Source organism: Micromys minutus (genome assembly GCF_963924665.1).
Source record: "Micromys minutus genome assembly, chromosome: 13".
NCBI lineage: Eukaryota > Metazoa > Chordata > Mammalia > Rodentia > Muridae > Micromys > Micromys minutus.
The window spans coordinates 40,615,022-40,687,110 of record NC_137982.1 but is presented as its reverse complement, the minus strand read 5'-3'; the positions used below and the strand labels follow the sequence as shown (position 1 = coordinate 40,687,110).

The 72,089-nt window shown below is 35.9% G+C and overlaps 1 protein-coding gene across 1 annotated transcript; it reads right to left on the bottom strand.

Moving 5' to 3' along the window:
• Positions 1-13,586: 13,586 nt before the first annotated feature.
• Positions 13,587-56,073, bottom strand: LOC308429188 (uncharacterized protein; the record flags this gene model as incomplete). The annotated part of the gene is made up of 4 exons (XM_080927934.1): positions 13,587-13,673; positions 14,373-14,807; positions 42,411-42,586; positions 55,905-56,073. 4 exons carry the CDS (start codon positions 56,071-56,073, stop codon positions 13,587-13,589), a joined length of 867 nt encoding a protein of 288 aa, XP_080784060.1.
• Between the last annotated feature and the right edge of the window lie 16,016 nt (positions 56,074-72,089).

The following is a 72,089-nucleotide window of genomic DNA, read 5'->3' as shown; positions in this document are numbered from 1 at the left end:
TCATCAGTGTCATTAATAAATTTTATATGTGCTTATTTTTTTAAGCCAACAATAATTAAGTATTTTTTTTTCGTCTGTCCACTGTGTCTTCTTTTCTGGCCCAGGTTTGAGGACAAGAGTCCCATGACTGACTTGATGATGCTTTGTTTTCCTCTAACCTGATGCAGTGTATCGGTCTTTTCCATGTTCTTTCCATCTTGGGTGATGCACAGCCTCTTGGTTAATAGAATGCCAACCAGGTAGATTTGTTTGTTTTGCTTTTGTTTGTTCATTTGTTTTTTGTTTTGGTTTTTGTATTGTTGTTGGCATCGTTTGTTTAGCTTTGTTATCTTTCTCCACAGATTACAGGCAAATCACAGGAATAGGGTCCTTCCATGGAAGTGTGTCATGTGAGGAGACACATGATGCTAATGTTGACATCCACTTTACTCACTTGGGTAACGTGCTTTCTTCCAGGTTTTCTACATCAGATGGGTACTTATATGAGAACTGCCATAGGAGGTATTCCCACACTGATGCTCAGGATAGCTCACAGATTACTGACGGAGTTTCTGTAGTGAATTTTCAGGCTGTCTAAAATGACATCTTCTCTCCTTTTTAGAGTCAAGGAACAAGACTAATAATTCAATTCCACCTATCTAATTACCACTTTGATTTGAAGTTTCCTGTTTATCTGTTTCATTGTATCATTATGCTGATACGATTCTAAGAATAACATGGTAAGGTATGAGTATCAGTAATGGGAGGATAGGGTTGCAGTGGGGGGGGGTGCGGATCAGGCAGGGATGTGAGAAAAATCAATTTAACTGATAAACAATAGAAATTGGATGGCCATTTTGGGAAGAGAGAATGGACCAAAAGATGAGCTCTGAACAGAGGTACCAGGGCCAGCACTGAATATTTATTTTTAAACAAGGGAGTAAAATCACCCACACTCTAAGTAAAATATCAGAGACTGCCAATCTGTAAGTCAATGGCAGATTTCCAAGCTGAAAGCAAGTCACTACTGTTTAATGTGTCTCTGTGTCGAGTGGCACAGCATTCTTTACTAGTGTCATATTGTGACTGTAAATTTTACTGTGACACACAGATGAGAAGGAATGGCAGTTTTCCTGGGAAGTCCTACAGTCAGTAGAAATGAGTTCTTGGGAATCTTGCCAATTGTTTTTTTCCCAACTAAAATACAAAACCTCACAGAAGGTAGCAAAGTACTAAGCTTATCAACATACATGAAGAATGTACAATAAAACCTTGCATTATTCAGAAACAAAACAAAAGAACTACAACATAAAGAGAAGCTTTCTAGGGATATTTCCTGGGACTCTCATTTTCTCACTGCATTACCTGGCTCAACTTAGATAAATTTGTGGGCTCTCTGGCCACTTGTCAGAGCTCCCCCACCCCATCAGAATATGGCAGTAGACCCAGATCTTCTTCTTACCTTTAACAGCAGTGTTAAAATTTTTGTTGGATGGATTCAAAGGAAAGCCTGTATCAATCAATATCAGCCTTTAGTTTCTTGGTGGCTTGTAAGATCCCCCCTCTCTCTTTCCTCTCTTATGAAGAGGACCTGGAGCAATAGCTGATAATTTTCCCAGGTGGGCAAGTCTCTACTTGCTTTCTGGTGTTACCCTGTGGCACAGCCCTGCAGACCCAAATCCTGCCCAGAGAGAGCTGGTCTCCAAGGTTTTCTGTCACTATTAAGTCCACAGGTGAGACCAACAGTTTTGCTCCAACAGCTGGCCAAAGAGGGATTGCCCAGAAGGCCACAGGCTCAGGAACCAAGAAGCAACTGGGGACAGGATAATTCTGGTCTCCATCTGTACCCTGGAGTTAACCCTGTGACACAGACCTCTGTACCTAAATATTGCCCAATGAAACTTGGTCTCCCATGAGTGCTGGCATACCTAGGATCACAAGCTCATAGGAGGTACAATCTCCAGTCAGAGAGAGCAAGACCATCTAATACCAGAGAAAAAAAGATGGAGAGAGGTAAGCACAAGATAAGCGATAGAAACCAAGGCTTACTTGGTTTGTATCATCAGAAAGCACACCAGAGCAAGCCCTGGATACCTCAAAACACCAGCAAAGCAAGATTCTGATAAAAATCATATCTCATGATAATGATAGAGCACTTTAATAAGGACATAAATAATTTCCTTAAAAAATACAGAAGAACATGTGATAACAGGTGGAAACCCTTAAAGAGGAAACTCAAAATCCCTTAAAGAATTACAGGAAAACAAAACCAAACAGATGAAGAAAATAAACAAAACCATCTAAAAAGGGGAATATTAACAATAAAGAAATGACAAAGAGAGACAAACGTGAAGATAGAGAACCTAGGAAAGAGATCAGTAGTCATAGATGCAAGCATCACCAACAAAATGCAAGAGATAGAAGAGAGAATTTCAGATGCAGAAGATACCATAAAACATTGACACACCAGTAAATGAAAATGAAAAATGCAACAAGTTTTTTTTTTTTTTTAACCAAAACATCTAGAAAATCCATGACACAATGAGAAGACCAAACTTAAGGATAGCAAGTAGAAGAGACAGCAGAGTTTTCCAACTTAAAGAGCCAGTGAATATCTTCAACAAAATTATAGAAGAAAATTTTCCTAACCTACAGAAGGAGATTCCCATGAACATACAAAAATTCTACAGAAGTCTAAATAGATTGGACCAGAAAAGAAGTACCCCTGACACATAATAAAACCCCAAGTGCACAAAACAAAGAAAGGATATCAAAAGCAGTAAGGGAAAAATGTCAAGGAACATATAAAAGCACACGTATCAGAATTACAGTAGACGTCTCACCATGGTCTCTAAAACACAGAAGATCCTGAGTAGATGTCATACTTATCCCAAAAGAACACAAATGCAAGCCCATGCTATTTAACCCAGCAAAACACTCAATTAACAAAAGGAACAACCAAGATATTCTATGGAAAAAAAACCCTCAAATTTACACAATATCTTTCCATAAATGCAGCCCTACAAAAGATGATAGAAGAAAAACTCCAGCACAAGGAAGTAAACTACATCCTAGAAGAAGCAAGAAGCTAATCTTTCAACAGACCCAAAAGAAGGTAGCCACATAAAAATAATTCCACCTCTAACAAAAAAAAATATATCAGGAAGCAATAATATCTTTTCATTAACATATCTTAACTTGTAAGGACTCAATTCCCCAATAAAAAGACATAAACCAATAGACTCAATACTTAATCAGAACCCAGAATTTTGCTACCTACAGGAAATGCACCTTAGTATTAAAGACTGACATTATCTCAGCGTAAAAGACTGGAAAATTTTTTCCATGCGAGTGGTCCAAAGAAACAAGCTGGGGTAGCCAGTCTAATATAAAATAAACTTGACTTTCAACCAAAAGTTATCAAAAAAGATAAGGAAGGGCACTTCATACTCATAAAAGTAAAAATCTCCCAAGATGAACAATCAATTCTGAACATCTATGCTCCAAATGCAAGGGTACCCAAATTCATAAAAGAAACTTTACTAAAGCTAAAAACACTCATTACATTCTGTTCAATACTAGTGGGAGAATTCAAAACCCCACTGACATCAATGAACAGATTGTGAAAACAGAAACTAAGCAGAGACAAAGTGAAATTAACCAAAGTTATGAACCAAATGGATTTAACAGATATCTATAGAACATTTCATCCTAAAACAAAAAATATATCTTCTTTTCAGTACCACATGGTAACTTTTCCTAAACTGACCATATAGTTTATGACAAAACAGTTCTGAACAGATACGTAAAGATTGAAATACTCCCATGCATCTTATCATAGCACCACAGACTAAGGCAGGTCTTCAATAGCAACAAAGCTCACATGCACATGGAAGCTGAACAACTCTCTAATGATCACCGAGTCAAGAAAGAAACAAAGGAAGAAATTAATGACTTTTTAGAATTTAATGAATATGAAGACCCAAGCTTGTGGGACACAATGAAAACAGTGCTAAGAGGAAAACTCATTGTTCTGTGCACCTTTCAAAAAGAAACCAGAGAGAGAGAGAGAGAGGGAGGGAGAGAGAGAGAGGGACGGAGGGAAGGAGGGAGGGAGGGAGGGAGAGAGAGAGAGAGAGAGAGAGAGAGAGAGAGAGAGAGAGAGAGAGAGAGAGAGAGAGAGAGTGAGTGCATAAACTAGCAGCTTGACAACACATCTGAAAGTCCTAGAACAAAAACTAGCAAATACACCCAAAACGAGTAGACAACAAGAAATAAACTCAGGGCTAAAATCAACCAAGCAGAAACAAAACAGAACTACATGAAGAATCAACAATATCAGGAGCTGGTTCTTTAAGAAAATCAACAAGATAGATAAACATTTAGAGAGACTAAGCAGAAGGCACAGAGATAATATCCAAATTAACAAAATCAGAAATGAAAAGAGAGACATAACAACAGAAACAGAGGAAATTAAAAAATCATCACATCCTACTACAAAAGCCTATACTCAACAAAACTGTAAAATCTGGATGAAATAGACTATTTTCTAGACAGATAACCGGTAGCAAATAAATCAGGATCAGATAAATCATCTAAACAATTCTGTAACCCTAAAAAATAACTTAACCAAATCAATAGCCTTCCTCTACTCAAAGGTTAAACAGGCCGAGAAAGAAATTAGGGAAACAACACACTTCACAGTAAATATAAACATTATAAAGTACCTTGGTGTGACTCTGTCCAAGCAAGTGAAAGATCTGTATGACAAGGACTTCAAGTCTCTGAAGAAAGAAATGAAAGGAGGTCTCAGAAGATGGAAAGATCTCTCATGATAATGGATTAGCAGGATTAATATAGTAAAAATTGCCATTTTGCTGAAAGAAATCTACAGATTGAATGAAATCCCCATCAACATTCTAACTTAATTCTTCAGTTAGAAAGAGCAACTTGTAAATTCTGTTGGAATAACAAAAAACCCAAGATAGCAAAAATTATTATCACTAATAAAAGAACTTCTGAACACCATCACTGACCTCAATCTGTATTGCACATCAATCATTATAAAAACATCCTGGTATTGGTACAGAGAAGGGTGGGGGGGGGTAGATAAATGAAAACAAACAAACAAACAACTGAAAAGCTTTCTGAAATATAATGAAATGGAACAGTCTGTTCAGTATTTCCATGTGGTATTTTGAGGTGTTTGTTTAATTGGTGTGTGTGTGTGTGTGTGTGTGTGTGTATGTATGTGTGTTTCTGAGTATGTGACTATAACAAATACTCTCAAATTTAATTGGATTTGGATTTTGAGCTTCTGAATGACAGGGACTTTATTAACTGGTGTGAAAAATGCCAATGACAGACATATCACTGTCAAGGCTTTGCGTAAGTTTTAGAGCATACAATTTAACAAATTACATGTTTATTTTTATCATCTCAGAATAGGATTGTCCATCTTACTGGGTAGTTACCTAAGCATCTGCCATATTCACCCCTAAATAGGACATTTCTAGATATAAGACCAATGTTCTTTTAAATGTGAAATCAAATATTCTTGCCAAAAGACCTTCTCACCAAATCAGCTTAGGGAGGAAAGGGTTTATGACATTTTACACCTTATAGACCATCAAGGGAAGCCAAAGTAGGAAAGTGGAGGCAGGAGCTAAAGCAGAGACCATGGGAAATATTGCTTACTGGTATGTGTTCCATTGCTTGATGAGCTTGGTTTGTTTTAAATCTAGAGCTACCTACCCAGAAGTAGCATTTCCTGCTGTAAACTCAGCCATTCTATATCAACAATTAATCAAAAAAATTCCTCACATGTATGACCACAGAAGCAATTGATAAAGACATTTCTTCATGGGAGGTCTCTTTTTCCCATGAGACTCTAGGTTATGCCATGGACAAAGGAAAACCAGTACAACTAAATCCTTGTAAAATTGACATATGCACACAACACTTAAACAATAACTTTCCTTTATTGTTCTTGTAAAGAGTTCACTTTAATATCAAATGATAAAACATATAGTATAAAATATCGCGCTCCTTAAAATGTTCAAAATTTTAAAAGTCAAGGTCTCTTTAAAAATCCTAAGACTCCAAGCACTATTGCTGACTCCAAGAAGTATTTACTGGCAGGAACCAGACATGGATGTCTCCTCAGAGACTCTCTCAGAGTCATATAGATATAGATGAGGATCCTTCCAGCTAAACATCAGACTGAACACAGGGGCCCCAATGAAAGAGCTAGAGAAAAGACTGAAAGAGCTGAAGGGTTTGCACCCTCATGGGAAGAACACCATCAACAACCAAGGCACTGAGGTGGAGAGAGTGATTGAGAGAGGGAGCACCTTCATGGAATCAAGTTGAGCGGGAGGAGGAAGGTGAGTGGGGGGGTAGGGTATAATATTTGAATTGTAAATGCTGAGAATATTCAATAAAATTGAAAAAGAAATTCCAAGTCTCCTAACTGTGAGTACCAGTTTAAAAAATTCCAAATGTATGTGTTGTCTCATTCAAGAAGGGAAACTTAGTTCACAGAAAAACAAGTGTAAATAATCCAGTGTCTGTTATATGGTCCCCATTTATAATTTTCTGAACTCCAACAGGTACGGGTTTCTGAATTGGTACCCATATCACATGGAACTTGTCCCATAAGCTGAGATTCTGTCCATTCCACACTTGTCACTGTTCTTAGTACTGATCCCAGGGTCCCAAAATATCTAAAGTACTTTGTCTCCATTGTGAATGGCACCATAACTTCAGATCTCCTACTCTCTTTTGGTGCTCTCATAATACCTCATGGTAGTAAGTCTTACCTCTTTCTTCATGATCCCTGTAGTTTCCAGGCCACTAAACCAGTACCACACGAGACCCTTAAAATACTACCGAGCTTGTCTACCAGGATTAGTTGCAGACTTGGCACCTCCAAACCACAGTTTCTGTGTGATGACACAGAAGATGAAATTTTTCCCAGACGATTTCACCTAAATAAGACTGTTTTATTAATTTTCAATAAATATCCATTCCAGAAAGCCCATCATCCATTGTCCCTGTAAAACAGCAGTTTCGTGTTCACAGACCCCCTAATTAAATACAGTGCATAAAGCTCAAAGCTTCTCTAACTTCCTTCCATGAGACAGTCTAAGGCATAAAAGCCACAAGGTCAAGGCCATCACAACAATGCTCACTCTCTCGGCAATTTCTATATAGTTCACTTTCTGCTGCTGTGATAAGTACATGACCAGGAGCAACATGGTGGGATGGACTGTATTTAACTTGACTTTCTATAGACCATCATCGAGGGAAGTCAAGGCAGGAGACAGAGGCAGTCATTGAAGCAGAGACCATAAAGGGATGCTGACACTTTCCTGTTGCTTGTTGTGTTTGTTTGCTTATACAATCAGAAATCACTCACACAGAAGTGGAACCACCCAAGGTGAGTTCATTCCTATCACATCCCTTATCAATCAAGAAAATGCCCTGATGCCATACTTCCAAGCCAATCTGATGGAGAGAATTCCTCAGTTGAAGCACCCCTTTCCCTAGTGAATCTCTTTTAAATTGACAAAAACTACGTAGCACTCCACTTTTAGAAACTCCAAGTACTTCCTTTCCAAGTGAGAAAATAGAAGTTCATTGTGGGTTACATTTCCCAAAGGCACGTGATCTCTTAGACAAGAAAATTTAAGGATTTATCCATTTGGTAAAGTGATACTTCGGTGACATTTCTTAATTTTTATTGTATCTATCTCTTAAAGGCTTCTCCAGGTGTTGCACTGCTTGGCATTCCCAAAAATTTAATGTTGTATAATTTTCTCATTTTACATAGATGAAAATTGGGTATATGAAAATAAGACTGATCATTCAAGTTTATACCCTCAAGAAGCTACTAAACCAAATGCTCCAACTGACTCTTTGTCATCAAATATTCTCTTATATGTTATGCTGGAAAGAAAATGATCCATTTGTGTAATATGTTACTTAACAAGCAGCACAGTAATATTCCCCACTTAGAATTATACTACAGCTTTATGATAAAATGATTTTCCCACTGTTCAGGCAAAATAAATGCATTTTACTTCCTCAAATATCTTTCTATATTTTGAAAAAAAAGAATATCATATTTATCTTTTAAAAAATTGCTATTTGATAATTTCATACATATATTTTGATCCACTTCATTCACCATTTTTCCTCTTTTGACTTCTCCTGTATAGTATATAATACTCACTATATTTTCTTCCAAATTCTACAGACAGAATTTTAAGGCCCAGTTAGTTCAGCTAATGTTTAATTACCTATGTGCACGGGTATAGGGCCACACAATAGAGTTTATGATTATATTTTTACAAGTACATATCTTTGAAAATCATCTATTTTATGTGATCTGCATGTATAGGAAACCAAGGCCTAAGCATGCATATAGTTGGGGTTGAGGAGCACAGCTAAATTCAGTCTACTAATGAAGTTATCTCATAATGGAATCTGAGCTAGGGATTCTGGTTCACCTGTGCTTTCAAGTGTTCAGTTTCATTTAGAACTAAAAGGTGGATCATACCAGATTTGTCCTTAAACAAAACCAGAAACTTTGGTTATTGGACCGAATAAAAATAACTAATATTGAATGATATTGAACATCTTTGATTAGCCATGGCCCATGTTAACAATTGATGTGCACAGAATTTCAGAGTCTCTTTAGCATTATGCCTTCTTGTATTCCTCCAGCTTCTAATTGCAGAATAGACTCAATCAGTGCACTCTAAGCCAACAACACATCCAGTGTATAGCAGCCCAGTACTTAAAGTTAAGATTGTTGCATGTTTTAATGAACTTTGTGAAGAACCCAAGACCTGAATAAATGATAGAGATAGAAACTGTTAAATATTAAATAAATTCATCTCAATTCTTCAACTGAATGGGTTTTAGGAACAATTACAGCAGGACATCGACAACACAGGGAGTCATTAAGCCACATAATGAAATAATTAGATTGTTTACCATTTGGAGCCCAGGGGACTCTGATGGAATAAAGTCAAGATTGATTAATTGAATTACAAAAAAAAGTTCATTAACCACAGAAACAAACAGAAGGCTGCAGATCTTTCAGGAAGCAGTCTTAGGGGCTTCATCCTCTATTCCTTTTGAGAGCAAATGAGGATTTTTGAAGAAGATGGAAGGATGTCCACCTGCCTGTTCTTCAGATTACACTAAAATCTGCTACTATTCACAAATGTATGCTCTGAGCCTGGCAAATCTCACTTAAAAGTGATATGAATTTTCGCCAGGATCTACATAAGCTTTAAAATAAATTATGAATTGAGAAAAACATGTCTTTCCCCCCAACCCCACACACTTTTAACTTTAAATCTTCATTAGTAAAACCCCTTTCCCCTTTTTGTTATGCAAGCTTTCTGCAGCTGCTGGCATCAAATTTCTATTTTAACTTCACTGCATAAACTCTGGGTATCCAGAGGACTGGGCTCCAACTGTAGGGTCCAAGGCAGAATTGTTTACTGTGGTCTTTGGCTAGGAGGCATCTGTGTTCCTCAGGTCACAACCCTACCTTATCACATCTCTCTCTTCCTCCCTTTCATCTGACTCCCCTGAAACTCTCTTATTAAAAAAGAAGCAAATTGTTAGCCCAGTATCATATGGTAAGATCTTGGCTTCTCAAGATTCTTAACTGCATTTGCAAAATCCCCTGTCATATCAGGGCTTTGAGAATTAGGATGCAAACATCCTTGTGAGTTGATTATTCTAGATATTCTGATAATCAGCATCAGTGTTGTTACATAAACCTAGGCCAAAAATAAGATCAATTGTATCCACAAATCATTGTAAAATGGAACCTTTTGTGTGGGCGTTCTGCTTCTAAGTATGTTAATGTGTAAAAAATACTGAACCATTTGATGATTTATTAGCCAGTGGGAGGTGGCTATACTATATAGTAGCATAGTACAGTTGTGGGGCAAAAAGAAAAGAAAACAAGTTGCTAGAGTTGCTTCTCTTTATTTACCATTTGGGTTCTGGGAATCCAGTGCAGAACATCACACCTGTGGCAAGCTCTTCTACACACTGTGCCATTTTGCAAACTTCCATTTATTTCTTTTTCTTTCTTTCCTCCTTAGTCATTTCTCTGTTTGTTGATCCTTCCCCCCTTCATAATTATATCACTAAAACTCACTAGGCACAGCTGAGTTGGGCTAAGTCTTGGGTCATACAAGTATAGTTAGACCCAGCTCACAAGCAGGCAGCTATAGATAAATGTGTGACACTTGACAAGATCAGATAAATGGCAAAGCTCAGCAGAAACAGATAAAGAATAGCGAATGGTTTTTGTCTGAAGAAACTAAGTTTGAGGTAGTCTGTGACAAAGCAAATTCTGATAAGTGACATTGTACTGAAGGATGTATTATTCTTCCTAAGATTTACAGTCCTATGACATATTCTTAGAACTATAAAAGAGCTCCCTTAAATTTACATTTCACATTATTTATTTGTTATGATACACTTTGAATTTGTATATATAAGTTATAGTCTGTCTATTCACATAAAGTATCTAGTTTTAAGGTCAGTTTATATTTCTTTGTGTATTTTCCAAATTTTAGGCTAAGATTGTACATGTCTGAAAATTACAAATATAATAACAAATTAATTCATTTTAAGAATTTCTTTTTATTTTTTGTCTTATATTAGGGGAAATTGTTTTAAAATAAAATTCTGCAGCATAGGGAAAATTTAAAGCATAGATATCTCTTTAATGATCATTCAGGTTTATAGAAAATAATATAATAGAGAAGTCATATTAAGCTTATCTTAGTTCTTTATTTCTTTACTGAGAAATAAAATTATAATATTACACTCAAATAGACACTTAAATAAATAAGACCTACTTTCCCTATGTTTGGTGAAATGTTTGAAACAATATTAATGTATGCACATATGTTGTATATGTTATTTTGCATATATGTGTATATATATTTCAAACATTTGAAGTCTTATAGATTTTCATTAAACTGCAAGAAATCCTATACATTTCAAAACCAAGTGCCTATAGTCAAAACATGTCCTCTGTAGCAAAGCAAAATTCAAATTAATTGCTTCTTATTGTTGAAATAATTTGCTAGCTGTAAACAGTTTTCTGTTTTTGAAATTACTTCTAGCCCTCACATTAAATGTCATAAATATTGAAGCACTTTCTCCACATCATCATTATTCTAAGACTTTCCATAAATATGTTTCCGAATTATGAAGTATCAAAAATTTTTGCTTGATTTATGCAAATAAAAATTATCTCATTACATTGTAATGACACCTAATAATAAAAGGTGTTAATTGGAAGAGAAGAAAGGACTTTGGAGACTTATCATGAATTGTATGTTTGTAATCTAATCACTATGCAAAGAATGACATATTTAATTTTAGATTAGTAGGACAAGAATTGGGCTCACATGACTAAAACCATGTCAAAACCTTTCACTGATGAAAGGCAATTTAATTCTTAATTGACTTATATTTTTCCTCCTTCATTCCACATTCTTTTTAGCAGTTTGTTGATAAAGTTTTTTTGGGAGAGAAAATTTTGCTAACACTTTTACTAGTCCTCATGTAATGACTTTAAAAGGTGTGCCTTCTATGGACAAAAAAAATTGTAAACGCATAATTAATGCATCATAAAGTTATAGAAATAATGAATTGTGAGATGGTGCCATAGAATAGTTTAAACACATCCTATAATATGTGTTAAATAAATCACAATTTTCAAAAATAGTGATATTCATGTTTTTGATTGTTGCTATGGTGAACAGTATTGTTCTCATGTTTTTGCCAGATGCTTCATTTCTCTATTGCTAAGCAGCTGCAAGTTATCCACATTAGAGCAGATTACACAATTAAAATTGGTGTTTGTGTATGATTGTTCGACAATTGGCCACTTTTTCATTAATTAGCCTAGGAATACATCCTGGATTGTTTCATTAAAATCAACATTGAATGAACATTTGTTGCTTTACCCTATTTATGAAGATAAAGTAAATAACTCTATAAGTTTATATCTGGATGTATTCCACTTTCTTGTCATCCAACTAAATAGAAATACCAAAGTAAAGACCAAAAGGATTACATCTGTAGGAATATAATTTTATAAAGAAAATCTCCAATCAGGTTTCAGCATGCTGCTGCGGTTCCAAGAAACCCTCTACTTTCAACATAACCTCACAAATGTACCTTTCTATCATTTATTCTCTCTCTTTCTCTCTCTCTCTCTCTCTCTCTCTCTCTCTCTCTCTCTCTCTCTCTAAATTATATATATATATATATATATATATATATATATATATATATAATTTACTTGATGTGTAAGGAGCATAGATGGTTATATAAGTACCAATGGGAAAGCCAGAGACAGGGGCTGTGGAGCCAGCTCCGTGTGTCAGGCAATGGTTCTCAACCTTCCTAATGTCCCTTTAATTTAGTTCCTCATGTGGTGGTGACCCCCAACAATAAATTTTATTTTGTTGCTACTTCATAGTGGCTATGAATCATAACATAAATATCTGATTGACAAGATTTGATACACAGCCCTCAGTGGGGTTGTGTCCACTAGTTGAGCAGCACTTCAGTAGACTGCTTGCCACAGAAACATAAGAGCCTTTTCTTACCTGCTTGTTATTTAGAGGTAGATACAGGTGAATCCCAATGACAACTGTCCTAATTAGCAAGGTCCTTGGAAGACAATTCCTGAGGAATGTCACCCAAGCTAGACTTCTCATCTTCATATACATGAGTATAGGCACGCACATGTCCATACATGTACACATGTACAATATAAAAAATAAAAGATAAAATATAAACATTCTTGTATTAATATAATTATGTTTAAGCAAGTGTAGGACTGTAGTGTTATGACAAATATCTTTAGGTTAAACCTCAAAGACAAGGCATGGGTTTTATTCCTGGTGAGATACCAATGTCATGTGCTTGTTATTAATTAAATTCTATTGTAATTTATCTTCTGTACTGACCTTGACATGTGTGCATATTTTTTAGTAATTAGGACTCAAATAATATTTATTTTACTTGACCATAGAAGGAGAGAATGTGGTCATTGTTCACAGTACTGATGGTCCTATTTTCTGTCTTTGATTAAAGATCCCTTTAAGTAATAGAGTCATTTAATATGGACATGTGAAAATGATCATAAACAACAATGAATGGTCATCAAGTATATATAGAAATTCAAACTCAGTATTTAGTAACATGAGAATATTATGCATAATGTTCTATGATTTGAAAAACCATAAGGCAGTTGATTAAAACTTTTATTTTTGTAGGGTAAAATATTATTCTGTTTCAAAAGCAAATTACAGGTTTGGGGATGGATAGCTAATTGTAGTTTAAAAGGCTCCATTTATTCCATATCACACAGTTACTAATAAAGCCTAAGGGATAGCAAAGCATTTTGCCCCATATTATTCCTAGTTGGTAACTCAGAAAAATGGCAGACTTCTACAGACATAGACATGACCCTAGGAAAATGACCTGTATTAAAAATAAGCTTATATCTATTTACATTAATAAACAGTAGATGTAGGTAATTCTCACTAGTAGACGCCATCTGTGTAAGGAGCTCTTCGCATGGACTCAGGGTGTGACACCTGGTTTGGGACGGGATGAGCACCTGCAGTCATCTGAGGACATTTACATGTCATAGGCATTAACTATATAATAGACCAATGACTACTCTACATTTCCCACTTCAGCCTGGCACACCTCATTGCTACATAGTGGCCAGCACTACGGAACCCTTGTTCTTCTTCAGTCAACCTGCTAGTTCAGTTTCAACTCCCAAGACCTCTTTGAGCTTCCTTCTTCATGTGTGACTTCCATGTTTAAACACATGATAAATTTTGTTTTTTGCTAACCTATTGTCATTGTCCTTTCCAGAGGCAAAACTTTAAGAAATCTTCAAAGTGAAAAGGAAACAGTTTCAAACATTTCCTCACAGTACTTCCTACGTTTGTTTATCACTGTTTGATGCTTGAGACACAAAAAATGGTTAGAAATTTTTCTTGCTCTCAAGGAACTTATAGCCTACTTGTGCAAACCAGGCACACACACACACACACACACACACACAAAGAACCACCAACACAACACGCATCAGAATTGATTTTGTAGGAGTGGAATGGGGTCAAGTCCCTATTGACACAAACTATAAAGAAGTGAACAACAGAAGATGCCGAGCTTCAAAGCTACTTTATGATGTTGCTCAGACAGCCACTTAGGGTGCAGGGGAAGGGGAGAGCAAAAAGCAGTCAGGACTAGATGCCAGCCTAAGCAAGCTTGTAAATTTGCTAACTGTAATCCGGAAATCAATGTCTTCTTACCTTTTGAACATATTCAACTGGTCCAGCTGGGTTCATTCCACTCTTAGGAGACTCAAATATACTCCTCAGCTCATCCAGGGCAATGGAAAAGCGTTCAATCCTGCGCCGGCCAGTCAGGGAATCCTCCTTCAGTACTTCAGGATGTCCACAGTCCCTGAGTTTGTCATTCTCGTCCTTAGGAACTCCATCCTGAGGTACTCCACTCAATACCTCTTCCTTTGCACTGCCAGACAGACTTGGTGGCTCTAGAGGGTCAAGCTCTGAAAGCATTTCTCCTTCATGTTCAAGCAAGTTCCTTTCCTTAAGCTGGAAGATACTGCATTGATGGCCTCCAGGATAGATCTCATTTCTCTGGCAGTCACTAGATTCCCATTTCTGTCTCAGGAGACTCAATGATCCCTTCTGTATGGGGAAAGGAGATGGTTCCAGATTGTCCTGAAATGCCAAAAAATGTTTTAAGTTCACCATAAGCCCAGATGTAGGTTTTGTTCAAAAACATATTTTGAGATACTTGATCTGGTGGCACAGTACCATGGCAATCAACCGCAGGTCACAAAGATGGAGAGGAATAGTTGACATAGACATGGGCAGGTGACCATAAAGAGACAAGATGGCTGGGAAGATGGCTCAGCCATTAAGAGCACTGATAGCTGTTCCAGAGGTCCTGAGTTCAATTAGCAGCATCTACATGGAGGTCTACAACCGCCTGCAATAGGCTCTGATGCTCTATTACTGTATGTCTGAAGACAGCTACAGTGTTACACACACACACATACACACACACACACACACACACACACACACACAGAGAGAGAGAGAGAGAGAGAGAGAGAGAGAGAGAGAGAGAGAGAGAGAGAAGGGGGAGAGTTAAGGCAGGAGGAAGGGGAGGAAAGGAAGAGGGAGACAGACAGACACACACACATAAAATTCTGAAACAAACTAAACCAAAATAAGACTAAGAAGACAAAATTTCTGTCCTATTCCTTCAATTCAAAATTAGCCTTGTATGTTCATTGTTGAATAAATTGAGTAAAAGGTCATTTATGAAAGAGGCAATGGAGCAGAAGGGGCTGTTTCACATGTGTTATAGTACAATATTTCTTTTCAATCACTGGTTTTTGTAAACCTCTTACTTCACAAGCTTATTGTTATTAAACCTTAGACGTAAAGCAAAACTTGGATAATTGCTTTATATGTATATCTATTTTATTCCCCCAAATTGTCATGCTCAAATTAGTTGCTACTATTTTAGTGGGTTGCAGATATAGAATTTGTGTTGAATAATTTGCCTGGGTCCTGAATGGCCAAGCCTGAATTTTAAATTTATCGGTGCAATTTTAGAATCTGCCCCTGATTCCACTGGAGTTTAATGTCCCCTTTTGCTTTTAAGTGTCTCATTGTGAAGCTCATTTGAAAAGGACTTTGTTTCAAAGTTTTATGGTGACTAGAAAAATTCAAATGGAAAAAATATATTCTTACCATAAAACACACAAGCTCTCACACACATGTAGAAGAAGATAAATTATGGTCAGCAATATTTACAACCTACCATGAATTCTGTCATTTCAATATAAATAGCTCTTTTTCCAACCTAGATTCTGCATTGCAAATTTAGAGCTTTTAAAAAATAAATTTTTCTCCTGAAAGATCATGCATTTTCCAGTAAAAGTGTCAGCAAAGTGGTATACAATAACATTTAGAGTAAGCTTTGGAAGTATCTCAAAAAGTCATCTAATTTAATGGCTATTGTTTACTTTTGGATGTCGTTCTCATTTTGGAAAAATACTTAATGTATGATACTAACTACACATATTAGGTTAAGAAATGTGTATAGAAGAAACTAACTTTGTTTTCCTTAAGTAACACACTCTCTTACTATGTTAAAAGCTTGATAATAGTTTCTGTTTTGCTTTCCTCCATATGAAACTAAGTTTGCCCGGCACTGAATGGATTTAAGGATGATCGTGGCCCTACTTTATAGCTTGACACATACAGCAGACACCTATTTCCAAGGTAGGATTCACTAACTTTGTGAGCTTAAATGCTTCATTAAATAAGAAAAATGAGATTTATAAAGCATCAAATGGTATGACTCAGCTCCCTTTGGCCAACCTTTTTCTTTCTCTCCCTACTCCTCCTCTCTCCAACCTGTGGTACACAGTGCTTCATATTCAATTTCAGCCAGGTCACCATTATTTTATTGTTTATTATTATTATTATTGTTATTATTATGTTCAAATGCATAGTGAGTCTCCATAAATAATTATAATATACTGAATATTATGAATTAACAACTGCATGTTTTTAATTACAAAGTAGTAAATATTTGAGGATCTTGATATGTATAATATGAGTTGTATACACTGTATACATGTAGTATTTCATGGTAACCCAAGAACAGGTATTTTATATTATTTTATACTCAATTGACCACCTCTAGAAAACTGTGTAATATATTCCTCAATTGAGTTATTAATTCCTGTCACTAACTCTAATTCTACATTTTAGTGAAACATCATTGTAATTACTAAAATATTTACACTGCATGTGAGCACCATAGACTTCAATATTGAGGGAAAAAGAGATGCTTAAAGACACAAATACTTAGACTAAAACAGATTGGAAATTTTGGCTACAAAAATATCACTAATTAATATATTTGTGTTAGTCACTACTGAATGTCTGAAAAAAACAGTGGTACCATTCAAGACCTGAATATCTGCCTCAAAGGCTAACCAGCAAATGACAAAACCAACAAGATCTGTAATTTGTGCCTTGTTTGTAAATACAGAAGCAACAGAGAGCACCTTATTAACATGTTTTTGTGAGACAGTGTCACAGCTGGTAGAAGTAAATATATCTGGTCATTTCATATAATGATTATTTCTGATTCAAATGTGCACAGTTAGAAAAGCTGAACAAGAAAACATCACAAAATAAAACTCCAAGAAGAAAACAAACCAACAAGCCAGAGAAGACATCTTCCCTCTCCGGTAACAAACAGGTCCTAAGGATTTAAACTTATTTGATCATCTAGCTCTGCATCAGGCCAGAACTCACATGTAACCTTCAGTTCCCCTCAGTGAGCATCCTTGGAGACCCACCTCAGGGACTGTATGTAAAACAAGTATAATGATCTTTGAAAGTAAAGCGATGGCAAGAAAGCCACAAAGCTACGGAGCCACATGGCAGTAGGTTTTCTAAATTTTCTTTTCTTCACCTATGTAGCATTTTTTTTTTGTTAGAAGCATAAGTAATGTAAAATCATTAATAGAAGAACATCAAAAACGTTTCACATACAAAAAGCACTCTTTGCACTGAAAAAAATCAAAACAGATTAAGAAAATGGGAAATCTACAATAATATATACACATATATACACATACATGAACATATATGTGTGTGTGTGTGTGTGTGTGTGTGTGTGTGTGTGTGTGTGTGTGTGTGTGACTGCTAAGCCTGAGGCAAATAATTTGCAAAATGTGCATTTAATTTTCCCAACTGCCATCAACATTTTGGAAGATGGGTCCTTCATCTTAACTCTTTCTTTGCTCTTCTCATGTTTTTAAGCTCAGAGAATACAAGGAGGGCAAGAAATTCTTGAACCATAAATTCTGATATATTCTCCACTAATTTCCTTTTGAGAATTTCAAGGATGTATATGCAAGATTCTGATGACGTTTTCTTTGCTCTCTCGTGTCTTCATTCCATTGCAATCAAACTCCTCTCCCTATTCCCTTTCTTAGACTCATATCTTTGGTTGGATTGAGAACATATTTTGTTTAATCAAGGCCGTCCATGTGGCAATTGTTTTTGCACTATTAATTGGAGAATTGTGCGTCACTGGTGGCTGTAGTCAGGAGGCAATGACTCACCCTCTCTTAGAATCAGTTATTAGGAAGTAGTTTAAAAGTGAGCCTCAGAGCTCGGTGATCATCTTCTCCACTCATGGCCAGGTAGTGACAGTTCCACACTTGTGTAGATTTAGTGCAGACTTCCTTAGTGGTGAGAGGTCATGATTGAAATGGTTTTGGTTTCTCCAGAAGACACATTCACAACACTTTTCCCTGTTTTACAGCTCTTATGTCCTTCGTTCCATTCTGTACAGATTCCTGAATATCCCCATTCTTTGCTACTGTATCCACAATAGCTAGGAAAAATGAAGCAACCTACATGGCCATTGATGGGGGAAAGGGTAATACAAATAGAAACTGTATTTCAGCTGTAGAAATGAAATTATTTAATTTTAAGGTAAGTAATTTGAGCTAGAAAAATTTTATTGAGATTGGTAACATGGCATAGATAAATGTTGCATGTTCTCCTGCAACATGGATCCTGCACTTGAATCTGTAATTTTATGTGTTCACTTTAGAATGTCAGGAAACTAGTAAATATATAAACTAGAAGATGAGAAATTGGTCGAGGATGCTGTAAGGCATGGGAGTATTAGAATGTGGGCATAAAGGAGGTAGATAGAGGGAGATCTGCGGATGAAAATGTTTAAGAAAAAAGCAGGACATAGAAGGACCAGGAAGAGGAGTGTTATCAAGGCAAAGGGGAAATGAATAAGTCATACAGAATCCTATTTTATAACAAAATAAAGAAATGCCATTTTTCACCTTTCTTTTTAAAATATGAGTTCAAAGGGAGACCCTTTACATGGCTGGGAAAAGCTGCCAAATTTGTGGGTAACAATGATTCTGATACCAGGATAGTTCCTTATGGGTTAGTTATTGGGCAAGGAGGCATCAGAGATTTCCCAGGAAGCAGAGACTCTTGCCATTCCTCTTAGTTACCCAGCAAACCTAGGTGATAAGCTATGCTGCAAAAGACAGCATACAGCCTAGTTGTTCAATAAGAGAAATCAAGTTGGCACTGAACTGTAATCGTCCTCATTGCCTGGTAGCTTCTCTGATTATGGAAGTTGCTATGCAGGGCACTGAGACAAAGACAATCCTGTGGTCTTAAACAGAGATAAACCTTATGAAATACGAGACCAATATAGCAACAGGAAAAATGATTTTTAGTTTCATTTGACAACTTGTGAGTATCAAAAACATCAAAGACTTCTGAGAAAGTCATTCTGAGGCTTTGCTTCACCGGGTGGGGATCAAACATCTCTACATTCCCTATTTATGTCAGGGAACAAGTCTCCAACCCCATCATCCAATGGTAATGGAGGCTCCATTCTCTTGGTGGCATTACATGAAAAACATTAAAACTCTACGAGAAGGAAGTCCAAAATGTGGAAGCCTTAGTGCTTCTTAGAAAAAAATAAATAATGTATTTATCATTTATTATGTAAAAAAATTGTAAGCAATAACAATATTTTATTAAATAAATAAATAAATTTTCAGTTATTCCACTTCAGGGCATATACCCCACAGAAGCTCCAACATACAACAAAGACACATGCATTACAATGTTCATAGCAGACCTATTTATAATAGCCAGAAGCTGGAAAGAACCCAGATGTCCTTCAGTAGCTGAATGGATACAAAAATTGTGGTACATTTACACAATGGAGTACTACTCAGCCATCAGAAACAATGACTTTACAAAATTCTTAAGAAAATGGATGCATCTAGAGAACATCATCCTGAGTGAGATAACCCAGTCACAAAAGAACAGACATAATATGCAGTCACTGATAATTGGATACTAACTCCAGAAAGATCTGAACACTCCAGAAACAACTCACAGACTATATGAAGCTCAAGAAAAAAAAAAAAAAGAAAGAAAAGAAAAAAACCTTATGCTTAATCCTTACACACCAAAAAAACTTTAACTAATTCCAGGTTACATCCTGTTTTACATATACTTTATGCTCATTGTAATGAGTAAGATTTTAATATACACTGTCAAATGTTAAAAAAAAAACTAGCACTGAGAAAAATATATTCATATACTTTATGTAAAAATGCTTAACATTTGTACATTTATCTTTATTTTTTAAAATAAAGTGTTTAAAAATGAAATAAAATAAATTAAACTAAGTTTTAAATTAAAAAAAAAAAACATTAAAAATGTGTTTCCTGTGCTCAGTTATACAGGAATGCCAAATGATCAACAGTGGGGAATTTGAATCTCTGCCAGGATGCTTAACTAAACGATCTGTAGCTCACTTTGCTAGAAGCTGCATATGCTATTGGTTCTGAAGGCCTTTTGTCTAGACAGATTCCAACTCCAATAATCAAATGCCGATTTCATGCTCTACCTCTAGTCTAACCCATAGCCACTATATATACCTTTGTCCTGGTGATTAACGCTAATGAACTTTTCACACTTAGCTTACTATGTGACATGTATTTCCTGGTTGAATGCAGATTACCACAATGCTCTCACCAAATAGAAGTTTTTTTGATCTCTAGATTCAACAACAGGTCATGATGACCTTTGTTGCCTGACTTGTCAATAATAATTCATGAAACTGCTCTCTTATGGCTGATTGTGTTTAAGTGCAAGGTGAAATTAAGAAAATTCTTCATCCCAGAGACTCAATAACAGAATTACAAGTACCAAAGAGGGCAGCATGTCTCACATTTGCTCTGCTGAACATCAGTATTAAACATTGTTATTCAGAAGACAATGAGGAAAAGATTACACAGAAAAAGGGTTTAAGACACTTAACATACCCATCTTAGAAAATTATAAGGGACATGTCCTTGTAAAATGCTGTGAAAAGTCCTTCAAAATATAAAAAGTCTAAGTAATTCAAAGTTGTTCTAAACTTATTATGCCAGATAACTCTAAAATGTACGCTAAATTGCATCCTTAAATTCTATCTTCTATCAGAGTGATTTCGATGAATATTGATAGAGATCAAAACTCACTAATTATAAAACACAATCCAGTTTCCTGTTATGTATGTGTATATAATGTATATTACATATTAAACCAAATATATATATTATTCATTTTACTTAGTTGTAACAGTAGCAAGGTCTAAGTAAGAAATGGATGTATTTTTTATTTTATTAAAATTTAGAAATTGTTGAAGATCACATTGCAAATTATAACTTATGCATTATACATACACACATGTGAAAGTCTTTACACACATATATTTACATATGTCTATATAATATAAAATATGTAATATAATAATATATAATAAGAGAAGAGAATCAGGTACATACGTTTTTGTGAAAGCAGCCAGTTACTTATAGCATCTTTTTCTTCAGTATTCAGGCTTACATAAAGATTCATATGATTTTCTTCTGTTCAGACATTGGCATTGTGTTGGTTGTTATGAGTCCTGTCTAGTCAGTCACATGAACAATTGTCAATGCATGTATCTTCACCTAGTTATACTTTACTAAGTTGATTTATCAATCCAGAGGATTAACTGATGTTGTATGAAAATAGAAATATCCATGAGTTAACAACTTAGGTTCTTACTGCTCTATCAATATGTGCTATTTAACATACCAAATAAATCATATAAATTATTTTGGTTTTGAGTTTTTTTTTTCTATCTCCCTGAAAAACTTCTTGGTGACTTTATTTATTTTTTTCCCGTTTTTATTGGTTATTTTGTTTATTTACATTTCAAATGTATTCTCCCTCTGAGTTTCCCCTCCACAAATCTCCATCCCTTTCTGTCCATCTCATGCCGCTATGAGGGTGCTCCCCCATTCAGCTACCCACTCCTGCCACAGTGCCCTGACATTCCCCTACATTGGTTCATTGAGCTTCCACAGACCAAGGGGCGTCCCTCACATTAATGCCAGAAAAAGCAATCCATATGTACTCTGTGGTTTGTGGTTTAGTCCCTGGGAGCTTTGGGGTATCTGGTTGGTTGGTTGATAATATCGTTCTAAGTGAATGAACCCAGTAGCTTTCTTCTGTCCCACCTCCCTTTGTGTCTTTATCTCTTAAAAACTGTTTCTTTATTTTATGTGTATAGCTGCTTGCTTGCCTGTAAATATGATAAAGATGTGCCTGCTGCTCTTGGAGGCCAGATGAAGGTAGAGGATTTCATAAAACCATGTGAATCTTCTTTCTCCTGATCATCCAGCATCTCTTAGATATGCTTCTGATTTTAGTTCAAAATGTAATCCACATAGAGAAGCACTGGTCCCTCAGTGCTGTCACGGGTCACTATTTAATCTTCCCTACAGTGTAGTCTCCATTGGACAGAACATTGGATTAGTTTTCTAATATCTGAAGCTCTGAATACAAGGATCATGTCAGTTTCTGTCTAGTTTACTTGTGACCTAAAACAAAGTCTCTAGAATGAAATGTTGGAGCTCAGGTAATTATTTAAACAGGTAAGTGCTCTAATGCTACACAGATTTTACACAAGTCCTCAGCTATAAATAGATGGGTTTATTTTCTTATGCTAGACTCGCAGTAAGAAACAATCTTCTCTTGTAATTAGTTCAAACTCGGTATGTATTTGGGGAGTCAGAATTAAAGACATTTCTAATAAGCATCTGATAGGAGGCTAAGAATGCTGCTTTGAAATGTAGGCTTTGAGAAGCATAGAAATGATAATGATGACTCATGCGGATGTGCAGAGATATAATCCCTCAACATCTGAAAAACACATGTGAGCTGGAATTCACATTAGGATTCCAAACACTGCATGCAACATTGCTGCCAAGTGATTGATCTTCTTAAGAGAAAGAGCAGCAGGTCTGCTGGAGAGATGGATCAGTGGTTAAGAGCATTGACTGCTCTTCCAGACGTCCTGAGTTCAAATCCCAGCAACCACATGGTGTCTCACAACTATCTGTAATGAGATCTGATGCCTTCTTCTTTTGTGTCTGATGACAGCTGCAGTGTACTATAAATAAATACGTAAATAAATAAATAAATAAACAAATAAATCTTTTAAAAAGACTGGATTCCGTCTGATAGTCTATACCTTGTAATATATGTAATTTTAAGGGTTATCTTCTGGTTTGACTTTAACAGTGAGTTTATTTTTAATCAAAAATATTTCTAGCAGACTTAAGACCAGCTGTATGAAACAAAGACAATAATCTTTCTGTTTGTCATTTTGTATAGAAAACAAATCCAGGTTTTGAATAAATAAATATTATCAAGTACTTTTCCTATCCACTTGAGCTAATAAAGTCAAACTCTAAACAACCTTCATGGATAGTCTTATATAATTGATCTACTTAGATGTCTTCAAAGTCATTACTGGCATTGCCATGACACACTTTTGCTCTTCTTTTTCATTAACAACAAGTTGGCAAGTGGAATGCATAGTTATCTAAACATTTTAAAATCTCAGAAATATATGGTTATCACAAAATTACACTAAGTGATGTTTTAAACAACATGATTAATGTTGACACTAGCAAAATTGTGAGGCTGGAGAGATGACTCGGTGGTTAAGAGTTTATGTTACTCTTCCCAACTACCTGTTAATTCTGTTTTCAACACTGCATAGGGAACACCTCACAACTGCCTGGATCTCCAGTTCCAGGAGATCTGACGACCTCTTCTGGTATCTGCAAGTTCTAACATATGCATAAATGTGAAAAAAAAAGGTTTCAAAGTCAAAAGTTTAAAGTCCTGAGTCATTTGTTTCTCTTCATTTCAAAATAAGAATATAAACACCAATGTGCTAGTTTAATGAAAGATGTTTCTTTATATATGCAAATTTGTCTTATAGATCTTTATAAATCATTAACCATAAAAAAGAATTCCTGAGGTTCAGCTGATGGGTTAAATTCATAAACTATGTCCTAAGCATCCAGTGAGACACAAGGCTTGCAGAGTCTTTAGAGGATTCAAGTTCAGTTCTGAGCATTCACAGTAGCTGACTCACAGTTTCCCATAATTCCTGCTCTATTGAGATCAAACATTGTTTTCTGGTCTCCATAGTTACCTGCATGCTTCTAGCATACACAGAATATGCGCGCACGCGCGCGCATGCGCTCACACACACACACACACACACACACACACACACACACATGCATGTATAAATAAAAAGTAAAATCATGTAACAAGAATTTTTGAGGCCATTAGACATATTAATTTTAAAAACATCACAGAAATATTGAAATAAATATATAGATAACATTAGAGAAAAAAATTCTTACAAAGAAATGTATTTCACTATCTTAAGGCATATGAGTATATTTAGAAATGGGAAGAGCTTTTAAACATATTACTAAGTGTGCTTTCCATTTGAATTTAAGGTTGTTTATTTTCCTGTATTTGCCCCCAAATTTTATAAGTACTGTCACCAATCACATTGTTTTAAAACTTTTTCTTCTGTGAGGAGAAAAGAAATATAAAAATAATTAATTTTCCAGTGTATTTTTAAATTTCCCACTAGTCACTCTAATATTTATAGCATCAGATTCCAATATTCTCATTTTTCACTGAGCAGAGAATGGCCACAGAAGGTAACTTAAACCCCAGATCAGTTTACTGCAGCTATGTGTGTGTTAAATTACAGTACTAGCCAGCTCTCTGGAACCAGCATGTGCTGCCTCCTCTCCTGATGGTAATGAATATACTCATTCATGTTGCTTCTATGATGCAACTGCATCTGATGGCAAATGATGCAAGTTTTGTTGCTCTGAGAAGGTGGCACAGTCTGAGCATACACCAGGAGAGATTGCTGGGTAGAGCTTCAGGAACTAAAGACATGTCTGTGGTGAGCACCAGCAAACTAGCCTTTGCTGAAATTCACAGGCAGCATTCTTCTGAAGCCGACAGGGAGCGTGCTTAGGGAAGCTGTCAAACTCTGTTTCCTTCCCCACAACACTTTAAAGTTGGCTTTAAAATAGAGCATGCTGCAGTGTCTGGGTTGCATATATGGGATGTTTATAGACTAATTTCAATTAGAAATCAATTCATTTTTGTTTTTCCTTGAAATAAAAAAAGAAATGCCTCTTTTAGTTCTCATTGTTCCCACTGGTTTCCCTCCTTTCTCAACACACATAGATCAGAGCATTTCTCGATAATCCCTTTAAATATTACTATGGTTTATTTTTCAAATATTCAATTTAGCATTTTTCTTAAAATAAAAATCTTAAAATGTTTATTACTACTTAGGAACATTTTTATCCACATAAAAGATCGGTCAATCTGAGCATCACTGGCATCAGAGTGGAAAGGCTGTCCTTGGGTAAAGCTTTTCTATGTTGGTAGCTAGCTATGTATCTGCCAGAAGAAAATATTTTTGCAATATATTCTGACCTCTTTTGAAATGCTAACTAATCGTCCTAAGCACTAACAGCTTCTAAGAAGATTATGAGGAGCATCAGCATTAGGCAGATGCTATCTCAAACTACAAAATGAGAGGTTTCCAAGAACCTGAAAAATTAAGGTGTCATTAGGCTACACTCTCTGCCAACAAAAGCTGCAGTCTTACAATTGCAGGAAGCTAGTAGGGCTGGTGGAAATACATAGACCCCGCAACTTCCAGCAATGCTAGATCACCAAATAGTCATCTTGTCATATTAGCTTAAGTTACCTTTTGTTGGTTTGTTTGATTTATTATGATCAAGCATTCAATATCTTAATTGTGACCAAGAGATATTCACAGATAACAGCATTGTGTTTTACAAAGAAAAGAATGCCAAAGACAACCCTTAAGAACAATGTTCAAAAAGCAAATGAGCTTATCTTTTAAGAAAGAAAATGTTATGAATTTTGGCAGACAGTAGCTGAGCAGTTACTTGACAAGAGTGTGAGAGAAATGAGTTAAGAGTTTCAAGGACATTTCCAGTATTTTTTTAAAAAATAGATTAATTATTTAAATTTTGGAAGATAGTTGCTAAGCATTTATCTGACAATGGTGTGAGAGAAATGAGTTAAAAGTTTCAAGGACATTTCCAATATTTTTTTTAAAAATGAATTAAATATTTAAAACTAATATTGTAAATTCTACCTGTTTTTCTGACTCTTCTGAGTTCAGCAAGATAGATGTTCTAAGAAGTCTTTTTCTGCTGAAAGTGTATCTACCAGCACATTATTCATTTGACTCTAATAAGACACATACATAATTCATACACATGAAGGAAAAGACAGGAACAGTACATTTGTTTATTTTACTTTCTTTTATCTCCTCATTCACATTTATTAAGGCTAAGTCCCCTTGCTATGACGAATCATTAAAGGAATTTATGGAGTAATATTTACAATAAGCTTATCTTACCTCCATGTCCTTCTCTGTCAAGTTTCAGTCCAATGGCTCAGGTACACAGTCACATATTCATGAAAGAAAAACACAAATTTAACAGTTCTTTAATCCACTGATGTCACCTAACTAAAGGACATCAGGTATGATGGACATACGTCGGTAGATAGCAGTTACAAGACACCAAATCTGTCATAGGCAGCCCTGGGAGATACATTATTTAGTAAGTCATGGAAGGGAGAAGTGTGCCCTCAAACATAACCCCTGCTTACACTGAATGCTCAGCTTACACACTTCCTAGGTAAAGGCTGATTGAAGCAGCTTTTGTTTCTAAATGGTGCACAACAAAAAGCAATCCCTAGTACAAGGACATATCTTGACATCTTAAGAACCCCTCTGTGGTTTGTGGATAATTTATATTTAAGAAAACAAGATATTTATTAATGCTATCTAAATGATTCAAGCAGGATGATATAACAACAACAACAACAACAACAACAACAACAATAATAATAATAATAATAAGTAGTAGTAGTAGTAGTAGTAGTAGTAGTAGTTCTAGTAGCTTTAGTTTAGGGCAAAACTGATATCACATGGAGATTTCATCAAACTTTACGAGCACCACTATAGAGAAGTAATCCAAGATTGCTTTCAGGGTTATAAGCAAGACTCTTAAGGTCAGTGATAAAAAAAAAAAAAAGATTACAATATTCCACAGATGGATGTGGAAATATACCTAAAGAAAATAGGATAAATTTCAACTTAAAGGTTTTGAGGTCTAGTGAATTGCCTTGTTCTTTACTGCATACAAGCATCAAGTAAGATGCTGGCTACAGATTCCCATGGCTCCACCTGGGGAATTTCATCAGACTCAACAGGTTTAGAGTGTAGTCTGCAAATCTGCCTTCTTTAAGCAACAGAGCTAACTCAAATGCCTCATACCCGTGAAAGATGTAATTTAAAGAAAAAAAAATATTGCCACATTGAAATAAAGATAAATGAACTGAAAACTAAAAAAAATAGCATCCACTAGTTTAGTAACACTTGTTGCTCATAGAAGGCTACCATGCTAAGCCATAATTAAATGCTTATAAACTTCATATAAAAGGAGAACTTCATTTGGGTAAGGGCTTGGAGAAAATAAGAATAGTGTTTCACTTAGAGAGTATGAAAATTAGGGTGATTTATCTGGAGAAGAACATGGAGAAATCCTCAAATAACTAAACAGAACAAAATGCTCCAGAAATTTTACTTGAAAATTGAATTTAAGATTATAATGTATATATATATATATATATATATATATATATATATATATATATATATATATATATACATTTTCTGCAGCATTGCTTGCAATAACCTGTCAAAATCCCTAATATCTACTAATAGATGTGGAGATAATCTCAAGTTCCTTCTGGGCTCAGTCTTCTGCCCAACCTTTAGTGAAGAACATACTAAACACACTGCTTATGACTCATGCCAAGAGTCCTAATTTATATGGTTTGCTAAAAGTTATTTGCCACTACCTAGGAATTATGCTAAGTAACTGCTACAATTCTACCTAGAATAAGGTTTCTTTTTTACATATATGAATTTAATATGAAAAAATAAGTTTAATATGATATGTGATAAGTACATTTAATATATCTTTACTCATAGATATTTAACCAAATGGATTTTATATGTAAGCAGAACTATTCATCATGAAATTAAATGAGAAGCTTATTCAGTCTTCAAATTATCATATTTCTGAAGTCTAATTTGAGGGCTGAAATTTCAGAGTAGCTTTGGTATGACTTTTAAGGAGTATTTAAATGTGATATGAAGACTAGAAAGTAAGACTGCTTTTTAAAACCCGGTCACATTCAGAGCTTCATATTTTGATGTGCTGTAATATTTTGCAAGAATTTCCCAAAAAAGATAATCATGAATGCAACAGATTTTTAGTTTAAAAGGGTTTATCCATTCAATAATTTTAGAGAAACAAAATTCAGTGCTTATCTTAGTAGCCCTGTGGAACTCTACAGATGAAATACGTCCGGATTCTGTCATGACATTGAGGTAATTTCACATGATGCAGAAAAAATTCAGTTTCATGTCATTTTATAATTTCAAGTGCTTCTATCAATAACTGCATGAAGTATATCCACAAATGAGCTTTGCTAAGGACATTGGACAAATACAGATGCCTGTTAGTATAAATACGACTATGCCATACACGAAATTATGACAAAACCAATTTTTGTGATGGTTTTCTTATGAAAATGTTATTGTGAAAACCAGGTTGTCAGAGGCAACAGTGCCTTGGAAGCATCATGATTCTCTGCTTGACCTTATGCTTTTCTCTGATGCTGTGTTAAATTACAGTAGTTAAATCAGTCAGTGTAGTTAAAGGCATGAGAAGCTAGCTATAGTGTCTTGGTGATTCCACAGTACTCCTACTGCTACAGAACTGTGCTGGTCTAAAGACCCTAGAAATAGAGTAGGTGAGTGTAATGAAACCAGATATGCCATCTACCTAATGAATCGGTCCAGCAGGTATCATCTATTCCTGACCCCACATGATTCTTCCCACCCAAAGGGGTTAGTATACCCCTTTCACCTACAAAGACTCAAGACATATAACATAAGGAAAACACATGAGGCATATTTTAAAATAAAAGGCACTAGCTCCCAAGCAGGATGTCAGAAATACAAAGTAATATTAAAGTACCAAACAACTTAGTAAAGGGAAAACATTAGTTTTAAAGAACTGTCATAGGTATTGAGTGTTTACAAAGCGTTAACACTGTCATGGGTTCAGTGTGTTTAGAAAGATTTAGAACTGTCACAGGTATAGAGTGTTTTGAAAGAGTTACAGGGCCTGAGTCAGTATGTTACTATTCCATCATAGACATGTTCCTGAAAGTTCGGAACAAGCAAAGACAGCAAATCTTGAAGAAAAAAAATCAGTATGTACAAGACAGAAATAGAGTATTTCTCCAGAGAGTACCTGAGAAAAATGATTTCACCACAAACTAATGCTGACTAATTTGTATTGAGTGGCTTTACGGGTTGCACTAAGCTTACCCTAAAACTGATCTGATCACAAGGATACTCCAAATGGTGATTGCTCAGTTTGATGGAGGTGCAAGATTTTTCTCATCCTTAATATGAGTAACACCATATATTTATATCGGAGCCTAAATATAGATAATATATCTTATCACAGTGTGTCCCAAATAACTATTCTCAAGCATCTATTGGCAAGGTTTTGTTCTCTTTACTAAGCTTTACATTAAACATTTTAAGCAACTGCTATTAAGTGTATTTGATCTGGGAAAACACTGTATGAAGAAGTGTAAACTCCAATATACTGAACATACAACCAGTACCTTTTATGAAAGTGACTTGGTGTCACATTTTATACCCTTGTCTTTAAAACAGTTAACCTAAAAAATTCATTATTGGATTTGCTTCTCAGACAATATATTCATAACATGTGTTGACCATACTTGGCTGGTCCATGCTGACAGAAGGCACACATTTTTCTCTAGTGATTCATTTATTTGAATGACATATTTTAGCTGAGAACCAGCTTGTTTTAGAAAAAAAAGGTCCTCTGTTAGCCAAATAAATCCTGTGTACTCTGAATTCCAGGATTTTACAGTTTGGTGGGAAAAAAAATCCGATAATCAAGTCTCCAACTGTCATGCAATAAAGTTTGTGTTGCTTTAGCAAGGTCCTATAGAGGTATACCTCTGACTTTTCTACTGGTTCACATTTGAGCTCTTTTTTGATTAATTTATTTTATTTTCCTGAGTATTTTGTTTATCTGTATGCATATCACATGTGTGTCTGGGGCCCACAGAAGACAGAAGAACATATTGGAGCTCCTGGAAAAGGAAGGATATAAAATAGTTGTGAAGCCCTACATGAGTAATGGAAACAAAATCCTGGTCTTCTATAAGAGTAACTAGTGTTTTAACCAATGAGTCATCTCTCTAGCCCCATTAAAATGTATTTTCTCACACAAAGAACAGAATACTTTTGTAAATATTTCCATTAAGTTATTCTTTTTCTAGGTATTTTACATAACCACCCAATCCTTCTTCCACAAGAAAAAAGGAAACTTTATATACTTGAAGAAACTTAAGGAGCTTTAAAATATCCTCTATCCAGGCAAGCATCCCATGTCTATCTATGATAAATGCTCTTACAGACATCTTAGTAACAGCAATTCTAATCTATCATCTGTGATCACAATTAGTCATGCATTCTCTTAGCATACTATAGAGATCATTTTTGCTTGCTGTTGTTTTCTGTAGTAAACTGATAAGTCTTCATAAAGAGTGAAAATATTCCATTCACCTACAGTCTCCCGAAAGTTTCACAGGACCAAACAAATTAATTTTAATTAAACATGAATAAGTTTTTTTCTGAATATAAGGAAAATGAATGTTCAGTATCAGATCATTTGAGACTATAACAATAATACTGCTTGTATAGATTCTTTAGCAATTTCTCTTTTTCATGATATCACAAATTAACTCAAGTTGTTTTCTAACTTCAAAGTGCATTGCAATACATTTGAGTGATACCCAGAATATTTAACAGCTAGTTTTGATGGGTAAGAACTTAAGGATGAATGAGTCATTTCATTCTTATTCAACATGTCAGATTCTGAACTTTCAAGTAATTTATATCTTTGCATGACACCGTACTCCTTCTGCTTGCTTAATTCATCAAAACAGTAAAGAAAAAGCATCAGTACCTCCAATATCCACTGTAAGACAAGTCATTTCCCCAGGCAAACTTCCTTATACTTTATGCAATATGAACCTCACACTGCAATGACCCTAAGACTTTTTTTTATAATGTTTTAGAAACTGTAAGTTAGCAAGTTCTGTGATCACAGATTCTAGCTCTGTGATTATAGAACTTTTTGTTAGGTCTATAGGTAGAATCTATGAGACTCTTTGAAATAGAGCTGTCACAGAGGCAATTAAGAACAGATGCAGTTAGAACTCACCAGAAATCATGCTGACAATTGATCTTGAACTCTCAATATTCAGAAAGAACTCTTAGCCAAAGAAATGCATTATTTAATTCATTTGTCTTTGGTGATTTCATTCTGACAAACTGAGCTAAGACAATCTTTACAGCAATTGTTTCAAGGACATAAGTCCAGGTACTATTTTGCAAATCAAATTACAGAGTTATAAGAAAAAGTGTTGATTCTCACTGTAATTCAGATAATGTCTAATCTTTAAGAACACAGTCCCCCTGAGCTAGAAGTGCAGGCCAGCTGCAGAGCCTTGTGAAGAATGTGTTTGTTTCACATTTTATTCTTTTGGTAAAAGATTTGCACATCCTTCAGTATTGAAACTTTTATTTTAGTAGGGCTGTTAGCAGCATTCTCTTTTGCACCTAGGTCTTTGAATGAATGTCATAAACATGAAATCTTTGTGGGGATGCAGGGTAGAAAATGCTTTGCCAAGTGAAATAAGTATGTTTAGTATGCCTTTGCACTTTTGAAACATCCAAACTCCAATGATAAATATGGTTTTGTCAGCACATTCCTCACATCTAAAATGGAATATCTTATTAATAATCTGCCCAATTTCATAGCTCATCATTAACAAATAAATCCATAAATATAAGACCTGATGCAGGATTGTTGTTCATTTTTTTTTACCATTTCTAAATTAATAAAACACCACTATTTTCTGCTTACACTTTTCTTTAGATGTCATTGTTATTTGGGTAAGTCTCCCACAAAGGCCACATGATAAATAGTTCACTGGAAGACTCTGGAGTTATTGGGAGATAATTGAATCTTTAAGAGGTGCAGTAAATTGAGAGGAGGTTGAAGTAGTGGGTATATGCCTCTAAAATGATACTGTAAACACTCTTACTCCATTCCTCTATTCCATGAGATGACATGCCTCACAACATATGCTATAAAAGGTTCAAAGATATAGGTCCAAATGACCATAGATCTGTGATCCAAATTAAACCACCATGTGTGTACACGTGTGTGCGTGTTTGCAATAGAAAGACAGAAAAAGAGAAAGAGAGAGAGAGAGAGAGAGAGAAAGAGAGAGAGAGAGAGAGAGAGAGAGAGAGAGAGAGAGAGACCATTGTGTATGCATGTGTTTGTGTTAATGTGAGTAAATGGAGGATTGCACACAGGTGTACATAAGTCTCCAGGCCAGAAGTCACCAACAGGTCATTTTCTCAATCATCTTCCATCTGATTTTTTGACAAAGGCTCTTTCTCTGAACCCGGCTGTCTCTGGCAGGTCAGGCCTTCTTCTTGTTGTTTCCACTTCACCAACTCTGGAATTAAAAGCACATACTGCAGTGCTTAAGCTTTTATATAAACACTGAAGATCTGAAATCAACTAGTTATGCTGTAAAAGCAAGAACTCTACAGAGTCATGTTTCAGACTATCTGCCCTTTAGTTTTCCCATTTAAATCCATTCACTTGAGGACATTGATTGTTTAGAAAAGGAAATCAGAATAACATAGCATTTCATAATTTGTTTTGGAGCCATATTATATGACTGAGTAGAGTCTCAAAATGTCACAATGACCTCTGTTTTGAACCAAATGGACAACTTGTAGTTCTTCACCCTATGAACATCCTAATCCTTAAAGCAAAACAGGTCTTCAATTTCTTTCTTTCACTTAGAACTGCAACAAGTATTATGATAAAAAACAATTTTTATATCTTGAAAAATCATCTGAAGAACTATTCATGGGATGATTTGAACTTGAAGCATTCATATTAATTACTAAGTAATACAAAACATATTTTCTTGTTAAGATACATTAGCATACAGTATTGGTGTAATAAATAGAGTAGACAATTCTAATGTCCTATGAACTCTTTGTAGGAGACTCATTACATATATATGATGTGTATGTGAACATAAATTATACTATTCTAATTATATTTCTTCTTTCTTTTTTTAATTGAACAACTATATTTTAAAAAACAAAGATAAATGTACAAATTTAAAGCATTTTTGCATAAAAGTATACGAATACATTTTTGTCCAGTGCTTGGCTTTTTTTTTTATATAAAAAAAGGTTTGATAGTGTGCATTAAGATCTTACTAGTTACAATGACCATAAAGTACATGTAAAACAGGATGTAACCCGGAATTAGTCAAAGTTTTCTTGGTGTATAAGGATAAAGCATAATGGTGTTTTCTTTCCTTTTCTTTTTTTCTTTCCTTGAACTTCACACACTCTGTGGATTGTTTCTGGGGTTTTCAGAGCTTTCTGGGGCTAGTATCCAACTATCAGTGACTGCATATCATGTCTGTTCTTTTATGACAGGGTTATCTCACTCAGGATGATATTCTCTAGATGCATCCATTTTCTTAAGAATTAAGAGCCTGGCCCACCTGCCAGCCGGAAAGGCGGCTTGTACAGGCTGAGCAACTGGTGAGTGGGAGACCTAGGCTGCGGGGGAGCAGAGGGATCTCTGCGGAGTGCACACGGAAAGGGCACCCCCTGCCCTGCCCTGCCCTGTCCTCCCCGATCCAGTGACCGGGAACAGATCTTAGGAACTTCTGTTCCCACCCGGAGACGACTTCAGGACACAGAGCAGAGCCTGGCCCAACTGCCAGCCGGAAAGGCGGCTCGAACAGGCTGAGCAACTGGTGAGTGGGAGACCTAGGCTGCTGGGGAGCAGAGGGATCTCTGCGGAGTGCACACGGAAAGGGCACCCACTGCCCTGATCTGCCCTGTCCTCCCCGATCCAGTGACCGGGAACAGATCTTAGGAACTTCTGTTCCTACCCGGAGACGACTTCAGGACGCAGAGCGGAGCCTGGCCCACCTACCAGCCAGAAAGGAGGCTCGGAGAGGCTGAGCATCTGTGACCAGGAACAGATCTTAGGAACGTCTGTTCCCACCCGGAGGCGACTTCAGTACGCAGAGCGGAGCCTGGCCCAGCTGCCACCCGGAACCTGGGCTGCCGGGGAGTAGAGAGATCTCTGCGGAGTGCACACAGAAAGTGTACCAGGGACACAGACCAGATACAAGGGAAAGGCAAGAACATATCACTGACAACAAAATGGCAAGAGGAAAGAGAAAGAGTATATCCCAAGGAAACCAAGACAATCTAGCAACACCAGAACCCAGCTCTCCGATAGTAGCAAACATCGGAATTCCAAACACTCCAGAGAAAAAAGACACAGACCTGAAGTCATGCCTCAAGACGCTGATAGAGTTACTTAAACAAGAAAGGGAGGAAAAGCAAAAAGATTCAGAAGCCTTTAAAGGAGAAACAAGAAAAACACTCAAAGAACTCAAAGAACGAGACGAAAACAGAACCAAAGAAATAAAGGAATGGAAGAGGGAAATTAAAACAGAAATTGACACAATAAAGAAAGAGCTAAAAGAGATAACCCTAGAGTCAGAACACCAAAAAAAAGAAATCAGGAGTCACAGAAGCAAGCATTTCCAACAGATTACAAGAGATCGAGGAGAGAATCTCGGGGGCAGAAGACAACATTGCAATCATAGACAAAACAGCCAGAGAAGATGCAAAAAACAAAAAGCTCCTAACCCAAAATGTCCAGGAAATACAAGACACAAAGAGAAGACCGAACCTAAGGATAATAGGAATAGAAGAGGGAGAAGAGTATCAACTAAGAGGCACAGTAAATATCTTCAACAAAATCATAGAAGAAAACTTCCCTACCCTCAAAAATGAGATGACCACGAGCATAAAAGAAGCCTTCAGAACTCCAAATAGGTTGGACCAGAAAAGAAATACCTCCCGACACATAATAGTAAAAACATCAAGTGCCCAAAGTAAAGAAAGAATACTAAAAGCAGTAAGGGAAAAAGGTCAGGTAACATATAAAGGCAGACCAATCAGACTCACACCCGATTTCTCAGCAGAGACTATGAAAGCTAGAAGAGCCTGGACAGACATCATGCACTCCTTAAGAGAGCACAAGTGCCAGCCCAAGCTGCTATACCCAGCAAAACTATCAATCACCATCGATGGAGAGACAAAGATATTTCAAGACAAATCAAAATTCACACAATATCTGACCACAAACCCAGCACTACAACGAATTATAGGTGGAAAACCCAATACAAGGAGGGAAAATACAGCCTAGTAAAAACGAGAAAACTCCTAAACAAGAAAACTAAAAGAAGAAAAAAACACAGACACAACTCAACCCAAAAAAGCAAAAATGGCAGGAAACAGAAACAATTATTCCTTGATATCTATTAACATAAATGGTCTCAACTCCCCAATAAAGAGACATAGATTTATCAGACTGAATACATAAACAAAATCCAGCCTTTTGCTGCATACAAGAAACTCATCTCAGAGACAGAGACAGACACTATCTCAGAGTAAAAGGGTGGGAAAAAAACTTCCAAGAAAACAGCTCCAAGAAGCAAGCTGGAGTGGCTATTCTAATATCGAATAAAGTAAATTTCCAACCAAAAGTTATCAAAAAAGATAAAGAAGGACACTTTTTACTCATTACCGTAGAAATCTGTCAGGAGGAACTCTAAATCCTTAACATATATGCTCCAAATAAAAAATCACCCGCATTCATAAAAGAAACTCTACTAACGCTCAAAAAATACATTTCTTCCCACACAATAATAGTGGGAGACTTTAACACCCCACTCTCACCAATGGGCAGATCAGGGAAACAGAAACTGAACAAGGACACTGCAAAACTAGCAGAGACTTTGAACCAACTAGAATTAATAGATATATACAGAACATACTATCCTAAAGTAAAATAATACACCTTCTTCTCACCACCCCATGGCACCTTCTCGAAAATTGACCACATAATTGGACACAGAACGAGCCTTCATCGATATAAGAAGATTGAAATACTCCCATGCATCCTCTCAGATCACCATGGTCTACGGCTGGTCTTTAACAACAACAAAGACAACAAAATGCCCACATACAATGGAAACTAAAAAACGCTCTGTTAAAGGATAGCAAGGTCAAAGAAGAAATAAAGAAAGAAATTAAGGACTTTCTAGAATTCAACGAAAATGATAACACAACATACCCAAACCTATGGGATGCAATGAAAGCAGTATTGAGAGGAAAACTCATTGCCCTAAGTGCTTCCAAGAAGAAACTAGAGAGAGCTCACATCAGCAACCTGACAGCACAGCTAAAAGCCCTAAAACAAAAGTAAGCAGATATACCCAAAAAGAGTAGACTGCAAGAAATAATCAAAATTAGGGCAGAAATAGACCAAATAGAAACAAAAAAAACCATTGAAAAAATCAACAAAACAAAGAGTTGGTTCTTTGAGAAAATCAACAAGATTGATAAACCCCTAGCCAGACTAACTAAAGGGCAAAGAGAGAGTATCCAAATTAACAAAATCAGAAAGGAAAGTGGTGACATAATCACTGAAACTAAGGAAATTCAAGAAATCATCAGATCCTACTACAAAAACTTATACTCCACAAAATTGGAAAATCTGGAGGAAATGGACGAATTCCTAGACAAATACAAGGTCCCAAAGTTTAACCAGGACCAAGTAAACCATCTAAATAACCCTATAACACCTAAAGAAATAGAAGAAGTCATCAAAAGCCTCCCAACCAAAAAAAGCCCAGGTCCAGACGGGTTCAGTGCAGAATTTTATCAGACATTTATTGGGGATATAACACCAATATTCGCCAAACTATTCCAAAGGATAGAATCAGATGGAATATTACCCAACTCATTTTTTGAGGCTACAATAACGCTCGTACCTAAGCCACACAAAGACCCTACAAGGAAAGAGAACTTCAGACCAATCTCACTTATGAACATTGATGCAAAAATACTCAACAAAATCCTTGCAAACCGAATCCAAGAACACATCCAAACCATCATTCATCATGACCAAGTAAGCTTCATCCCTGGGATGCAGGGATGGTTTAACATAAGGAAATCCATCAATGTAACCCACCATATAAACAAACTTAAAGACCAAAATCACATGGTCATCTCACTAGACGCTGAGAAAGCATTCGACAAAATCCAACACCCCTTCATGTTAAAAGTCCTGGAAAGAACAGGAATCCAAGGCCCATATTTAAACATAATAAAAGCAATATACAGCAAACCAACAGCCAACATCAAACTTAATGGCGAGAAACTTGAAGCAATCCAACTAAAATCAGGGACTCGACAAGGCTGCCCACTCTCTCCCTACCTATTCAACATAGTACTGGAAGTCTTGGCTGGAGCAATTAGACAGCAAAAGGAGATCAAGGGGATACAAATCGGAAAGAAAGAGATAAAATCATCACTCTTTGCCGATGACATGATAGTGTACTTGAGTGACCCCAAAAATTCCACCAGAGAACTCCTACAGCTGATAAACAAGTTCAGCAAAGTGGCCGGATACAAAATTAACTCAAACAAATCAGTAGCCTTCCTATACTCAAAGGACAAACATGTGGAGAAAGAAATTAGGGAAAAGGTACCCTTCACAATAGTTACAAAAACTATGAAATACCTTGGTGTGACTCTAACTAAGGAAGTGAAGGACCTGTATGACAAGAACTTCAAACCTCTAAAGAAAGAAATTGAGGAGGATCTCAGAAAATGGAAAGAACTCCCATGCTCATGGATTGGAAAGATCAACATCTTAAAAATGGCCATCCTACCAATAGCAATCTACAGATTCAATGCAATCCCCATCAAAATTCCAACCCAGTTCTTCATGGAATTGGAAAGATCAATGTGCAATTTCATACGGAATAACAAAAGACCTAGAATAGCAAAATCCATCCTCAACAACAAAAAAACATCTGCGGGAATCACTATCCCTGACCTCAAGCTATATTACAAGGCAATTGTGCTTAAAACTGCATGGTACTGGTACAGAAATAGGCAAGTGGATCAATGGAATAGAATAGAAGATCCAAAAATGAGCCCTCATGTATATGGTCACCTGATTTTTGACAAAGGAGCAGTAAACATTCAATGGAAAAAGGACAGCCTATTCAACAAATGGTGCTGGTCCAACTGGCACTCAACATGCAAAAGAATGAAAATAGACCCGTTCTTATCTCCTTGTACAAAGCTCAAGTGTAAGTGGATTAAAGATCTCCACATTAAACCAGATACACTGGAACTATTAGATGAGAAAGTAGGGAAAACCTTAGAACACATAGGCACAGGAGAAAATTTCATGAACAAAACACCAATGGCTCAAGCTCTTAGGTCAAAGATTAACAAATGGGACTTAATGAGACTGCAAAGTTTCTGTAAGGCTAAGGACATCGTCAAGAAAACAAAACGGCAACCAACAGAATGGGAAAAGATCTTTATCAACACCACATCAGATAGAGGCCTAATATCCAAGGTGTACAAAGAAATCAAAAAGCTAGACACCAGAGAATCAAATAACCCTATTATAAAATGGGGTACAGAGCTAAACAAATCATTTTCAGTTGAGGAACACCGAATGGCCGAAAAACATCTGAGGAAGTGCTCGACATCCTTAGCCATCAGGGAAATGCAAATCAAAACAGCCCTAAGATTCCACCTCACACCAGTCAGATTGGCCAAGATCCAAAACTCAGATGACAGCAGATGCTGGCGAGGCTGCGGAGAAATAGGAACACTTCTCCACTGTTGGTGGGGTTGCAAGCTAATACAACCACTCTGAAATCTGTCTGGTGATACCTCAGAAAATTGGATATATTACTACCTGAAGACCCAGCTATTCCACTTCTGGGCATATACCCCAGAGACACTTTAATACATAACAAAGATATATGCACCACAATGTTCATAGCGGCTCTATTTATAATACCCAGAAGCTGGAAGGAACCCAGATGTCCTTCAGAAGATGAATGGATACAAAAATTGTGGTACATATACACAATGGAATACTACTCAGCCACCAGAAACAATGACTTAACCAAATTCTTAAGAAAATGGCTGCATCTTGAGAAGATCATCCTGAGTGAGATAACCCAGTCACAAAAGAACAGACATAATATGCAGTCACTGATAGTGGAATGCTAACCCCAGAGGCTTGTACTCCCCCAGAAACAACTCACAGACTGTATGAAGTCCAAGAAATAAAGAAAACAAAAAATATACATATATTCACCAAACAAGAAGACTTTGTCTATTTCCATGTTGCGTTTTGTTTTGCATGTACTTTACGCTTATTGCAACTAGTACGTTTTCAATGCATACTGTCAAGCCCTTGAAAAAAATCAAGTACTGACTAAAACACATATTCACATGGTTTTATGTAAAATTTATTTTAATGTCTGAAAAAACAGTACTGACAAAAATGTATAATTTTAAGCAAAAAATGTTTAAAATGTTTACATTTATCTTTGTTTTGCAAAATAAAGTTGTTTAAAAAAAAAAAAGAATTTCACAAAGTCCTTGCTTCTGATAGCTGAGTAGTACTTCATTGTAAATATGTATCAAAATTTTGTATCCATTCATCTGGGTTCTTCCCCTATAATGAGTAAAAAGTGTCCTTCCTTATCTTTTTTTGATAACTTTTGTTTGAAAATCTACTTTATTATTACATTAGAATGGCCATTTACTTGGATGTTTTTTTCCCAACCTTTTACTCTAAGATACTCTCTGTCTTTGTCTTCGAGATGAGTTTCCTGTATGCAGCAAAATGCCGGATTTTGTTTATGTATCCAGTCTGACAGCCTATATATTTTTATTGGGGAATTGAGTCCATTTATGTTAACAGATATGAAGAAATAGTGGTTGCTGTTTTCTGCTATTTTTGCTTTTGGAGGTTGAATTTTGCCTGTGTGTCTTTCTTCTTGTACTTTTCTTGCTTAGGAGTTTTCTTGTTTTTACTAGGATGTAGTTCCCCTTGTTGTATTGGGTTTTCCTCCTATAATTTGTTGTAGTTCTGGGTTTGTGGTCAGATATTGTGTAAATTTAGTTATGTCTTGGAATATCTTAGTCTCCCCATCTGATTGAGAGTTTTGCTGGTTATAGCAGCTCGGGCTGACACTTGTGCTCTCTTAGGGTATGCATGATATCTGTCCAGGATCATCTAGCTTTCATAGTCTCCGTTGAGAAATCGGGTGTGATTCTGATTGGTCTGCCTTTATATGTTACATGACCTTTTTCCCTTACTGCTTTTAGTACTCTTTCTTTGCTGTGGGCACTTGGTGTTTTATCTATTATGTGTTGGGAGAAATTTCTTTTCTGGTCCAAACTATTTGGAGTTCTGTAGGCTTGTTTTATGCTTATGGTCATTTCATTCTTAAGGGTAGGGAAGTTTTCTTCTACGATTTTGTTGAAGATATTTACTGTGCCTCTTAGTTGATATTCCTCGCCCTCTTCTATTCCTGGATATTTTGGATTAGAACTTTTTGGTGTTTTCATCTTCTCTGACTGTTTTGTCTGTTTTCAACCTTGTATTCTAGTCCTGAGATTCTTTCTTCCATCTCTTGTAGTCTATTGGAAATGCTTGCATCTGTGACTCCTGATTTCTTTTTTAGGTTTTCTACCTCTAGGGTTGTCTCTTTTAGTGTTTTCTTCATTGTGTCCATTTCCTTTTTAAATTCCTTCTTCCATTCCTTCATCTCTTTGGTTCTGTTGTCTTCTAGTTCTTTGAGTTCTTTGAGTGTTTTTTTGTTTTTTTGTTTCCTCTTTAAAAGCTTCTAATTCTTTATGCTTTTCCTCCCGTTCTTGTTTAAGGAGTGTTTGGCATTCTGCTGTTTGCTGTGATGGGAGAGCTGGGTTCTGGTGTTGCCAGGTTGTCTTGGTTTCCCTGGGGTAGATTTTTTTGCTTTTCTCTTGCCATCATGTTGTCAGTGATTGGTTCTCGCCTTTCCCTTTTATCTGGACTTTGTCCCTGGATCTCCGTGTGTTCTTGGTGGCAGATGTCCTGAGTGTCTGTTCTGCATCCAATGGCTGCTGGCTGAGAATAGATAGCCCAATGCTGGATTCCTGGTTCCCTGAATCAAGCGTGGGGGGGGGCAATCTTTCTGTGTGCTAGGCAGAGCTCTCTCTGGTCCCTGGCTACTCGAAACACCTCACCAGGCCTGTGTCCCTGGATCTCTGCTGTTACTAGTGGAGGATGGTCTGATGATCATCTCTTCTGCCCTAATAATACTTCTTATTAGATTGGTTACTGTAGTGTGTGGGTATGTATGTGTGTGTGAGTGCAAACTCACATATTTGTGCATGCATGCATTTGTGGGTATATGGAGACAAATAGTCAATTCAGATATAGTTTCCTTTGGAACTGTTCATCTTGGTATTTGAGACAGGGGCTTAAAATTTGGGCTAGGCTGGCTGGCTGGCCAGAGAGCCCTTGAGATCTTGTGATTTTTGTTGTTGATATTGTTATTCTTCAGTAGTTGAATTACAGGTTTACGTTGCTACACATAATTTTGACACATGATCTAGGGCTGAATTTTTACCTTGATATTTGCAAGCAAGACAATGTGCTGACTAAACTGTTTTCTTAGCTCCCCATTTTCTTCAGTGATTTTTAATTTTATTTTATTTTCAGATGGGGAAGGGATTCACTAAGTTGTTCAGCCTTGTCAACTGAATATTTATCTAACTTCAACCTTGACCTTACATTTCTATATCTCTTTGACACCTGAGAAATGAGATTACTCCCGAAGTATGAGCCACTCTGCCCTGATGCCATTTTTTCCTTTGATGAAAATTATTCTATATGTTCTTACTCTGAAAATTCTGCTACTGATAAGTTGAAAATTATAGGCTTATATTTTTCAAAACTTACTTTAATAAGGGTTCCTAAATGCTTCAACCTCCCTTATAGCCCACTGACTAAAGGTAGGAGAGGAAGATGTCTAATAGGACAACGGGGTCATGAACTTGTTTAGAAGTAGTTCTTAAGGCACAATTTTAGTCTTCATTGTTAGCAGTTGAATGCACTAGTAACGTACCAAATCCAAGTCAGCAACAGCTTGATCCACACAGAAACCAGGAGGCTCCTCTGATCCACATGAGTTCACTGAAGTGGCAAAAAGCAGCCAGAACACCATCAGAGCTTCTTTAGTGTGTTTCTCTCTAAAACCTCCTGACAAATAGTGATCATTGAAGAAAGCAAGGTGAAGTAATACTAGAGAATCATCCACAGTCTGTTGGGTTACACTTATATTCTTTCTATATATCATGTGTCCTCTCAAGTCTTTACTCCAGCAAAACATCACATGCCCTTTCACTAGGCAACCTCCAGTAAAATACCATGTGTCTGCTTCAGCAAGACATCTTCCCATAAAACACTTTCCAGAAAAACATCACAATACGACTGAGTCTCTAATGAAACCAGAAGTTTACACCTCAGAACATCAAACTACTGAGCTATGTCATCTAATTTAAAGTATGTATTTAAAGACTATTAGACAGTCTTACATTCTTTTTGTGTGTTGTTCTAGTCCTTTCAATGATATATGCTTAATGTGAGAAAGTGTAACTTCAAAATGATAATAAGTAATCAGCCCTTACTGCTCAAAGCATACACAAAGCCCCCAAAGTCTATTTTTCCTTTTCCTGTGTTCTGTACTTGAATATAAATTCCCCATGCTTCATGGTTGTTTTAGGATACATACCAAACTACAGCAGGAAATACTATGACTCAGTCCTATTTTCTAGGGAGCATATTTTTCACCAAAAGATTTCCCTTTTCAGTAACAAATTTGATATTAAATTTTATAATGCCAGAATGCTGATTTCAAAGCACGTGAAAATGAGTTTCTTAAAATGAGGGTCTGAATAAGTTACCCGCCCTTTTTGAAGTTAGTGAATAAAAACACTGGCCAAAATACTATCATATTAAATATATTTAGAGCATTTATGCTTATATGAATTTAGTCTCATTAAATAAATTATATTTGTATAACATTTATTTTTAATTTTGTCTATGAGAACAAATTGTAAGAGAAAACTAAATATTTCTATTAAAAACAGCCAATGACCTTCCTCTATGTACTTGCTCATGTCTAGTATGTAAAGGATTTGGAAAAATTTAGAAGAAAATGTCAATGAGATACAATCAAGACCCAACAAATTGGCTATTATGAAAAACATGAAAGCTAATAAGTGTTTGTGAGTATGAAGAAAAGAGAAGAGTTTCTTAATCATACTTGTTAATCTTATAAGTTAGTAAAATACTTCAAAGGCTTCTTTAAAAATTAACACTTGGAAACCAGTCAGAAAAGAGCATAAGTTGCCTGCTAGGTAAACTGCCCTACTCCTTAGACTCTGTTCCTCAAGATTCATTCTATCTTTTATCTCATTGCTTATACCGTGGTCAGACTCCTGATCAGGTAGAATCCAGCTGCTCAGAAACTGGCCTCACCACTTACAAGGACAGATGAGTGAGCCCTTGCCAGTTGAACTGTCCGTTCCCTACACTTGATTCTCAAAGATGTTTACCTACTTTAAACCCCAACTCATTCACAATTATGCTTTCTCCAGCTGTTCAGTTTTCATACCAGTCAGAAGAACAGAGATCTCCTGCTACACTGAAGACTAAGCTAGTTGCCTGATGTCCAGCCTCTAATCTGGTCAGAAATTAACCACTGGATCAGAGGTAAAGCAGGCTACCAGAAACCCAATCCACAAAACCTAGAATACCAAAGAGAAAACAGAAACCAAGAAACCAAAACATATATCTAACAAAGACAAACTCAGAGATAATGCCTAGAACTATTATAAATCCAAATCTAGTTGCCTTAGTCACAGTCTAGGAACACAATCACCAACAGTTAGGGCAATATGGCACCACCAGAACTCAGTTGCCTAGTTCAGCAAGAACTGATATTTTAATTCATTTGATGAATAATAATTAAAAAACATCACAAATAAATTTGTAGAGATAACAAAGGTTTTTAAAAATAAATGAAAAAAAAATCCCTTTAAGAAATTGAAGAAAAGAAAAATGAAAAAAATAGAGGAAATCAATAAATCCATTAAAGAATGCAAAGTATACCAAGTAAAACTAGATGTAGAGAACTGTCAACACCTGAAAAAAAGAAAGATGAAACCTTTTATAGTCTGAGGAAATTCTGGGTTAGCAAACATGAATTACATATACAAGCACCACCAACAGAAGAGATGGAAGAATCTCTGGTTTTAAATATTTGATAGAAAAATATAGATTCATCACTTAAAGGAAATGTTAAATCTAAAAAAAATTTTTTCTAAGACAGAACATACAGTGAATCTGGGACACTATGCGAAGGCCAAAAACAAGAATGATAGGAATAGAAGAAGGAAAGAAAATCCCAACTCAATAATACATAAATATATTTAACAAAATTGCAGAATAAAAATTTACTAACTTAAAAAGAGGACATGCCTTTAAAGATACAAAAAGCTTATAGAATATCAAATAGATTGGATCAGAAAGAAAAGTCTCTGGTCTACATAATAATCAAAGCACTAAAAATACAAAATAAAAAAGAACATTAAAAATTCCAAGGGAGTAAGTCCAATTAACATATAAAGGCAGACTTATCCAAATTACAGCTAAATAGAAGATCCTGGGAAAATGTATTGCAGACTCTAAGAGACAGTAGATACCAGCCAAGAATACTCTACCTAGTGAAATTTCTAATCACTGTAGATGGAGAAAATAAGATATTACGTGACAAAGCCAAATTTAAATAATATTTATTCACAAATCCATCCTTACAGAAAATACAAGAAGAAAAACACCAACCCAGGAAAGTTAAAGACAATCATAAAACCACAGGAAATAAATAAAATCATAGCAGCAAAACCCAATAACACACACATATTCACACACATCACTGCCAACATTATCACCACCACAACAAGAATTATCACCACCAATTTTGTGTTTTATAAAACGGCAACAGTGGTATGGTAGAAGAGAGACTCTGATAATTGAAAACTCTGAAAAATCAAGCCATGTGACAGGCCTAGTATAAAGGGACATTTATTTGGGGTCTGAATGAGAGACTAGAGGTATAAAAGGAAGGGGGCAGAGTAGTACAGAATGAGAGAAGAAGATAGGGAGAAGGGAAGAGGCCAGCTTAGGGAAAGAAGAGATGGCAAGATAGAGAAGATGGAGGAAGAGAGAGAGAGAGAGAGAGAGAGAGAGAGAGAGAGAGAGAGAGAGAGAGAGAGAGAGAATGAAAATGAGAGAGCAGTATTTATTCTAGCTGAGTCAGGCTAGTACCTGTCTGTTGTTACGTACTGGGCCAAGAAATGCTAACATTTACACAACCACTACTACTATAAAACCCACCACCACCAACAGTAATAAATACAAGAAAATAACATTAGAAATTGACAATCATTGGTTATTGCTATTTCTTAGTGTTAATGGAATCAATTCCCCAATAAAAAGACCAGCTAACAGAATACATGTAAAATAAGATTCATCTTTCTTCGGCACAAAGCAAACATGGGTATATCAAATATAAACATTATCTCAAAGTAAAGGTTGGAAAACATTTTCCATGGAAATAGTCTCACAAAGGAAGATGGAGTAGCTATTATAATATCTAACAAAATAAACTTCAAAGCAACACTAATTGAAGGATATTGGATAGGACACTTCCTGCTCATCAAAGGAAAAACTCACAAAGATGATTTCAATTTTTAGCATCTATGTCTCCCCCAAAAGAACAATCAGATTTGTAAAAGAAACATCACTAAAGCTTCGATCAAACATTAATAGCAGGGCACTTCAATACCTCACTTTTACTAATAGACAGGTCATCCAGACAAAAACAAAACGAATAATGGAGTTAATAAATAGAAAGAAATGAAACCAACAGATATCTCCAGAACATTTCATCTAAACACAAAATAATATACTCTCCTCTAAGAGAGTATTCAGAATATTCTCAAGGAACATTCTGAAATATTGACTACATACTAAGCTATAAACTGAGTCTCAATGTATACAAGAATATTAAAATAACCCTCTCTATCCTATCACACCACCATGAAATGAAGCTGGACATCAACAATAAAAACAACATAAAGCCTACAAACCCATGGAAACTGAACTCCCTACTTAACTCCCACTGGGTCAAGGCAGAAATAAAGAAAATAATTAAAGGCATCTGATAATTCAATGAAAATAAGAACCTAATCTACCTAAACTTATATGAAAAAATTAAAGTGGTGTTAAAAGTTCACTGCAATATGTGCCTCCATAGAGAAATTGGAAAGATTTCATACTAGCAACTTAACCTCACACCTAAACGCTTTAGTACAAAAGAAGCAAACACCCAAGATGAATAGACTGCTGGAAATAATCAAACTTAGGACTGAAATCAATAAAATAGAAACAAATAGAACTATATAATGAATCTATGAAACAAAGAGTTTTTTTTTTTTTGAGAAAATCAACAAGAAAAAGCTTTTCCAAACAATTAAAAGGGAGAGAATACTCAAATTAACAAAATCAGAAAAGTAGGACAGTGGGGCTTCATAACAACAGACACTGAGAAAATTAAAAGAATCATTAGGTCATACTTTAAAACCCTATACTCCAAAATTTTTTAAAAATATTTAAAAGAAATGGACAATTTTCTTGCTTGACACCACTTACTGAAGTTAAGTCAATTTAAAAAGATACAATTTATGTAGATTAATTAACCCCAAATAAATAGGAACAGTCATTAAAGACCTGCCCCAGAGCCCATGTCCCAACAGCTTTAGTCCTCATTGTTTTTCCAATATTTTAAGCAAATTCAAACATTAATATTCCTCAAATTATTTCACAAAATGGAAACAGAAGAGCGAGGAGCTAACAAACTTAGAGTGAAATGGATACAACAGCTATCTACAGATCTTTTCACCTAATATACTTTCTTCTCAGTATCTCAGGGAACAGTCTGAAAAACTAACCATGTGCTTGTTCAAAAATCTGTCTCTCAAAAGTTACAAGAACATTAAAATAACCCCTGTATACTACCATAATTCCATGGATTAAATCTGGATATCAACAACAGAAACAACATTTCATTTTATGAGGCCATAGTCACACTGAAACCCAAAGTATCACATAAAGACTGAACAAAGAAAGATGAAAATCTGTCACAAAAGTTGATGGAAAATATTCAATAAAATACTTAAAACCTGAAGCCAAGAACACATCACAAAGATTATCCAACCATGATCAAGTTGACTTCATCCCAACAATACAGGGATTGTTAAACATATAAAAAAAATCTGTCAATATAATTCACCATATAAACAGACTGAAAAAATTATTTGATCATTTATTAAGCATTAATCTTTGTTAAAAGACAAACACCTATTCATGGTAAGATTGGTGAGATCAAGGATACCAGGGGCATATGTAAACATAATAAGGGAAATGTATGACAAGTCTTTAGCTGATATAAAATTAAAAGAAAGAAATTCTAAACAATTCCACTAAAATCATATAAATGTTTAGGCCACATATTATTTCTTAGTTAGGGTTTTTATTGCTGTGAACAGATGTCATAACTAAGGCAACTCTTATAAAGGACAACATTTAATAGGGGCTGGGTTACGGGTTCAGAGGATCAGTCTATTATCATCATGGCAGCATCTAGGCAGGCATGGTGCTGGAGTAGCTGATAGTTCTACATTTTGTACTGAAGAGAACCAGGAGGAGACTGGCTCTTCCATATTGGGCAGAGCCTAAGAATAGTTGGATACTACCAAAACTCATCCCCCAGATGTTTCCTCCAGCAAGACCACACTTCCTAATAATACCACGCCCAATGGGCTGAGCCAATTGAAATCACCACACTCTCCATGTCTAAAGCAATAAAACAACTAAAGTCGATTAATAGAATAAAGTTTGGAAAGGAATAAGTCAAAGTATTATTCTTTGCAGACAACATGATGGTATACATAAATATGTCCCAAAAGATTTACTTGGAATGCTTATAGTTGATAAATTTCTTTAGTGAAGTGGCTGCACACATGATTTGTTAAACACAAACAAGGACTGGAGTTATATGTTATGTGAAATAATATAAGCATTCTATGCAGAAAAATATTATTTAACATGGTGACCTACAAATACAAACTCAGAAGAAATAGATAATGGTTACATGTGTTCAGGAATAGGGGAAGAAAGAAGAGTCATTAGTCAACATATAACTTAGAAGTAAGATCTGATGTTTATACAGGGAGATTAGGATGGTTAATTTAGCTTTCAAATGTAAAAGCCTTGAAGATGAGGGTAAGATGGCTTAGATAGCAAAAGTGCCTGCTATTGAGCTGGAATATCTGAGTATTATGCCAGTATTCACATTTTAGAAGGAGATAGGCAACTCTTCTTTCAACTCTATGTGTGCACTGTGGTGATATACAGTTGATTGACAATAAAACCAAAAATTAAAACATAAAATAAAATAAAAAACCAAAACTTCATCACATCAAGGATTAAAAGAACCAGGATGTATAAATAATGATATGTTCTATTTTCTAAAACAGCATTTTTTGGGTTTTTTATTTCTTTGTTAATAGGTGATTAACTCATTCCCTTCTAACTTATTTTATGTCATAACTGTACAACTCATTAAGCTTTGCTGAATTTATGCCCATCTGTTATTCTATTTTTGCTCCAGTTGAAAAAAATAAAGAAAAACTGCATTAAATAAACTGCATGGAGATTCATTTTGCATCTTACTAGAGACTGGCAGTTTCACAATTAAAATGAAATTGTTATCACTGTAGATGGAAGATTGGTCAATGGCCCATCACACTGTCTGCTGTTGAGGCCTGAAGATTTGAAATGAACCTCACTACAGTTGCCTGGCTTGTCCAACCACAGAGTGAGAAAGCTTTGGATGTTATGCTTTTCTCTAATAACATGACAAAAATATACAGGAAAACAGAAAGGAAACAGATACAAAGTATAAGAGAGATGAACAAAATATTCCTAATGTTTTTCCTGAGATTCTAAATCAAGTTCAACAGATATCATGAATTAATTAAATGCAAAAACACTAGGAGATACAACAATTGGCATTTACAGTAATTGTTCCCTAAAGGTTTGCATATAGGAATCTTGGGAAAAGTAATTATTTAGGTTTCCAAAGCACATGTGATTTTAAAAAAGAGCAGCAATAATAACCCTTTAGCTCACAGTGTAGATTGACTAGTCTTTATTTCCCACAGAAAAAAAGACTATTCTATCAGAGATAGTGCCTACCATAGATAGCAGGTATAGGTGTAGAATACGATGTGATTACAAACTACTGAAAATCATAGTGGTAAGCAGGACTTCCCTCCCTGTGAAGTACTCAGTAGTAAGTCTCTAGAGAACCCCAAACAATACAGACTATTGGCATCATTCTTGGTTGCAAACCGCAATAGATGGGAAGATTCTGTGGCTCATTTTGGATCCAATATACAAAGAAACCAACCTTATAATATCCAGGAGACTTTCACCCCACACCTAACTTACCAAAAAGGTCTGTTTTCTTACCCTAGATCCTTTAATATCAATGTTCATAGCAAGGTTACTTATTAGTGTAATGATAGCATGATGGTCCACTGAGTATTGATTGTTTTCTCATTAAATGAAACCTGCTCCACAGGAACAGTGAATTATATTCTGAGTACTGTAAATCTGGTAAAAAAATCCCATGACTAGTGATTTCATATTTTCAGGATTGGGGCAAGGGACCCTTTGGTGTTCAGCTAAATTATCATATCATCAAACTTACTTCTAAAATATTAAATTTGTGCCTGTAGATCTCTGTTGTTCTCAACTTTGGTAATTTTATAGTCTTTTTAAAAATAGGGGTAGCAGTTAATGCAGAGACTTATAAGTGATCAGAGTAACAAGAATAAGTAGTGGTGAGTGCCCAGCTGTATTTGAATTGTTTGTATTAACCTGTACTCATCCAAAAATCCAGGAGCATCTCAAAAGAGTTGGGGAATGGAGGCATGGATCTGGGAAGTCCTGAGACCTGTGCATGGAGTAGTTGTTACATGCAGAAGCTTGCAAAATAGTCTAGGTATTTATTCCTGCAAGTTCTGCACACAATTAAGCCCAGCATTAATGAGAGTCCTGGGAACAATGAGTGAGAGGCCCCTGCTCTTCGTGGGCGTGATATTGACAGCTGTCAGCTACTGAGGGAGAGATGCTCACTGTCCTTCAATATGTCATCTGGTATGTTGTCTATGCTGAAAAGCAATGCTGCACATCCATGTACAAATGAGTAGAAATAATTAGACTCAGGGTATTGTTAATAACAACACAAAGAGAGAACACAAAGTTTGGGGTGAAAGTGAAAGGAAACCACTAAAGAATCTTGGAGGGAAGTGGTCGTTATTGAGGTGATAAACACGCTATAGAGGAATTTTAATCCAGTGACAGCTTTGACAAAGGATCATGTGCAAGATCTTCTAGGTTTATACGAGGCACATGACTTCAACCCCTAACACTGATTGTAAGGCTAATTTGCAAAGGGAAAGCATCCATGATTGCCAAGATTGAAAGTGATTTCTTATTGAGGAACAGACAAAGTTATGTATCAGAGAAAGATTTGTTCAACTCTCACAAAAAGAGCACAGGAAAGAAAAGCTATTTAAAAGCACTACAGGGAGAGAGTGAATCAGAGAGTGAGTCAGTTGGAAGTCAGTGCATTGAGCACAGTGCAGTTAAATTCATTTGAGTCTACTTTTTTTTTTTTTTTTTTTTTTTTTTTTTGGGCAGAGGCAATTGAAGCCAGAGAATAAGAGGTATATGGAAGATTAGATTAGAGCACATTGCTAGAATTAGTTTGAGTCTAAGGAAAGCAATTCAGTGAGAAGCTGAGTGAAAACCAACTGAATCCTCTGGAAGAGGTGCTTAAACCAGAACAGTTGAGTTGAACCAGACACCAGAGTTCAGAAAAAACAAAACAGCTGAACTTATTCCATAGGAAACCTCTGAGATGACAATTACAAATAAAAGTTACATTTATGAAATATGTTGTATAAGTATATGAAGCATTCAAAAAATACCATTTCACAAAAGAGATGCTGCCAAAAGAAGTATGTAATTAAGCTCTTCCCCAGTGTAGGGGAATGGCAGGGTGGTGAAAAGGGAGTGGATGGTGGAGGGGGGAGCATCCTCATAGAAGCAGGGGGATGGGCAATGGGAAGAACCAGAAAAGGGTATAATATATGAAATGTAAATACATAAACTATCCAATAAAAAATAGAAAAAGAAAAACAAGTCTCAATATTTTGCTACCTAAATGGAAGGCATTCAGAGAAACATTCAGGGTAGAATTGAGGCTAGAAGCCTCATCATTATGAATAAAATTCAACAATTAGTGATATCCATCATGGTTTTCTTGGCCCTTAATTTGTCTGTTCACTCTTTACACTATCTTGATAAACTCTGTCACTGGCTTTCATTGTGTGTGTGTGCTTGCATGTGTGTGTACATATGTGTGTGTGCATGTGTATGTGTGTATGTGTGTGCATGTGTGTGCTTATGTGTGTGCACAAGTTTATGAGATATAAGACCTAGATTTCTTAGGTAATTTTATTTTATACTACCCTGAACACCACTTTTAAATGTTGTGTTGAATGTGATACACAAGGTTTATGTATGAGAGTTTATTTTGAATTACTCCCCATACGCAAAAATCAAACCTAACCAAAATATGAAAACTAAGTATCTGCACTCCAACTCCTACATAAAGATAGGAAAACCTGGTCTATGGAAATTAGCTAGTAAGGAAGTCTTCTCCAAATATCAAAGAAAGGAACTTCAATAACTATCAACCAGCTAACTTTTAAACTCACTCCAATTCCATTTGACAAAGCGATTGTTCTACCCGTGTTCCATGTGAGTTTCCATCCCATTCTGTAGAAGGGAGTCTGGAATGTTTAAGAGTTCTAAGAAAGAGTGCTAAGCAAAAGTTAATTTATAACTTATTTCAGAATAATTATGTCTCCTCACAGTAATTTTACGAAACCTTCTCTTTATCAGTTGCTAATATTATTTCTATTTCTAAGAACATATACTCTTATAGGACTTACACTGATTAACTCAAAAAATTGGCCTTTGATGACAGAAAAATTGTGTTCTTTCTTTGCCTAAACACTGATTTTTCAATAGTAGCATCCATTGAAATTAACTAAGAAAGAAAGAACAACTCAGTGAAAGTCTCTACTTCCTTATTTCTTTCTATTTAACATTTCCAAATTAAGCTTTGTGCCAAACACTCCATCCATCATTGATATTTACAAGGATTACACAGCATCTGTTGTCACTTTCCTGCTTTTGGTTTGTGTAATTATTGTATCACTATCTAAGATGGTCGTGTGTGTGTGTGTGTGTGTGTGTGTGTGTGTGTGTGTGACCAATCTAAACTGACCAAAAGACCTCTAAACACTGGAGAGATTTGTACACACATATAGTAGATTCACATAAATTTACCTACACATATCTGCCACTTAATGTTGGTATAGATAAAATAAATTTCAAATAATTCTCAGTAAACTATTTTGATAAACAAAGAATAATATTTTATATCTTAAGTCTCATGATTTTTTTCACAATATTAAAGGTTATATATAGGAAAATAAATAAAAGTTAACCTGAGCCAAACCCTTGGGATTCTAGGCATTATATTATAGAAAAATATTTAATAAGGCTGTTGATTAGTATTTGAGAACTAAGTAAATTAAGTAGATAATAGTATTTTAGAATACAACATAATAAATATTGTGATGATTTTTTTGTCAGTTTGTCTCATCTCCATTATAAAATTATGAGCAAATAGCAGCTAGAAAATTGCTGTGTATTAAGTTTGGAGGTAAAATTAACTTTTAAATCAATAAAGCAAGAAAAGCCCAATGATCTCTACAGTGTGGGGAAGCTACAGTCAATCAGTCCGAAACCTTAATAAAGAATTAGGTCACCTGGGAAACAACTAGCTTCTGGATTTTGTTTTTTTACACTGCAAGAGCTTCATCTCTTTCCCAAACGTCCAGAGCGACAATTTCACAGTTAACTACTATAAATATGTGAGCTGTTACCTGAAACAAATCTATCTCTCCATCCATTGAACCATCCTCAACTCTACATCCATTGTCTCTTTTGAATCTACCCCAGCAATACTTTCCCATAAGGAGACTTGTGGTTGCATTTGACTCAGTCGGATAATCCAAGATAATCTCTCTAGCTCAATAATGTAAACATAATGACATCTTTGAAGTATCCTGTACCATGTAAGTTGTTTCATTCTCAGTTATGAGATTAAATAATGTCATCTCTGAGAGGGTATTTAGCCCGTGTTTCTTCTATATAGTCAATAAGAGAAATTCATCATGACAGTCTTCAACCTGAGGTTTTCCCATTTGTAGTGCATTGTGATTACTAATAACCTGTTTTCGTGACTATTTATTCATGGGCGGTGCAGCCCTGCTCTGCTTTCTCTATTTCATCTTGTCTTGTACCTTGTAAAGATTTGGCTTATTGCTTTTTCAATCCATTGACTAAGGTAAATGCAAGGAGACAAGTTACACATTTTATTTTGAATATGGTGAGCGTCTGAGAAAATATAGTGTAAATAGTTAACTTTCAAACAGAATATATTTTATTTTTCGAATTTAATAAAAATATGTCTGTTGGATCCATTGCTTTCATATATTTATATCAACAATTGTATGCTCTATTCAAATAATACTAAACTACGAGCGACTGATTCTTGTTTCACAGATAGATATGTTTCTCTTCACTTGTTTTTTTTAATTAGAGTAGTTATGTGTGACCAATTTTCAGCAATTTCCTGTTTAGAAACCCAGGCTTTTCCCATTCAGGGTCCCTGTAGTGCTTTGACTAATAATTAGTGATAAAGACAACATAAAATTAAATGACCCAGTGATACCAAAATCATTAAGTAACAATATTAAAAAGATACAATATACTTCATGCAAACAAGTTTGCCTCCCCTTTAAGAGTACATTCCATATGTCTGAACAAGCCATGGAGTTGTATTCTTTTTATGTTATTTTCTTTCAGTTTTGTTTGTTTCTTTGTTTTTGATGTAGGCATAAAGCTTTGAAACATTGACCAATAGGTATCTTAAATATTGTACTATCTTTTCTCTTAAAATTATGTTAGCAATCACTGTAAGCTTCCTTTTGGACATGCTAGGATAACCTAGACCTAATTCTAACCACTTGGATTGGCATTGCCCAAAATTGCCTTTGATGCTTTGATAATGGTATTAGAAGCCACAATCTAGTAGCTGGAGACATTGCTTCATCCTTGCTGAGTGTGTTGGATAAGTTTAACTTTTATCTTGATAGAACCCAGAAATACCAGGGAAGATAGTCTTAATGAGACATCGCGATCAAACTGGTCTTCAGACAAGTCTGTTAAGGGTTATCCCTATTAATATCTATTGTAGAAAGACATAGCTCATTTTAGGCTGCACAATTCCCTAGGCAGAGATTCTTGAACAATATAAGGAAAAAACAAGACGAGAACACCAAGGATACCTTTATTTCTGTTTTTAATCTAGTCTATAGATGAAATGTGACTAGATACTTGAATTCTTGACTTGAAATTTCCTAAATGATGAATTGTAACATTGGTTTGTAAGCTAAATTAACTTTTGCCCTCTTCTATGTTGCTTTATAGAAGGAATTTTATCACAGTGACGTAAATGAAACTAAAATACTGAGTTTGAGATTGGGTAACAGTATACTAAACAAAATAAACTCATTCTCATCTGTGTGCATGCCATATTGATACCATGACTTAGCTCTTAGTGGTGTTTTTATATAATTTTCCTAAGTGAGTCAATAAATATACTGTAATTTTCCTATTGTAAAAATGTCCATTTTATTTTACAAAATAATTATATGTCTTTCAACTTAATCTATTATTGATTCTTTTGTGAATTTCATTTAATGCATCCCAATCTCACTCATCTCCCTTTCCCTTTATACCTTCCCTCTTGTCTTGCAACACCCCCTTTGAAAAAAAACTTGTTTTAAAAGTTGTAGTGTGTTACAGTGTGTAACACAGTATATCGTTTTGTCCATACTTCTTACAAATGTTCATTGCAAGGAGTCATTGGTCTGGTTCAAAGCCTCTGACTTCTGCTGAACTATCAACACTGGGACTCCTCTAGGATATCCTGCTGTTGCCCTGTGTTATGGAGATTCTGCAGCTTTCTATCTCAAGAGTCATTCTCTTCATGTGCTCTAGCAGTTCATAGATGAGGTAGATACTGGGATGTGCCATTCAAAGCCCTGTGTCTTGACCTGGGTGCCAGCTAAGGGGGACTGTCCACCAGTTTTCCTATATTTGCACAACCCAGGGGAAGCTCTTCAGCACACTCTGGCTAGCTTACCCAATGCCACAGCCAACAAGGCACAGTGAAAACTTTTTCACTCTCATGCCCTTGGTGCTGGCTCACTCCTGCCCATACCAACGGGACCAGCTCTACTCTGCTGCCCAGACAAAGTACAGGTCCTGCTATCACTGGTCCTGCAGCCAATGTGGGGCAGGGCCAGTCCTTCTACTCTCATGACTTTGGGGCCAGCTCTCCTGCTTGTTGTAGGTTGCAAGGAGCAAGGGAACGTATCTCCCTTGCCCATGACACCGCACAGCAGATGAGTGGTACAGACAACTTTCTTATATTCAGACACTTGGCTCACCTGAAACCCATGCAACCAGGACCAGCTCTACTGTGCTTCCTGGGTGAGGTGCGAGGCCAGCTCGCTGCTCAAATGTTTTCTGGGCATGCTCTTCCATGATGTGCAGGTAAGAGCTAGAACCAGTTCGGCAGAGCCCTCAGATATCAACATGGCCACAGGCATCAGCCCAAACCAGAGATGTTCAATAGCCTTTTTGTGGTTAACAGACACTTGCTGGTCCAGGCCCCAAAGTGAGATGTAGTCCTCAGTAGTAGCAGAGACCAGGAACTCATCGTTGGTGTAGGTCATATCACCAGCTACTCATCTCAGGCTGTTCTTCACTACCCTCCGGTTTTTGGTTCTGCCTCCCTTTGTTGTATACACATGCTTCTGCTTCTCTTTCTCTCCCAGATTTTCACCGCGAGCTTGTTCATCTTAGTGGTGCCTTGGGCTTCTGTGTGTCTGGGTTGTCTCAGAAGGGCTAAGTTGTGCCCATACCATGTGGCACTGGGAAGGAGTCTTCTCGGGCTTGCTCTGCCTGCCCAGGCCATGTGGTTTTTGGCAGAGTGTCCTCTCAGTTTGGTCTACCTGGCATGGCCTAATGACACTGGATGGGTGGATTGATATGAAGGGGTTTGTTTTCATATAGGTCTTCTTCCATTTTAAAAATAACAATCCAAATTAATGATAGCTATACCTATTTCAATTATTGAAATAAATTCAAATTTAACTGTATGCAAATATCTCCTTCAATTATAAATTCAGTTGTTTATGTGTGTGTTGAGGGGAGGTTGTTAGTTGGTTGCGAGCACTCATAACTCATCTTACATGGCTACAGAAATATTTTTTTAATGTTTCAATTGTCATAGCTGACTTCAGAAAGAAGATGTATCATTGTTATGCAGGACAGCACTGAATCCTCAGAGTGTCATTAGAGGTTTTAATATTTAGATTCTGAAGTAGTATAAATTGAAGGAAGGTCTACTATAGTGAAATGGAAAGAAAAACGTCCTCAACAATTTATTTAATCTCCAAATCTATGTGGAAAGAGAGTTCCTGTCTGACGTGGGTAGTTCAATGTTTAAGACTCTTAAATATAAATTTAGCTTGCTAAAATAATCCTGTGTCTCATATTCTATCTCAAATCATACTAAATGGCACATAATCACATGTTTAACTAAAGTTTAACTTTGAAAATTTACCTGATGTATCCTTTTATTTACCCTCATTTTAATAGGCTCAGAGTTTATATTTTACAACAGCAATTTTCTTACAACCTTAGTATATCTTCTTCGGTATGATTTCAAGTGTATAATTTTATTTCCCTGGAGTATTATTACTTATTACCATGAACTTCATTTTTCTCAAGGGGGGTAATGATGGAGACGTTTAATGTGGTAGAAATTCTTATTTTCTGGGAAAACATACTTTTCTAAATATTTTTTTTTAAAGTAGCCTGAGATTCTCTTTTGCATGACTTAATCCTGTGTATATATTTGTCAATTTACTATCAGTCTCTCTGTGTCTGTCTGTCTCTCTTCCTCACAGACACACACATATAATAAAATCTAACAAAATTAAAGCATAAAATACGGTAACTTTCAAATCACACATTGCATTCCTTAGTTTCATTAGCTTAATGTTTTTTGTAGAACTCATTACTCATTCCTTTTTACTTTTTACAGAACCTTTTTCTGTAAATACTTATAAATCTAAACATACTTAGAAGAAAGTAGGCATATATTAAAACTCTAGGATAAATTTTAATACTCTAATTTCTGTGAATGTGAATACTTGTGTGAGTTTATGTGAACCATGAGAATGCAGGAGAATGTAGAGGCTAAAAGAGTTCTTGTATTTCCTGGAGCCTAGGTTACAGGTGACAATGAGCCACCGTGTGAGTCCACATTCTCTGCAAGAGCATTGGACACTATGAACCGTTGAGCACCATGAAATAATTTTCAAGACATCTAGACACAGGCAATTGTTTTTTGTGTTATTTTCAGTTATAGGTCAAAATGTTCAATTTCTTTTTATTTTAATTTTTTTCATTAGATACTCTCTGTATTTACATTTCAAATCTTATTCTCCCCCTTCCCCCTCCCCCTCCACTTGTTTCCACAAAGTTGCACCCTCTCCTGATCACCTTTTCCACTTCAGTGCCTTGGCATTCCCCTACATTGGAAAAACGCATCCTCACTGGACCAAAGACCTTATCTCACATTGATGATAGACACTGATATTCTCTGCTACATATACAACTGGAGTCATGATCTCTTCATGTGTGCTCAGTGGTTGGTGTTTTAGTCCATGGAAGTTGTAAAAGGTTTGATAGGCTAATAAAGTTGCAAACTCTTTCAGCTCCTTCAGTCCTTTCTTTAGCACCTTCATTGGGGTCCCTGTGTTCAGTCTGATGGTTAGCTGCAAGCATCCTCAGCTGTATCTGTATGATTCTGGCAGAGCCTCTGAGGAGGCATCCATATCTGGTTCCTGTCAGTAAATATTTCTTCGCATTAGCAATAGTGCTTGGGTTTAATGGCTGCTTATGTGGTGAATCCCCAGGTGAGGCAGCCTCTGAATGATCTTTGCTTCAATCCTTGCTCCTCTATTTGACCTTGTATTTGTTTTTCCTTGAGTGCTTTGTTCTCCCTTCTAAGAAGAACTGAGGCATCTATTTAGAAAGATATAATAGTTTGTGTTTTGTGATATACTAGTTAAACAAAATAACAGGCTTCATTTTGGTGTTTTCACACATACATAGCGAACTGGCATTCCCTTTATATCTTTTACCCATCTGCTCTTCTGAAATTATTGTTTTTAAGCATAACATTCATTGTATTTGCATTTATTAATATGCTTGTTCTCAGTCACTGTATCTTTCCAGTATAAACAAACACTTTAGAAAATTATCCAGATACATGTTTTTTAATAAATTTTAAAGTTATTTTTCAACCATATATTTAATGTTTCTATTTGTTTTTACTTTCCATTCTAAACAATTATTTTTGCTGTCCTAGCATCCAAACACATTTTGGCATTCAATACATCAATATATACATCTGTTTTTACAAGCCGTATCACTCCTTGCTTTCTTTACATTTCTTAAAGATTTATTTTTATTTTATATATGTTTCTGTTTCTGTGTATATGCATATGGGTGTCCTGAGAAACCTCAGGGGACCATTGAATCCTCCTAGAAACATGCTTATAGTTATAGGCATTTGTCAGATGTCATGCAAGTGTTCTGGGATCCAAAGACTAACCATCAGGAAGGAAAGAAAATGCTTTTGATCACCAAGTTATCTCTCTATTTATACCTTCTTTTAAGGACATAAAGGTTTATGCTCCAAACTAAATCTATGCCATGCCTAATCTTGTGTATGCCTGTTAAAGTATTAGTACACTTTGATATCTCTTGCTAGACCAGCTTTTTCAACACAAATTATGTAACCCTGCCTTCCACTTCTTAGGCTGTCTCTGAGTAGAGAATTATTTCATTTTTACGGGTTTAAATAACTCCAACTTTTAAATAGTTCACTGTGTGTGTGTATGTGTATAACATACATACATATATATATATATATATATATATATATATATATATATATATATATATGTATGTATATATATATACACATGTAACTTTTCTCCTTAGATCAGCATGAAACAAAGCTCAGATTCTCTTCTGAGAATAAGCAAAAGGTTTTGTCTTTTCTAGAAATTTCTAGAAAATTCTGAAAGTTTCTAGAAATTTTGGAAGATCAGTAACCTTGGTACCGATGTGGGAAAATTTAGGAGCAGAAGGGAAGAAGAGATTCAAGCACCTGAGTTTCAGGAAGCTGAGGTCTAGAAGCTAAGGGATAGAGATCACTGTCAAGTAATGGTTTTGTTTTTAATCAGCTTTTGTTTTTGTTGCTCGTTTTTGTTTTGTTTTATTTTACAAGCATGGAACATCAACACATCTCCAGTTTCATTATAGAATCTTTTGCATGATGTTGTGATTTATTTTAAGAGTTTCGGTAGCAACCTTTATTTTCCTATACCTATCATGGCTCTAGCTGGATGAAATGAGTTGATTCCAAGTCCTAACTGCCTTGCCTGTGTCATAATGACATAGTTATTAAAACTACCAAGAAGAAACTACAAAAAAAACCATTTTAGTTACATCTGAGAATATGACACTGCACTTTTAATAAATAAGAGTATCATACTCCCCCCTCTAATGTGAAATATGGAAGTGACTGTGGTTGGAAGATCTTTACTTGAGAAATAAATACCTCCTGTGATTCATAGAATTATATAGGGATTATTTAAATGTATTACATGTGGTTCAGAACTCAATGAAAATCCGGTTATGATCTATAATTAAAACAATGCTTTTAAAATGAGTTTGTTTAGGAATGTAGCCTACCATGTCAGTCCCAAACAGTCAAGAAAAAACATGGAGAAGTAAGAAATTTTCAATGAGTTAACCATTACGGGGGTGAAATTTTAACATACCTCTTCATAAGAATATTGCTACCAGCTTGAACACTTACAATAGTGTCATTCTGGTAGTTACTTTGACCACAGTTCAATGAAATACTTTACCTAAGAACTCATAAACTTCAATGATGAACCAGATTGTGCTAATTGTGCCAAATATTGTGATAGGTATGAGAGGTGAGAAAATCAACATAATCCATGTCTTCATGGATTTTAAGATACAATGGATGAGTGATGCCACAATAATATGTTACTTGTAATATTGATAGATTAGTGTTTGGTACCAGTAATAAGTGTAGTATAAGCTAAGAAAGCCAGCCAAGAATTCTAGGATTTTGTTATAAAATATTATTATTTGTGTGCCATTCACTGATGTTGAAGCAGAAGAAGAATTAACTCCTAAATGTTCTAGGCTAAAATAACATAATAAAAATTGCTTCTATCTTTTTGTTTGTCTTCTATTGTACATTGATATATACATGGTATGTGCCAGCATCATAATCATGATTATTTAAGAAACATCTTGTATCTTTGACCTTACCCCTAATTAATGATGTTAATCTACTGATATGGCCAATTGAACCACAAGTAGCTATTCTATCTTGAGTAAACAATCTATAATCATATCTGAATTAATCAGCGTCTCTTTTGAAGACCTGAACAATGATAAGCAGTAATCTAATAATCTTGAGCTGAGGTAATGCTTAAGCATCAGAATAAGGGTTCCTGAGCCCCTACAGCTGAGCTCTTAATGACACTCTGAATTCCTGGCATGATATGTTTCAGATATTATACTTTTCCTCAAATTAATAATGCGCTACATTGAATCTTGTCATATTGGATGAGTTGAAAAGGGTTTTATTTTCTAGAAACATTTCTTACTGTTTAAAATAAGGTGAAAACTGATGTTTTCTAAAAACCAAGAAATAATATTAGATTTTTTCTATTGTTTAGAACTGGTTATTTTTACCCAAATTTCAAAACAGAGAACGTCATCAAGATTTAGGATGTTTATTTTTCTCATCTGATCTATCCTTTAATGAGACTTTTGTCTACTGCTCCATATGTATTTTAAAAATCAGTTAAAGAGATAAATGTATTTTCTTTGTTTTACAACTAGTTTACACGTTCCTGAAGGATCTAAAGTTTTCTTCCCAGCTCCCAAAGTGCTGAGAATAAGATGTTAGTTAATAACTTCTAATTGATAGTTGAATGATTTTTTTTCTTTTCTGCATAATATATTATTGTATTATATATATTGTAGGAATATACCAAAAGAAAATTTTGGCCTTATAAACATAGAAGAAAACTAAATCTTTCGGACAACCAAGGACTGGCCCGACTGGAGACCTATCCAATGGCAGAGACCAAGCTCTGACAGCTTCCATGACAATCTACTATGCTAGCAGACATAAGCCTAGCACAAGTGTCTTCTGGGAGACTTCATCCAACAGCTTGTGGAAGAGTTGAGGGAAGGATTGAGGGATGAATTGGAAACTGAATGGTTCTTTGTAAAGTCAGTTTGGAAACAGGTGAAGAAACATTTTATTGAACTGGACGCAGGTGTGAAAGGCTAACACAGATTAATGAAGGAACGTTTTGCTGTAGCAGATACAGAAGAGAGGATGTTCTGCTAAAGCAAGCACGTGAAAGGACACGTGATGAAAGATTCTTTGCTAATGGCACACATGTATTGGTCCACCTTACATTGCATAGTAAGTTGCATTTGTTGGGACACAATAGAGAGAAACATACCAAAAAAATCTTCTGGTGGTGTGCTGTAGTTTGTTGCTGCTTCCAAGGATTCAGGCTGACTGGATGCAACTGCTGTGGCAAGACCTGTGCTGAGGTAAAGCATGCAGAGGACACCGATATTTGTAGGGTGTAAATTGGACTCCACAGAGTGGTGGTACAGCTAACTGTACAAGGCTGTGGGTCTCTCACATTCACTGATATTCACTTCTCTGAGAGAGGCACAGCTGAGAACTTCTGATGCTCCTGTTGGTCACTCCTGCGGACTTGTGCTAAGACTAAGGCCTGGCTGTGTCTGTTAGGTCATGCCACCTCACCGCCGTTGCTAGCACAACTCTATCGAACTGGACTGTATGTATCCATGAGGTGTTTGCCAGTGGATCCAGCTGCTGCCACCTGCTCACCTGTGAACTAAACTGCTGGTTTCCAGACAATACAGATGGGAGTTTCTCTGAAGATCCTTTCTAAATAGGTCTACTTCAACGTATCCTTTCTTTTCCACTACCTATGTGGGTGGTGGGTTACAAGGAAGGTTCAAGCATTTAAGAACCATCATTAAAAATAGAATTTGAGAAAAAAATAAATAAAGGAGCAGAGAAATCAAGAAGATACCACATGACGTCCTACAGAACCAATGAACCTGGGGCCATGGAGTCTCAGAGAGCCTGAATCATTAACCAAAGGGTACACATGGAATAGACATAGGCCCATTACACATATGTACCAGATGCAAAGCTTGGTCTTCAGGTGGGTCTCCCAACAACTGAAATGGAACTGACTTTGACTCAGACTCTCTTGCCTGCCTTTGGATCCCTTACCCCAGCTGGGCTACCCTGTCTGGCCTCGGTAGGAGAAGATGCACTTAGTCCGAGGAGACTTGGTAGTCCCAGCCAGTTGATATTGGAGAAAGAGTATGGATGCTCTACTTCTCTGAGGACACCTGGACAGGGAGAGGGATTGGAGGGGGACTTGATAGGAGGGGGGGAGATCTGTAATCTGCCTGTAAACTGAATAAATTAATTATTAATTAATGAAAAAATCAAGGAAGGAAAAATGAGCGAATTTGCTGTTAGAATCAGGTAGGTTTCAAAATGCCATGGTTTTGCGTTATGATCAGGATGTTGATGGTTATTATAAGGAAGCCCTGCAAAGATTAAGAATGTCTGTTTTTAGCTCTTAATGCCCTTGTGATCAATACCAAAATTTAGCTGAACTTCTTCTGTGTATTTTATGTCATGTATTTATTATGTAAAAAGTACCCAAATTGTAAAGACAGACCTGGAAAATCCAGTTACATAAACCATACACTGCATATCTTTTTGCAGTTTAATGTCCAATTAAAGTAATAGACCTTAGATATTGGTAATTTAGAAAATCATGCCCGATATATCCAAAGTTATTTTTTTCTGTAAAACATACTTACTACACTTGAAGTAAATTTTTGTGGATATAGTGGAGTTCTTAGATAATTGGGAACAGCTACACGTGAAACATTTTTAATAGCTCTTTTTTAGAACTTATACATACAGGGGGCGTGTACATGCACAGGCACACACATGCTAATGAACATAAATAATCATATATATGCATTCATAAAATTTTAAATAGAAATACAGAAGAATCTGTGAAAACACAGTGTATAGAATTTTTATTGACTTGTGCTAAGGTACTGACTCAGTTTCTTTTGCCATTTTATGATGAAATTTGAAGTTTGAGAAGAAGCAAATCTTTAGTGTTCCTTAAAATATAATTTGTGATGTCTGTGTGTTATGTGTGTGACTTGCTTAATAATTATAGTTCACAAGTATTTTAGGAGATTAAAACCCAATTATTAACTCATCTTCAAATTTTGGACTTGATTATTTTTGTAATCTCACAATTGGAAACAGAGAATAAATAGTCTTGTGAGACATCAATGGGTGGAGAGGCTCTTGGTCCTGAGAAAGCTCAATGTCCCAGTGGAGGGGAATGTCAGGGTGCTGAGGCAGAATTGGGTATGTGTTGTGGTAACACCCTCATAGAAGCAAGAGGAAGAAGAATGGAATAGGAGGTTTCCAGTGGGGATATGGGGATAGGGGATAGCATTTGAAATGTAAATAAGTAAAATATCCAATAAAAAATTAATGGAATTCAATATAATTTTAATGTGTTATATAATTGAGTAATTTTTGTTCAGATAGAAGTAAAAAATTTAAAAAAGGCATAGGTTAACAATTCAAATAATCAATTTACCAGATTAATATAAAACATTTGATCAGGAAATTGTCTGTGGTATAAAAGTGTTACTAGAAACACAAATTCACTCAATTTGATGAAGTTGAAATGGAGCATCTGGCATGAGAGACTCTCTGAGTACCAGCTTGTTTCCCCATGCTTGGATACTCGAGGCTGTTCATCACCTGTTTAGTTGGTTTTCTATTCATGCTATGTTTATAAATTAAAATGTAGATTTTTCTGAATCATGTTAGTACCATGAGTTATAGACTAAACCCTGGAGAAGTCTTAATATCTCCATATTTTAAGACAACTTTCTGCCTGCTTACATCTGGGCTACATCAATTTCCCAGTTTCCTTTAGAATGGGGAATTTTTCTTTTGACTTGTTATCTTGGGTCCACCTCTCTCCTCTGTATCCTTGTTGTAAAATGTCCATTTCCTCTGAAATATTTCTTCTAAACCACCTCAGGTAATTGAACTCCCTGTGCCCCATTATGCAAAGTCCCTTCTCCCCATTTGATTTTCTTTAGTTTTAAACTGGCCCACACCTTTGTGGTTCTAAGTCTTTTCATTTGTAGACAATACAACCGCCCCAATAAAACTACTTGTTTCAATGTCAGATCTGGAAAAGATTTTTTTTTTCAATAAACTAGGACAAGTAGAAATCTATAGTTTAGAATCTTTCCATGAGTGACAAATGACAAACTTGAAACATAGCCAAATGTCACTTCTTTGAAGTGGTCCCACCCTCTTAATTGTTAATATACTATAATGGTGAAGAGAGAGCAGCATTCTGTAGCTCTTAAGAAGCATGAAAATGTTTGAGTCTTTGGTCAATATATTAATGATTTCCAAATAGAATGCCTGGCTGCTAATAAAATCATTGAAACTTGAAAGCATTCCTATATGAAATGACTTATTTAATTATATTTTTCCCTTTTAGTAAATAGCAGTGGTAAGAATAATTTTATCCCAGAAGGTTTACTTTGTAAAATAAAATACTGTCCTCCAAGGGTTAATTGAATTTATTTCTAATTTTGAATATATGGACTAGAAATAGAATTATTGTGTTTATCAACCTGTTTACCTTTTTTTTCCCTAGAAAAAAAACAAATAAAGACAAATTCTGTCTCCAAGTGCTCTTCTCTATTTTTGTTAATTTACTCAAGCAGAATGAAATTATTTCCCAAATCTTAGATTTGTAAGATATGTTATACTACAATTAATTGCTAAAGCCACATAAACCACATAAATAGATTCTCTCTTGCAAATTTAGTTTCTAGCTTGAGTGCTTGGAAATGCTGCTCTCGGGCTTCAAGCCAGGATGAACAAGGACGGTAAAGGCCAGTTCATCTTGGGCTCCTACTGACGTTGCTGCTCTGTTCTTACATGTAAAAATTCTACTTTAATTAGATAGAGTCTATGAATTATACCTGCTGTTCCAACCCCTCTCAGATTAGATACCTGTTTCACTTGGTTATATATCCTTCTCCCTCTAACTTAAGATTTTAGTTTTTTTTCCATAATCCAATGTCATCTTTTTGCTTCCTCACACAGGCCTATGCCCTGCTCCTTGCAGGTCATAATAAGTTTGTACAAATATCCCAAGACTACTGACTACTGTCCCTCCCTCCCTCCCTCCCTTTATCCCTCCCTCCCTCCCTCCCTTTATCCCTCCCTCTCTCCCTCCCTCCCTCCCTACATTCCTCCATGTCTCTCTCTCTCCCCTGCTCTCTCCTCACTTTGTCTCTCTGTCTCTGTCTCTGTCTCTGTCTCTGTCTCTCTCTCTCTCTCTCTTTCTCTCTCTCTCTCTCTCTCTGTGTGTGTGTGTGTGTGTGTGTGTTTGTGCATGGACTACAAGCAGCATTCTAAAGGAAAAAAATAAATTTGATCCTTATTGAAACTATTTTGCATATTGCTTTTTTTCCAATTGATAATCCAGGAGAGATAAGAAAGATAACAATTATTTTTAAAATAATATTCAGAATTTAGTACAAATATCAAATTACATTATTTTCACACCTTAAACATTGAAGTATATCATAAAACCAGAAGGTTTTGTTGTTCTTCTTGTTTCTGCTCTGTTTGCATTTGTCTGGCTCAGTACATGGAAATATAGCTTTCTGGATCCTGACAGTTTTATGTTTGTAATTCTACCAAGTATAAGAGAGATGATGTTACATACAGTTACAGCAAGATGATACACAGAGGGTTTTTTTCTTTGTTTTTTTTTCACTATGTACAATTCTGCCACTGATTTTTCTATTTGGCATTAAACTATGAAACCAAGATATCAAGACATTAAATGTGAGCAAACAATGTAAGTCCTATTAGCCTAGAGGTAAACAGTGGATGATCTCATTTAAATTGTAGAAAGTCTGATGCAGAAACTCTGCAAATGAAATTAAATGCTATGCCTCATTGAATGAGCTCAGAGCCCTCACAGAGTAGACCCAAGTTACAGCATCCAACAAGTAACAGGCTGTGCCTTTAATTGAGTTGTAATGCTGAAATGGTTAGTTAGCAAAGACATTGAGAGGAATGTTAATGGTCAGCAGCCTCGAAGGAGCCTGAGACACAAGCATCTCAGCAAAGAACTCAAGGATTCAAACTGGAATAAGAACAGGGTCAATTTCAAGTTTTTATTTTCTGGTTGATAAGTGTTTTCCAACTTTAATTCTCATCATCTCCTGCAAAGAAACCAGATAATATTTTGATAAAATCCCTAAGCCGATCTTTCTTCTGAAGAGATCTAACAGTGTTCCAAATTATGTTATTACTTGATATTTTCTAGCTATCATTCATCCTCATGGAACATTCTGCAGATTTATGAATCAATTTTAGGGATACACTAAAAGAACTTTTTGTTTCCACTTATTTGTTATGAAATATGGCTATGTAGTGTGGTCATGAAGTGCAGATTAGAGCGATATGCACCTACTGCTTAGTCTACAACAGTCATCATAATGATTCTAATTTAAGGGTTTTATCTTGCATTGACTCTTGCCTCTTAAATGTAACTAAAACTTTTCTCAGCATGTTTTCAAGGCATCACTGCAACCTGACAGCAGCACAGATGCTGGTCTGACATATGAATTTGCAATTAATACACATTGCTTAAGACACAAATTAAACCAGATATGGCAGATGGTGCCATACGTGTAGAAGCAGAAGAAATGACCACCGATTCGTTCCTTTGTTGCTTAAGTGCTTGCACTCTGTTGGATGGTGATATTCTTTTGCCACAGCTGCTCTGTGGTGACTCAAAGTCCCTAATCATGGAGGTTTTATGAGTTCTTAGTAAAATGACAGGTGCAGTACATTCTCTAAAATATTTTAGGGGATAGAGAAATGGCTCACAGAAGTCATATTGGAAGCCAAGAACATACATTCTCACAGGGTTGTCTGGAAAGAGTGACCCTATTCACTGCTGATGGGAGTGTGAACTGTACAACCACACTATAACATCTTCAGAAATGGCTGATCACTATGTTAGGTATTGACCTTACCACTTCTCCTATAAAGAAAGTTCATATTTCAGAATCAAATGACAATCAATTTTGAATTATAAGCAGATGCTTTAAGCCTTCTAAAAATTATATGCTATTACTGAATGACCTGAGTGTAGGCTGAAAGTAGCCCATATAAGTTTGTGATTGCCTAGCAGTGTACACCAGGTAAAAGTATAAATAGTTATCCTAAAACTCTATTCAAGCTATTTAAAGATTAATATATAGCTTTAATTACGTGTGCATGCGTCTGAGTGTTGGTTTGTGTATATTACTGAAGTGCCTCTGGACATCAAAGGAGGAGAGCACATCTCCTGGAGCTAGAGGTCAATGGGGTTGTGAGCTGCTTGATATGTATGCTGGGACTGTAGCTTGCGTTTATAAAAGTAGAATATGCACTCTTAGTGACGATCTTTCTCCAGTCTGTAGGCTGTTATTTTGTGTAATTGTCAATATTCTTTGCCTTATAAAAGATTTCCCCGTTCTTTTGTTTAATTGGATATTCTCTGTATTTACATTTCAAATGCCATCCTCTTTTCCCACACTGCCATCTTCCTCCTCCTCTCCTTGCTTCCATGAAGGTGCTCCCTCTCCCAGCCATCCTCTCCCACCTCAGTGCCTTGGTATTCCCCTACACTGGGAAAATGAGCCTTTAGTCTGGCATCAATGAGAGAAGAGGCCTTTGTTCCAGTGAAGCTTTTCCTTTTCATGAGGTCCCATTTATCAGTTGTTGGTATTAAAGCCTGAGCCATTGGTGTTCTGTTCAGGAAACTGTCTTCTGTATCCAGAAGCTTTCTGTTCTATTAGATTTAATATATCCTGCTTTATGTTGAAGTCTTTGATACACTTGGTCTTCAGTTTGTGCAAGATGATAAATATGGATCTATTTGCTTTCTTATATAGGCAGATATCCAGTTAGACCAGAACCAAATGTTGAAGATTCTTTTTCTACCCTTATATGATTTTCATTTCTTAAATTTTGATTTACCTCTATACCGTCATTATTGGATAATTTTAAAAACTGAGATCACTCTTCAAAAAATATAAAAGTTTTCTCAATATGTAATTCTTCATATTCTGTTAATGTTTCAAATCACTTTAAACCAAGTTTTATTGTTTAATTTTATGGCTCGCGCTTTTAGAGTCTTCTCTAAAAATGTTTTGAGAATTTTAGATTAAAAAACCATTCCCATTACCAAAATTATCTTAGCTCTAAAACTTTATATCTGTGCTACATCATAGATTGATTTGCTGTGAATTAAAAAAATAAGGCTTCCTCAGATTTCTTAGTAGTGTGGAAGGTAAGACTATTTTCCTCTATTGAATTGCCTGAGACTATTACTAAATATTTATGTGTCTAGACACGTTTCTAGACCCTTCTCTGTGTAGAGCTATTTATTAATACATACACATGCATCCCATTTTACATAAATATTTTATGTTAAATCAACAATACTGTGTAAGTCCTTCAAAATCATTTTCATCATTGCCTTATTTTCTTTTTTTACTATGATTGTAAAAGCTCAATAATAATCTCTTTAAATACATTCCATATGCAGACAGCAAACCCTGACAGTATTGCTGGTGCCAAGATGTGCTTGCACGGCTGTCCTCTGAGAGGCTCTTCCAACACCTTATTAATACAGATGCAGATACTTACAGACAACCATTGGACTGATCCCAGGAACCCCAATGGAAGAGTTGGGGGAAGGATAAAGGAACTGAAGGAGATTGCAACTTCACAGGAACAATAAAAGTATCAACTAACAGTCAGAGCTCCAAGGAACTAAACCACCAACATCAGCAGGTCCACGGATTGTGCTACAATATAAGGAGATCTATACCCCCCAAAAAAACAAGAAATTAATTATCTTGCAACAAACCCAACATTAGAGAACCACACAAACATAATACCATTTCTAACACCAAAAGTAATAGAACTAACAATCATTGGTCTTTACCATCTCTCAACATCAATTGACTTGATTTCCCAATAGAAAGACATAGGCTAACACACTAAATACATGAACAGAACCCAGCATTTTCCTGCACACAGGAAACAAACCTCAGTGAGAAAAACAAATATTACCTCAGAGTAAAAATCTGGAAAAATTTTCCAAGCAAATGGTTCCAAGAAATATGCTGTAGAAGCAGCACTAATATCCAGTAAAATAGACGTTCAACCAAAAGTCATCAATAAAGATGGGAAAGGACACTTTATGTTCATCAAAAAAAAATAAACCAAGATGAATCTCAATCCTGAACTTCTATGCCCCAAATGCAAGAGCATCCACAATTGTAAAAAAAATATATATTAAAGCTTGAAGTACACATTAAACATTACACAATAAAAGTGGTTGATTTCAACATTCACCTCTCACCAATGGACAAATGAAGGAAACAGAAAATAAACAAAAACACAGTGAAACTAACAGAAGTTATAACCAAATAGATTTAATAGGTATCTACAGAATATTTTACTATAAAACAAAAGAATATTGGGCCTTTACAGCACCTCATAGTACCTTCTTCAAAATTGACCATATAATAAGACCCAAAACAAGCCTCAACAGATAAAAAAGATTGACATAATCCTGTGCATTCTATCACATCATCAAAGACTAAACCTGGTCATCAATAACCACAAAGCCAACAGAAAACCCACATATTTGTGAAAACTAGACAACTCTTTACTCAATAATAACTTGGTCAGGGAAGAAAAAAGTAAATAAAAGACTTTCTAGAATTTGATGAGATAAACGCACAGCATGCTCAAACCTATGGGATACAGTGAAAGTAGAGCAGAGATTTGTTTTATCTGGAATCAGTGGGAGGTAAGGTGTTTGGTCCTGTGGCTGCTTGATGCCCAGGAGAAGTGGGATGTTAGAGAGGTAAGGAAGCAGTTGGTGGGTGTGAAACACCCTCCTAGAGGCAAGTAGGAATGGGATATTGTGGAAGGTTCATGGAGTGGAAGTTGGGAAGGAGCACAACATTTGAAATGTAAACAAATAATATAATTAATTAAAAATGTTCAAATTAAGCATCATGAGACAGAAACATCCCAAAAAATATCGAGTTTGTTCTGTGTTGGACAACTACTAAGGAGTATGGAGCCTACCTAAAGTGTGATTTGTATACCCAGTGAGATGCCACTGGAGAAAACTAAATTTCTGCTGCTAGTGGTAGCTAATTAGAGATAGCTCCTGGGAGATAGATGGGGACTTGTGTCCATTTCCCCACTCAGTGCTGAATCCAGTCTGACTTATCCTGTGTAGCTGTTATGCAAGCTGCCACAGTCTTGGTGAATTTATTTGTGCATCAGTGTGTTGTGTCTGGAAGCCTCTTTTTTTTTTTTTTAAGTTGTACTGGTCTGTGGGTGTAGCAGGGTGTCACTTTATTGCTATGTTCCATTAGCAGAACATATTTGTTTTTTCCCTAAATCAGTGCACTACCTAGTTGTAAGTTCCAGGCTATCTGAGCAGTGTCAGGCACGGGTTCAATCTCACAGAATGGACATTTATCCAATTTGATTGTAGTTGGTTTCTTCCACGACTTTTATGCCACTAGTACACCAGAATATCCGGGAGACATATCATTTTTGTATGAGGAAGAGTTTATAGCTATGTCAGATTTGGCCTTATCTTCTGGTAGTGTGCAAACTACCTTACAGTAGTACAATGAGTACTGGTTACTCTGGATGAAGGTCTTAGTTGGGCTTCAGAGTGATTTCTCTGTATTCAAGGAAATACATAGGTGCTGTCTTCAAGAATTGTGTCTTACTATCAGATTGTGGAGACCAACCAATAGCTTTCAGAAGAGCCTGTGCTGCTTGAGACAACCATGGGACCCATTTTGCCAACAGTTCAATTAGCTGTAATATTTTCTGACACTGGAGGTTTCACTTGGTGGCAAGAGATTCAGCTGGGGGTTTTTATCCCCTGTTATTTGGTGATTTCATTTAGATATCTTCTGTATATGAATATTTTATAGACGTTTCCAATATGACCCCTCAAAT